General features: G+C 38.7%; 2 protein-coding genes across 4 annotated transcripts; one reads left to right on the top strand and one right to left on the bottom strand.

The window, feature by feature from the left end:
• Positions 1-16,738: 16,738 nt before the first annotated feature.
• On the top strand, positions 16,739-44,120 carry CLNK (cytokine dependent hematopoietic cell linker). Its single transcript, XM_031048383.1, has 15 exons — positions 16,739-16,813; positions 19,231-19,393; positions 21,464-21,543; positions 21,848-21,893; positions 24,845-24,873; positions 25,210-25,226; positions 26,511-26,639; positions 29,553-29,580; positions 32,528-32,546; positions 33,639-33,714; positions 34,898-34,938; positions 37,312-37,445; positions 37,819-37,896; positions 38,025-38,180; positions 43,974-44,120. The coding sequence occupies exons 1-15, from the start codon at positions 16,739-16,741 to the stop codon at positions 44,118-44,120; spliced, it is 1,218 nt and encodes a 405-aa protein (XP_030904243.1).
• A 1,346-nt stretch (positions 44,121-45,466) lies between these two features.
• ZNF518B (zinc finger protein 518B) lies at positions 45,467-58,268 on the bottom strand. Of its 3 annotated transcripts, none has more exons than XM_034064971.1 (2): positions 58,198-58,268; positions 45,467-51,006 (listed from the first exon to the last, which is right to left on the bottom strand). In XM_034064971.1, exon 2 carries the CDS (start codon positions 50,799-50,801, stop codon positions 47,559-47,561), a length of 3,243 nt encoding a protein of 1,080 aa, XP_033920862.1. In that variant the 5' UTR covers positions 50,802-51,006; positions 58,198-58,268; the 3' UTR covers positions 45,467-47,558. The 3 variants fall into 3 exon arrangements, with proteins under 3 accessions (XP_033920862.1, XP_033920860.1, XP_005148544.1); XM_034064969.1 differs by having other exon boundaries at positions 58,120-58,255; XM_005148487.3 differs by lacking the exon at positions 58,198-58,268 and adding an exon at positions 57,469-57,674.
• Between the last annotated feature and the right edge of the window lie 13,821 nt (positions 58,269-72,089).

Below are 72,089 nucleotides of genomic sequence, written 5' to 3'. Positions count from 1 at the left end.
GTGAGAATGAAGACCTTGGGCCCACTGTAGGAGAGGATCTGGTTCGAGACCATCTTAAGAACATGAACTTGCACAAGTCCATGGGACCTGATGAAATCCATCCGCGGTCCTGAAGGAGCTGGCGAATGAAGTTGCTAAGCCACTGGCCGTCATATTTGAAAAATCATGGCACACAGGTGAAGTTCCTGACAATTGGAAAAAGGGAAATATAACCCCCATTTTCAAGAGGGGAAAATGGATGTCCTGGGGAATTACAGACCAGTCAGTCTCACTTCTTTGCCTGGCAAAATCTGGGAGCATATTCTCTTGGAAGGCATGCTAGGGCACATGAAAAACAACAAGGTGCTTGGTGACAGCCAGCATGGCTTCACTAGGGAGAAATCCTGCCTGACCAATTTGGTGGCCTTCTATGATGGGGCTACAGAAATGATGGACAGGGGTGGAGCAGTTGATGTCATCTACCTGGACTTGTGCAAAGCATTCGACACTGTCCCACATGACATCCTTGTCTCTAAATTGGAGAGACATCAATTTGACAGGTAGACCACTCGGTGGATAAAGAACTGGCTGGATGGTCACACACAAAGAGTTGTGGTCAATGGCTCAATGTCCAGCTGAAAACCAGTAACGAATGGTGTCTCTCAGGGATCGGTGTTGGGATAGGTCTTGTTCAACAACTTTGTCAGTGACACAGACAGTGGGATTGAGTGTGTCCTCAGCAAGTTTGCCGATGACACCAAGCTGTGTGGTTCAGTTGATACGCTGGAGGGAAGGAATGCCATCCAGAGGGACCTTGACACACTTGTGAGGTGGGCTGATGCCAACCTCATGAAGTTTAACCATGCCAAGTGCAAGGTCTTACACCTGGGTCAGAGCAATCCCAGGCACAGCTACAGGTTGGGCAGAGAAAAGATTCAGAGCAGCCCTCAGGAGAAGGACTTGGGGGTGTTGGTCGATGAGAAAACGAACATGAGCCAGCTTCAGTGTGCACTTGCAGCCCAGAAAGCCAACCGTATCCTGGGCTGCATCAAGAGGAGCGTGACCAGCAGGTCGAAGGAGGTGATCCTGCCCCTCTACTCTGCTCTCGTGAGACCTCACTTGGAGTATTGTGTGCAGTTCTGGTGTCCTCAACATAAAAAGGACACGGAACTGTTGGAACAAGTCCAGAGAAGGGCCACGAGGATGATCAGGGGACTGGAGCACCTCCCATATGAAGACAGGCTGAGAAAGTTGGGGCTGTTCAGCCTGGAGAAGAGAAGGCTGCATGGAGACCTCATAGCAGCCTTCCAGTATCTGAAGGGGGCCTACAGGGATGCTGGGGAGGAACTCTTCATTAGGGACGGTAGTGATAGGACAAGGGGTAATGGGTTGAAACTTAAACAGCAGAGATTTAGATTGGATATAAGGAAGAAATTCTTTACTGTTAGGGTGGTGAGGCACTGGAATGGGTTGCCCAGGGAGGTTGTGAATGCTCCATCCCTGGCGGTGTTCAAGGCCAGGTTGGATGAAGTCTTGGGTGATATGGTTTAGTGTGAGGTGTCCCTGCCCATGGCAGGGGTGTTGGAACTAGATGATCTTAAGGTCCTTTCCAACCCTAACTATTCTATTATATGATTCTAAGGCACAGAGTTTGTGGAATGGTTCTGCATTGCTGGTCATGAGGATAAATATTATTTTCTTTTTAATTCTCCTGGACTTCTTCCTCTAGGTTCTGTTTCGTATTCTTATGAAGGAAAGAATACCAAAAAATGATCATTTTGGATGTATAGTTGTCAGTGAATAAAGATTTTTTTGTTGTAAATCGATTGAATTTTACTTTAAAATATAGCAAAACTGTTTTCAGGTTTCACCAAAGATACTGCTCAAGTATCTTCTCCCATGCAGTGGAGCCTACCAATTCTCATTTGACTGCCTTGTTTTTATTTGCAGATATTTGGGGTATGCTTCCTTGATATTTAACCTTGTGTTGTTCAGTTTGGGTGTGGAGGTTGGAGTTTGGTTTCACTAGGCAGGGTATCTCAGTACAACAGACATTTGGGATACAATTTTTTTCAGTGTCATGTTACGGCTATATGGTGAATCTCCACTTTGCTGTGTCCTGTTATTTAGCCAGAATGTGTATCACATGCAGTAGCATGTGCATATGACAGTATTCTGAAGTATGCTAGAATAAGGACATGCAGTAATGTAACCCCTACTGAAAATGGCAAGTTGCAAAAGCATTTTTTGTTTTTTGACAGACTCCTATTGCAAAGAAAGATATTATAGGAATTTGATCAAAACTCTCTTGAAATCAGTAGGGATTTTCCCATAAACTTATTTGGCTGTAGGTCATTCATTGGATTATGAATGAGTTTGCTGATGAAATGATGTAATATTAATGATTCTGCCATTAGTGCAGAAACAGCAGAGGTGAAGGAGATGTTTTGAAAAGGTTATGCCATTAAGTCAGCACTACTGATTTTTACCAAGTAGCCTAACAACTGTGCTCTCCCCAGATATGCAAACACTATGTTTGGTCTCTGCTCCTCTAAGCAAAGTCTAACAGCAACTAAAGTTGCTACATGCAAGAAATAAACACAGAAATAAAAAATAAACAATTGAGAATAACTGAAAGAATTTAACTAGTCCAGTGGGGAGCCAAGCCCCATACCTGGTTTGATTCCAAAACCACCCCATGCAGAAAGGATGGGTACAGAGAACTTAGAGGTTTCATCCTCTTCAAATCTCCATTCATCACAGCAAACCTGACCTAACCAGTTTGTGCTGATCCAGAGTGTCCAGTTATCAACAACACAGTTTGTTTGTTTGTAGTTCCTGGACACTGCTTCTCCTTCTGTTGAATGCCTTTCAAGGAGAGAACTGGGACAAGGAGCAAAGATCAGGCTGCAACTGAAAGTGATGATTTAAGAATTTTTTTCTAAAAGGAACTTTCTGCCACCTGTGAAACGTATCTGATTTTCATCTTTGCCAGCTGCCAGAATCAGGCACTTCCAAAAGCTTCAAAACCAGCAAGCGCTATTCCCCCCAGTCCTTCACCTTTTGTAAGCTTTTCATGTAGACATCTAACATTTCACCTACATATGTGTCTGTAGCTGTCAGGCAGCATGAACTGAAATCCCAGGCAGACTGGGCAGCTGGCAGCACAGAGCTAACATCCAGCCATGACTTCTGCAGGGTTTATACCCTGCAGAGTGGGGCACAACTGTTGAAGAGTGGTCAAAGGCAAGAAGAGGATTAATCAGGAACAGACACAGATGGCAATCTAGGCCTGATCAAGAACATGAGGTTTTTATATTACGTTGGATTATTGAAAAAGAGAAAGGAAAAGAGGAAAAAAGTCTGCAAAGTGGAGGTTTGTTTGTTGGTTTTTTTAATATTCAAGGGCACTTAGGCAGAGCAAGAGAAAAGCCAGTTCTCAAACATGAATGCCTACAGCAGCAGGTTAATTGAAACATGTAATTTATGTGTCAGGAGTGATATGAGTGTTGAAGCAAATACAGTCTATTCAGCAAAGCCCCTTCTCTTTCTCCCAAACTGTAGCACTTCTTACATTTGATTGTTCCATGCAAGTTCTGCAGATTGCTACATCAATACACAAAATACTCTGTGAAAATTACAGGTAATAGATACCATTTTCCAGTCAGACCCTTACAGAAGCCATGGGTTTATAGTCTGCTGTCCTCCACGGAGAACTTTGTGTTTAGCAAATGCTGATGGCTGTTTTTCTAACAAAATGCAAAAAGGTAATTTAGGTGAGTTTAAAAAATCATCAAATTAATTATTTTTATTTGCTGATGATCCAAAAAGATGCATAAAAATGAAAGAACCGGCTACACAGGTACTTGCTTGCTTTCATTTTCACTTGGAAGAATGACTGCTATACTTTCCTCTAATACAGCAAGGAAATTGCTCCTGTGAGAATACTTGGAGCAATCATTTTCATCCACCTATAAACTGGATTTCATTGGCAACCTGTAACTACAGTGTAATGCTGTTGGTTTCACAGATACTAAGGATGTGAATATAGGTTTACGGTGCAGTACCTGTAAAATGGAGTGCTTCGGTGTACACTGTTCTTTTCTCTAGACACATATTTCTCTCCTACCTTGGGCAGGGTAATTTTATTCTCCCTGGATACTAAGAGCCATATTTTAGGTTAGACCCTATGACTGGGAGGGAGGGATCAAGCACTTACATTATTATATTTATATGCAGATTATGCCACCTTGACTCAGAGTGCAATTAAATTAAAAAGCTGCTTACCTATTATCTCCTTCCCTACAGCAGACAGCAAGGAAGGACAGAAATGGCCTTTTCTTTGAGTTCTATCTCATCATTTGCCTGTCATGCACTATAGGTCTGCTCAAGTTGTTTTAAGATTTGCTGTTGTACGGAAGCAGCAAACCATCAGCATAACAGGAAAAAGGAGGGACTTCTGATTCAGGCACTTAACTCTGAACCAAATATCTTCTGAAACAGCAGGTTTGCCTAGGGCTAAGGGAAAGGTTGCCAGACTCTGATATGTGCTAGAAAGAGCATACACCCTGGGTGTAATAACAAGACCCTGGGCAGTGCTGGGTTGCACAGCACCTCCTCAAATTCTCTGGCAAGCAGCTGTAGCCAGCACAGCATCCTCTGATATATCATTTGTCTGGCTTCTTAACTGCTACCAGGATGTTGCTAATCTGTGGAGGAGAAGGGAGATAGCAAACCTTCAGCTCTGACCGCTGAGACTGAGGTACCTCAGTATTCTTTAGGCAAGTGGGGAAAGAAGGCTTTAGCTTCCTTTTTCACACCACGCGATTCTCAAAAGGTCTGATAAAACGTAAACCCGAGATTTCAAGCACTAGTGACAGAAGTAATAAGTTGAATGTTTTTCCCTGAGTAAATATGGGGTTTCCACTCTTCATTACAAAATGCAAGGGCAGCCATAAGCAATGTATCCTGAAGTGTGGACTTAAGACAGTAAAAATAGCTTGGCAGGTAACAACATGGAACAAGTCTGAAAACTGTACTGCTTAAAAGAGAGGGGCAACAGTGAAATTAATTTAAATTATATACAGATGAACATTTTGAAGGATGCACATTGAAGGCAGAGCTATCTTTAGATAGAATGTTTTCCAATTTTACATGTCCTCTGAAAGTGCTTGCGTTAGCAGAATCTTCATGAAAACCTAACCCACAATCTTTTCCCATTCACATCTCTGCTGTTTATTCCAGGAGAAACTCTCAGCCACTTAGATATGAAAAATCCCAAGCGATTGCACAGAATCCAAGCATGTAAAAATGAAAATAGTTGCAGGGATGCAACCCAAAACCTCTACAAAGTGTTAGATTCATCCCTGGACCAAATTGAGAGGAGGCATTGTAATTGAATTATTCCCACTTCTATGATCACAAACCTCAGTGTTTCAAGGACCACTTTTTATTGTTACTTTATTACTATAAACCATTTTACATACCCACTCACTTTAGTATTTAGCTGCTTGGACTGAAAGATGTGAAAGTCTTATATGATAGATTTGGTTCATTTGTGGTTTTCCTCATCTTCTCATAGAATATACTATTTTCAGGTGAGTTCAGCAAAACTTGCTGAGACCAGTTTTATTCACACTTAAAAATCATTTCTATTGCAGTTCACCATTTGCCTAATCTCCCTGCTACTGTGCCAGGGCAGAGCTGCTATTGTAGATAAGAAGGCACTTGGCATAAACATGCATAGTAATACGAACAATAACCATGGGTCCCAAAGCCTTCCACTAGCATTCTTCCCAGTGTCAAATGTCTACGGTTACCTTTTGGGTACCCGCACACCCTGTCTCTCCTAACAGTGTCTCTTCTGCCAGCAAGTCACTGACTGACAATTTACTAGTAGTTCAAACTACGTGAACTACAAACTACATGCTTAAACAAGCACACATTATTAATCAAGCTGCATGGTACTACCTTGTGCAATGTATACTACTAAGGAGACATACAGGAAGGGTTAGGCAAGGATAAGGCAGGTTCATGATTCATATTATTTTATTCAAGGGCAACACCTTCATGCCACACCACCCTGAGGAATCTTAGCAATGTGGTTCAGGTTATATTGCAGCATTTCATAGAATTATATCATAGAATGGTTTGGGTTGGAAGTAACCTTAAAGATCAGCTAGCTCCTACCCCCCTGCCATGGGCATGGATGCTTCACACTAGACCAGTTTGCTCAAAGCCCCATCCAACGTAGTCTAGAATCACAGCTTCTCTGGGCAACCTATTCCAGTGTCTCACCACCCTCACAATGAAGAATTTTTTCCTAATATCCAACCTAAATCTACCCTCTTTCAGAAGGCTGATTTTTCCATCAGCCAGCCAAGCAGATCTCTTCAATTACAGCACATCTTGTGACTGACCCCATTCTCCTGTTTAGACTGGAGAAAAAACAGCTGACAGGGGATCTTAGTGCATACAAATATCTTAATGGCCACTGTCGAGAGGAAGGGGCCAGACTTTTTTCAGTGGTGGCCAGTAACAAGATAAGGAGCAACAGGCACAAACTGAAACACGGGAAGTTCCATCTGAAGATGAAGAATTTTACTGTGAGGGTGGCAGAGCTATGGAATAGGCAGCCCAGAGCGGTTGTGGAGTCTCCCACTCTTAAGATACTCAAAACTCACCTGGACATGATTCTGTGCAACCTGTTATAGGTGAACCTGCTTTGGCAGAGGGGGTTAGACTAGGTGATCTCCAGAGGTGCCTTCCAACCCCAGCCACTCTCTGTTTCTGTGATTCTTGTCAGCCAGCACCCTCAAGTCTCTTCTTGATTCTTATCTCAATCTGTTCTCCACCTAGCCTCTGTCTGTGCTTGGGACTGCCCTGACTCATACACAGGACCTTGCATTTGACCTGAAGTGCCCAAAACCACCCTGCTGCTGTGTGAATGTTTTGTCTTATTCCATAGGAGTTGGGGGAAGAAACCTGTGCCAAATACCAAATCTTTTCCAGGCATTTCTCTGCACAGCATGGTGTCACGCACAGTAACAAAAAACAAATCTCAGTTCTGCAATACTAACGGCTTGGAAGGCACAGTCTCTGTGTGCAATTAAAGTTGAGTAAAATATTTTCTTCTTTTACAAGATAACGCCTTAGTATCGTGTTATCCTTTCTTCAGCCACAATCACTTTTCACTTTTTCATCTCTCCCATCCAGTGCAAAGTCACCTGGCTAGGATTCATTACAGCAATTCCCAACAAGATACACATAAAAGTGCATTCTGTGTATCCTAACCATCACCCTAAATAATTGTATTAACCAGTACTGGAAAAGTGGAATTCATAAGACATTTGCCAAGGGACCCATTTCCCTGATAAAGCTACTTTTAACACTTTTTAATATTTTGCTTATTAATGCAGTTTGGTACTAAGGAAATGTCTGTATTCAACATCCCTAAAATCTGCTTTTAACCAGTACAATAATTAATTAATGTTCACTGTATTTGTGTTTCTGTGGGGTTATCTGAACTGATATTATGCTGATTGGTTGATGTATTTATACATATAATTTCAAAGGTTGCCAGGGAAACCAAGCACACTCCTTTTTCTGAAGAAAATAATTCCAATTAATTGTGCCAGTCATCATTTTTAAATCGTTTTGCAAGTGATCAGTAACATAATTATTCTAGGAGAATATAGCCTTTAACATTTATTATTACATTCCTAACACTTTAGGTAAAAAAGCCCAGAACAAGTCTCCTAGATGACATACTTGGAGCACCACAGCTGTAGTAGTTTAAATACATTAATCATATGCGCATCTGTTTTATGGGTTTTTTTTCCTAATGTCACAACATTAAATACATTGCTCCTGTGGATGATCTTACTACTGATTCATAAAACTGACCTTTAAAGATTAAAAGCAGGAAAAAAAAGCTCCATTTTAGGGAAGTACCTGGAACATATTTCAGAAAAGTGGTTAGGCCCTTACCTCAGACCCAGGCAATGTTTGTTTGCCTGCGTCAAAACTACGATCCTGAAATCCCTGTCACAGCTGAAAGGTCAAATGACTCTTCCCTCCCTTCCCTTTGGCTCTGCCTGCTGTATGCATGTAGCAGGCTGACCCTGGCTGGCAGCAAAGTCCTGCACAGCCACTTGCTCACTGTAACCCACATGCAGTGGAGATGGAAAAGTGAGAAAACATGTGGGCCAAGATAACTACAGTTATAGGTAAAGCAAAAGCAGATCAAGGGAGGGGATTCTTCCCCTCTACTCAGCTCTCATAATACCCCACCTGCAGCACTGCCATCAGCATTGGGGCCTCCAGCACAAGCGGGACGTGGACCTGTTGGAGTGAGTCCAGAGGAGGCACAAAGATGATCAGAGGCTGGAGCACCTCTCCTGAGAAGACAGGCTGAGAGAGTTGGGCTTGTTCATTCTGGAGAAGACTCAGGGGAGACCTTAGAGCAGTTTCCAGCACCTAAAGGGGCTGACAAGAAACCTGGAGATGCACTTTTCACAAGGGTATGTAGTGAGTACAAGAGGGAACAGTTTTAGGATGACAGAGGGTAGATTTGGATCAGCTACTAAGAAGAAATTGTAAGAGTACGTAACCACAAAAACCAGGTAATCTCAATAATATTTAAGCAATAACAAATTGTTTGGGAATATTTTGGGCCAAATTATGCCATTTACAGTCTCTCATGAAGAAGGATTTGACACATGAGTATGGCAGGGCTTTGGAATGTAGTAACTGATTGAACAAAATGTCAGGCAGTATTTAACTGTTTCACATAAAGAACTGCAGTCAGAGGAGGGCTATTTGATACAATAGCTACTTTTGTTGTTTCACTGTTGAAAAGGAAGAGAGAGAATAAAGATAAGAAAAAATGGGCTGTTCTCTCTGCTAACAATCTGTACTTCAACTACTGACTTAGACACCTTTTATTCCTGGCAAGTAAAATTTACCCTAGTAATAATCCCCTTAAATGCTGTGAAGTAAATCAACTTTCAAATGAGAGTGTCTCACAATTTAGCTCATCATTTCATGACTCTTGGAAATCTTAGGATTTTTTAAACAGAAACTTTTAGACATCCAATTCATCATAAATTAATCATAATTTATTGCAACAGAACCCATCAAGATGAATTGACATTAATGTAAATGTCATCCTTATTTCTGTAGGTGCTCCATTACAATTTGTCTGCAGTTAAATGTTAGTCAATCAACACTTAAAATGAAGCCTACCCTTGATTTCCCTCCCCAGTATATCTTCTGGCCACACAATGTAATCTTGAGCTGAATGGGTATTGCTGCTCTGTCTGTGCCACTGAACTGCCCTGTTATGGGCACACAGTTTAGAGGTTTGTATCTGGTGAGTCTGGATTGAGTATAATAAAAGGAGAAAGCTATAGAACATAGCCAGTTAAGTGAAATTCCATATTCCCCTTAAGTTCATAGAGGTGAAAGTGTGTTAAATTGCACAGAAAAAAAACCCACCTTTGTGCAGAAGGGAGCAATACTGCTGTAACACTGACTAGCTTTGGCCCTATAATTAGATATGGGGATTTAAAAAATGGCATAGCTGTATTTTAAAGAAAAAAATTGTGAGATTTTTTGTAATCTCTTTAGGCAAGGTAGGGATTTTATTAACATAAATCACCCAAAAAATCCCAAAAGTCCTCACAGTCTGAACCCATGATAAGTTCCCGACAAATCCTGTATTTCTGAGCCATTTGTGCTGCTGGTTACCAGTAACATATGTGTAGTTCTAAAGGACTCATGGAGATAGCCAGCAACAGAGGTATTGTGCAGTATCTCACACATGGACAAAAACCAGACTAAACAGACTAAAACAGTTCTCTGCTGCAGACACGTGAGAACCTGCAGATGGTCACTCTTCAGGTGTGTGTTGAGAAATTTGCCACCAGACGTGTCAGGGAGGAGGAATGCGGTAAATTCAAAGACACAAAAAATCATGTTCACCATATGTATAATATTCATATGCAATAGATTTTTGCATTTGTAACATACACTGAATTAGAGGGGAGTGCGGAAACAGTTTTGCAAAGAAAAAAAGACAAAAAAAAGAATTACACATGAATGATAATAAGCACAGGGATGGCAGAAATCAGTTACCTGCTTGTATTTCAGATGCTCCAGAGAGATAATTCAGCAGTACAGATTTAACCTTTTAACCAAAATTCTCTATGGTTATAACAAGTCTACAAGCATTCCTCTCTCACTAACTCCACAGCTGAAAATAAAACCATATCTTCCCATTCTTCTAAAATCTGTATCTTTGCATTTGTGCCTTTTAGCATTTCTACATTGACAGTGAGAAAAACTAATTATTAATGTGCACATTCAAACACTGATTGAAGTGGGGGTTGTTGTTGTGGGCTTTTTCTTTTTTTTATGGGACTTGGGGGCATGTTTATAAAGACAATTTGAGACTTGATTTGGCAACATTGATCACAGGATCTATGAATTTAAAGGAATATCAGTAAGAATAGGTCCAAGTGATGCTGTTCAAGAGACCATTACCATCTTTAAAATCTGTAGGAATTATTCATTGAGATAACCCTAACTCTTGATGCGAATGCTGAAGTCTCTGGTCATCAAAGGATAACAGCTGAAATCATCTTGATATAAGGAGAGCAAGTGCCTGGAAAACATAGGGTTAAGATACTTTAACTTAAATTTAAAATAGAGAACAATGTTTGTGTGTAAGTCTGTGGTGTGATAGCAGAATTTAGTTGTCTTACTAACAAGAGTGAATTATTTCTTTCCATCCTTCTAATGAGTGACCATCCTTCTAATTATCAGTTACTCTGGAAAGAGTGACTCCCGAACATCTGCTAGCTTAGGATACTCCCTGTCTGCCCTATCCTGTTATGAAGGTCACACTGTTCTAAATCTTTGCCAGCTATAAGAAACTTGCAGATACGGTTGGTTTCAGCTAATTTGTGATTACTGGGGCATCCAACTATGCCAAAGGTGAAAAGTGCTCCCTGAGGAAGACTGCTTACTTCCTCTTGAAGACCCCTGCCCACGACCATTGGAGGGTAGTACGCAAGCACCAAAAGGGAGGAGACTTATGATAATGAATACCTAAACTAATTGTAATATCCCCGCCAAACTCTCAGGAACCTAATGAATATGCATATTTGTGTGTAATAAACATCTGCTTGCTTAACCCCTTGGTGTGCAAGTTAGGAGGAGCGATCCCCCTTGCACCCAGCTCCATAACATACCCACTTTATAACTCTGAGTTGTAGTCTGATTCTGTGCTTCAATCTCAGTGTGTGTTTCAAGGATTTACAGATCAGAACAACTCTAACTGAGTAAAATAATGAGCTCTAAGTGGGGCTCAAGAGCAACTAGAAGTAGAGAGGCCAAAAGAACTGGTTTCCGTTGCTTTGATAGCTACATTGCTGGTGTTTCGCAAGTATTTTACTAGCAATAGAGAAGTTGAATAGGTGCCCCTGAATTTTAATTTCTGTTCAGTTGTACAAGAGTTTAAGTACCTAGTCTAAAGAAACCAAAACACTGGATGCAGAAATTCAGTTTCCAGCTTTTCATTCTCTCCACAGGAAACCATTCTTTTTCCCACAGAATCATAGAATAGTTAGGGTTGGAAAGGACCTTAAGATTATCTGGTTCCAGCCCCCTGCCATGTGCAGGGACACCTCACGTTAGACCGTGTCCCCCAAGGCTCTGTCCAAGCTGGCCTTGAACACTGCCAGGGACAGAGCATTTATCACTTCTTTGGGCAACCTGTTCCAGAGCTTCACCACCATCACAGTAAAGAACTTCCTTATATCTAACCTGAACTTCCCCTATTTAACATAGTTGAAAACAACAGAAAATCAGCAAAATATTTATAAAATAGAAATATTTGAGGTAGAGAATACATTTACATATATGCATTTCCCAGATTTTAAAATCTTTCAGTTCTGCTCAAGGCTTAATGCTTCTTCCCCACTTAATGCTGCTTGCTAACAGTAAACTTTGTTCACTTCTGTCAGAGCTAATAGGAAAATGATAGTGCATCACCCAGCAGATTCAAACAGCAGGAAGACAACTTTGCCAAAAAATAAGTAAGTAAATAAATTACTTTTTTAAGCACTGATAAGTAACATCAATACAACTTTTATTATAAATGGGTTCATGCTTTAAGCTGCAGATAGCAAAAGACCAGATGACTTTTATGTGGTTTACAGCCTCCTCACTGAACAGGAAACCACTCAGCTTTACTCTTTGCTCAAAAGCTGCTGCTAACCTAAATTATTTTGCAATTCTAAGAGTGAGACATTTGAAACTCAAAGATCAGTGTTGGTATTTCAAAACTTTGAGTAATTTGAGGGTGGATATTTAGATACTAAGCAAAATGAGCATGCATTAATGCAGTCTTAATGTGATCTCTGGCCATATTTTCATTGAACAATATTTTTTTGCTGTTGTTTTGTAATGCTAAGCACTACTACTGTAATGATCCATAGATGTTGCTGGACAGGCTGATAAAGAGCTAAGGTCCAGCGGGCAAAGAGTTTGATGGTGAGAGAACCATCATCCAGTGCACCAGAGTAAGGTCAAGATCCATTTATGTGATTTTTCCACACTCAATATATCTCTTATATTCCCTATGGTACAGTAATGGCAGGATGGAAGAATACCACATCAGGACTGGGGGAAATTGTTTTGCTTATTCTGCTGGCTGGCAGAATGGGAAAAGTGCCATGTGGAGTGGCACAGCTGCATACTAAAGAGAGGTTTAGCTCCTATCTTCCTAAGCAAATTCATCCTTTTAACAATACTGAATACGTTAAAGCATCAATAAGGCTGTTACAATATTTATGTCTAAAATGAATGTTTGTAAAATGAGCAGAGCTCTCTGTAATTGCATCAGACTTGGAGTTACAAGTGAACTGAAATGTAAGGCTTGACCCAAGATTGTTGAATTTCTAAACCTGCCAACTCATTTTTCAGATTTAATTATTATCCTTGTAGCTTTCACTCATTCTGTTAAGCTTGACTCTTCCAGACATTTCATCGAACAGTGGCTATTTCTAATATTTAAATGGATTGGGTCTATTATTTTTTTTTGTCTATAGATCTTGCTCAAACATATGTGCAGCAATGAATCTGGACATACATCCAAAAGGTAAAATTCTTTCACTACTGGAAACAGAAGTACTATATTGTGTCTTTTTACCATATTTATGACTTGGAGTCAGTGATAGTTTCTAAGATGTGGGCATGAACAGATCAGAAAACTATATGGCCATAAAAGCTAAAATTAATTGTAAGAAAAAGGAAAAGATATGGATACCCACTAAGTGGAAACTGGATAACCACTAATGGAGAAAGCAAAAAGCTGTTTACTTCCAGAGTACTGCAAAAAGGCATCCTCTTGTTGGAAAGCATTAATCTGATTGATGACTTCAAGAAAGCAACTGAGGGAACTTTCCTTTTTCCTCTGCTGCCTGTCATGAAAAACTCTGTATTTTTTTTTCTGTTTAAAAACAATGTGACAATTACACAGGATCTCAAAATCTTATTCCATGACAGATTATCATCAACAGTAAGCAAGTGTTTAATCACATTGATTTCAAAAGTAAAACACTGCTCCTATTTAAATCAGTGGAAAATAACACCAATTTCACAACTCTAGCTGAGCTAAGAGATACTTAATGCAAAGCATATAAAATTATCTAACTAAATAGGGGTGCAACTTGCCAGATGAATGTATTCGGTATACCATATCTTTATTGTGTTATGTTAAATGCATTCAGTATCTATACAATACAGAAAATTCAGATCTAGGGCTGGAAAAGCAGTTCTGGAAAAAAGACCTATCATCTTGTTGCAAATCTTTTATTCTCTGTGGATAGCTGGCCATATCACAAAAGCTCGCCATAACTGGCATTTATTCACATACTTTTTTCACAGCCTGCCTAATCTTTTGCTTGGTCCTGCAATTAAATGTATGCAATTCCAGAAGCTTCTACTTGTCTTACCTAACCCCTCCAGAGGCTAGAGGAAGATGCCCATATACTTAACAAGACAAGGTTTTACACCATACTTTTGGACTAGGCTGAAAAACAGTGACTCTGAAAACTATGCAGGCTCTTCTTTGCAGCATTTCCAGCCTCATTTTTCTCTGCTGAAGTGGTTGGGAGACACCCTCTCAGGATCACAAGGTTTATTAAAATACAACCCCCAATACTGCTTTCTGTCACTGGCTAAAACAGCACGGTGACTAAAAAAACAGTGTGCTCATGATTCACGGAAGTCTATGGGAACAGATTTACCTTCTGCTTTCTCATTTAAAGAAGGGCTATGTTTCTGATACTGGGTTTTCATGTACAGATTGCTAACCTGTCACCCTTTGGAATAGACCTTTTTTAGATCACTATGAAAAGCAGGCAAGGTTGCCACAAAATGCACACCATTTAATTCCCTTGCAAATTAAAGACAAATTCTCTTTTGTCCTTTGACATCAGGCATTTTCTCTCAACTGGCAGAAACACACCCAATGCCCTCCTATTTTTGTAACTGATACACTCTATTTATTATTTTCACAGAGGACTGTAGCAAAGAAACAAAATATTTTCAGACTGAATAAAACATGATTAATCCCTATTGCTTGTGGAGACTGACTCCTGCCAGCTCTAAGACTTCATCTTGCAGTGAAAAAACATTGATGCCAGAAGGTCCAGCTGACTGCAAATACCTGGTACAAAGATTCTGTCCTCTTTCATTCCTGTATAACAGCCAGTGCACCAGAAGCCAGGAAATTTGAAGATGTCCCTGCTCATTGCAGGGGGGGTTCACTAGATGACCTTCCAACCAACCCAAACAATTCTATGATTCTATGATAAATTGGATGTTCCAGGGGTGAGACTCAACAGTCTTCCTCTACCCAGGTGACATGCAGTGCTTCTCATTCTGAAGGCTGATATGTACGGTATAGCTGACAGTGAAATTTTCATCTTCACTACTAAAATGTCATCCTTAAATAATAGGAGGAGCAGGTTCTACATAGTTTGCACACTGTAGCTAGCACAAAGCAAATATATGGGCATTCACCTTATGTAAAGGGAATGCCCACAGCAGAGCAGCAATGCTGCCTCTCCCTTCACTCCCACTGAGCATAGGAGGAGTTGGAAGAAAGGGTGAGGGCTGGAGCTCCTCCAAACCATGGTAATTCCTGCATAACAGAATAGATTATAAACTAACCTGGACATCAAAGTGTAAACTGATGTTGGACAGAAATAAATCACCCTAAATGCTTGTGTCAAACAGTCCCTTTTAGATTAAGTCATGAAATACATGACTAGAAACTTTTATATTTACCACTGTTACTCATTTCTTACTGTTGGAGAGAATAACTATGCATTTAAGACACTGACTGCCTTTTCCATTGTTATATTGGTACCAAGTTATCCTCATCTGCACCAGTTTTCCTCAGTGAAGTCACTGATTTAACTGGGCTTACTTCTGATTTGCACAAGCATAACTAAACAGAAAATCAGACAACTAGTTTGCATTAATAATTCTCCCTCCTCTCCCCCCATGGATGACCCTCCAGCAATAAAGTACTCTGCATAGGGAATAAATGAACATTCAATGCCATCTGCTGGGGTACGCAAAACTCTGCAATACCAGGCTCATGCAGTATCCAGAACTTAAAAGTACAACAGTGACAAATGTAAAGAGGCTGTTCTGGCAAAGACTGGCCTCTTTCACAGCTGGAAGGGAGGGCTGCTGCCCATCCTTCTCACTCTTCAACACAGGATACAACACCTGGGCCAAATATGGGTCTGATTTTAATCTCTCCTTGAAACAAAAGCATTTAAGTCCACAACTCTCCCTTCCTCCAAAGCATTAGAGCATGCTGTAATTATATATTATAGGTTAGGCTTAAGAGAAAGGCTTCATACTCTATGTTTAAAATCAGGCTATTATGTAGCCATAGATGCAAGATTTGTGAAGCTACAGGCAGCCTAAGCAAGGATTGCTTCAACAGTCTGGAACAAGAGCACATACTGGGCAATGACATACCATGGCTGTTTAGCATTAACACTCACTGGATTAAACGTGTAAATCAGATTAAGGGCAGAACTTGCCAGCCTCTACTCAAGTGAACTCACTCTCCTGTTCACCAGCAATTTGGCCCTGTAACTCATGCTCTCCTGGCTACACCACGAAACAACTTCCATGGCCTCATGGCCACTACCTGATAGCTGGTGTGTTCTCAGTTTTGGACAATGTGAATTTAGAGCTTCTCAAGCTGAAACCAAGACTCCAATTTCCAGGGCAAATGTTGTTCTACTAGGGAGAAGACACCAGCACAACACATTTTCCAGTTCAGTCTTGAAAGCAGAAGATCAGATTTTCTTCTGCCACTAAGGGAACAAGATATGTTTCTATTCAGAAGTGAGATTTCGAGACCAGGATCCCCAGGCTAAACGGGGTGAGCCCTTACCACTCTTCTGAGTTGTGAACCAAGCAACAAATCTCAGAAGAGAGTTCAAACGCATCCTTCTCTGGGTATTTTCTGTGGGCGGGCTTAGACATGCTAGTAGTTGTGAATCCCATTTCCACACAGCTACTTCCTCATGCATGGCATCTGTCAACAAATTCATGGGTGGATTTGCTTCATCTCCTTCATTTTAGAATCTGTAAAATACTGTGCAGTTGGAAGATTTATTCCTTTATATACATTATTAGTTATTGTATAATTTTCTACAGAATGACACCTGCTGACATTTTTTCTCCATTTCATACAGAAAACAAAAGAACTATTCCTGCTAATAACTATAATTTTGTAAGTATCACCCTGTTCTTCCTAAAATTTTACTATTTTTTTCACTCCTTGATGTGTGTTAATACTGTCTTGGCTATAACACTGGTAACAGAAAATGTAATCCTGTTTTTTAATGCAAAATAATGCATGAGAATTTTGAAGTATGTATGAGAACCTTTACTTTGTTTCAGTGGGAGCCGGATTTGAGAAGTGACTCACTCACTTGTCAATTCTATACTTATGGTCTGAATCTAAAATACACCTTTATTATAAGATCATGTGAAAATAACAGGATTCAATTTGAAAAAGTATGTAAGTCATAAACCTCAAGGTTTAATATGTAACCAGTGCAAACGAAAGCTGAAAAGCTAACAGTACACATTTCAATGTCTTCCTATTTGTATCTGAAAGCTGGGTTTGAGTTTCAGCTCAGGCATATAAGAAAAGACTGCAAATACATCACAAGTCAGAAAGATGAAAAGAAAGCACAGGTCCATTGCTTAATAAGCAAGTTGAACAAGTAAAGGATGACTAGAGAAGGTTGATGAAATCAATACGTTGGCTGCTTCTGGTTTCAGGAAAGGTTAATTACAGTCTGACATTGTATGGGATTAATACCAACTAGAAAGCAGTAATAGCATGGAGGGGAATAGGGACGGATCAGCTAGGAGAATATTTACTTATGCTTAAGCACTTAAGGAACTATTTGAAGTAATTTCTGAGACATTAATTGATTATCTTTGCACACTCTCCAAGGAGTCTTGAGTTCCTAAATAAAGCAATGGAAAAGAACAATGGCAACTTCAATTTCCTACAAGAATGAAAGCAAATCCTGAGGTTCCTTGGGTACCTGGAGAGACTTAAACAAAGTCAGTCTGAAAGCATCTTTTAGAAATAATAAATCTGATTATGTAAAAAATTTGTAATGTGAACATGAAGAACATCACATCAACTCCTCAAACCAAAGTAATTTCCTTCTTAACAGAAATATGACCATAATGGGAAGAAAAAAAATTGTAGAAAAGACATATCTTGATTTTTCTTCAGTCTTTGACAATTTCCAGAAGACAGTGTCACAAGAAGAAACCTGGAAACATGGTCTAGATGAAAATGTGTGAAGCATTTGCACAGCTCAGCCTAGCTGACAGTACTCTGCTACTGAACTGGAAAGTTATACAGCAGCAGTCTGCAAACCCAGGTGTCCTGCAGGGGTCCATCTAGGATGTCATGAAGGTTTTTTTAAGTAGTTATAAGACGGCAAACCTCGCCCTGAAATGGACTGTCAAGAACACTTCTTGGAGGTCTGCTTGATCTTGCATTAAAGACGCATACAGCTTGCAGATGGTTCACAGGAAAATAACACTGGGGATATGAGGTTTAAAATCTTTTCAATTTGTTGATAAGTTGAGAAAGCTTCTAACAGTTCTACTTGCTTACTGAGAAGATTAAAAGGAAACATAATTATAGGTGTTAAGGATAATAAAGGCTGAAATAAAGTGGATAGGAGTATTTTTGTGTGTGTCCTTTGAGCATAAAACAAATCAGTTTAATTTTTAGCACTCAAGAAAAAACATGAACTGAAAGGACAGTTAGCTAGTGGAAGAAACTTCAGAAGACACTGACTCCCCATTACCAGTGAGTTCAAAAAGAGATTAAAACAATCAGGGAAGACCCAAGTGCATGGATGCACCTCTAGTGTCTCTGGTAGCAAAATATGACTCACAGAGATCCTGGGGCCCCTCAGCTGAATTCACTCAGGAGTAATCTCAGCTCTGTGCTGTGTGTGCATGTCTCCTCCTGAAAGAAGCCAGCAGTTACGTTCCAGTGTGTAAACAGTGAGTATGAAGGGTGGAGCAGGACTCCAGAAAATAATCTTGACCAAATCTAGTGTAAGTGTACAGACACATCCAGAGACATCCTGAGACACTCTCAGCACCACATTTCTGAGGACTCCACTTGCTATCATGTTCACTTGGACTGCACAGTTGCTAGCACAAATTCCCCAAAACAGTCCATGTTTTTACTTTAAAGTGTTACATTTTTTATGAGCTAGTTAATATGTTTTTTGCAAGTAACATATGTAAACAGTCAGTACAATATAAATACCACATGGATAATACTATAATGAAAGGCACAGTCTCAAATGTCTGCAATGATCATAAAATTAAACATTCTTATTACAGTTTAGGAGTGGTGACAGGCCAAATTCAGAGAGAAATCTAAACTGTCTCCCAAATGGGTATTTTATTAATCTAAATCAAAAATTTAAATCCTCAATATCCTTGCTCAACTACTTTCCATCCCTGAAATTTCTCTACACAAAAAAAAAAAACCAAAACCAACAATCTCTGGTTCTGGTAATCAAGCATTTCTAAACCTGAAATTAATTTTTAACTTAAATTTATTTGTATTATCTGTGTATTTCTTTTTCTATACAGAATGAAGATTTGAAAATCAAGGGCAAAAACAACTTACAATCTTCCTCCAAGGCATCTGAGGAAGAAGAAGGTCATTATGAGACTGTAAGTTCCTCCACTCTGGAGGCCATCCATGCTTTGAAAATCCTTCCTGCCAAAGCTCTACAAGAATCTGAATATGCAGGTAATTCTTGCTGTCTGCAGGAAGTGAGACAAACCTGGAGGTAAACAGGCACAGTACAGATCTGGGGTTTCAGTCTGGGTATTTTTTTAAATGAAATGGTTCAACAAACCCACAAATGAATATTTCACAAACAAGCAAACTGTGGTGGGCAGGAAGAGAAGGGCTTTATCTGCATCTTCATATTCAACAGTTACCCTTATCTCCATTAGCTTACGTTAAATTAATAATTACATAGTCACAGAATCACAGAATGGTTTGGGCTGGAAAGGATCTTAAGGTTCACACAGAACCTCCTGCCATGGGCAAGGACACCTTCTGATAGATCAGGTTGCTCAAAGCCCTGTCCAGCCTGGCCTTGGAAATGCCAGAGATGGGGCAGCCACAGCTTCTCAAGGCACTCTGTGCCAGTGTCTCACCACCCTCACAGTGAAGAATTATTTCCTAATATCTAATCTAAACCTACGTCTACCCTCTTTCAGCAGTCTGATTTTCCATCAGACTGCCAAGCAGGTCTGTTCATTACAGCTACATCTTGCAGATGACCCCATTTGTCAACCTCTTTTACTGATTTTTCATGACAACTGGTGAAATGCAGCAAGAATATTCTTTGTGTGGCACATTGCTTTTGTAATTTTAATATTACCTTTGCAGAAGAAATTCTAAGATCCCATTCCACCTGGAATGTGCAAAATAATGACTGTTTAAACCACAACCATTTCAGAAAAGCTCACTGCTATTTAAACCTAGAAAACTAGGATGGAAAACATATTAATGAAACTTTCCTCCAGATGATAATTTGCAGATGAGGAAACGTAGTATTCTTTTTAAAGGCTTTCTCTGCCACTTTCAAGTGACAATAAGCAATTACTTGGAGTGCATTTCTCAGGTATTCTTAGCCTTGCAGGATAGCTGCATAAATCAAGTTTGGGTTTACTAAAGCCATTCTAAGACACATTTAATGCCCAAACATACATAGCCAATTAATATCCCATTTATGGAAGTGAAATATCATTCTCACTGTCCATGCTCAAAGCCATTATAAACACTCTGTGGAGGTTTTAAATCATTCAATAACTGGGGGGAAATCCAGGATCAATATATGTATGAAAGCTTGCTCCAGTTCACATCAGGCTCAGCAAATATTTTTGTGGGAGCTTGATATTTAAAGCAAATAGGCCAATTTTAACACAAGAACATTTATCCATGTGTGAGCAGATCACAATCAGTCTGCACATCCAGATATTCTCCATTATGTTCCACACGCTCATTTGCAAATTTTATTTGGAAATTGGAAGTGAATTCCAGATGCTGGTTTTATTTTGGTTAGTAGAAAAAACTTTCAGTCAGCATCTTTAGTTGCTTATGTAAGACTGTCCTGAAATACCGAAAGGACACCATTTTTGTTCTGTGATTTCAAAGAAAACATATTAATCAAAAAGCTCTATTTTGCCTGTGTATTATGCCCTGTAACTATAATGTGGCAGGATACAAGAGTGAGGAAAGGTCTGAGAATGTATTTCAGAAAGGCAAAACTCAATGCTAACATCCCATTTTGCCATCTTTCCTAGACAGATAACAGTACACTTGAGATATAAAATTAATGATTCAAAACCCCATGCTAGTGTGCAACCCCTGCATTTCTTTTAGATTCATTAAAAGACAAACTGAAAATTGAAAAGCTCTCTAGAGAGTAAGCTCCACACACACACTCCTTGCAAAACCAGAACAACACAATGGCATTACCAAGAACAAAGTTTCAAATGAAAAACAAATTCACTAATCTATTCACAGTTCAGGTCAAATGTCTGCCTTAACTGTGGACCAGCTTACGAAGACTTTTTTTTTAACCACAATGAGGAGGTTAACCATGAAGCTTTTTCCAGGGTCATGCTTATGTCCTCAATACAATAAAGTAACAGTTAATTTCTGAGAAGAAAAGATTAAAAAGCAATAAAAATGGTAAGATCTAACCTGAAAAACCTATTTTGAACATTAAAATCTCTTCTTAAAATGCTGTATTACTGAATTACCCAGTAATGCAATTACTTGATTCTTCTTCCTCTTTTACAGATAAACGTTGTTTAAGGCCTTCAGGTACCACTTCCCCAGTGAACACTCAGCACACGTCTCAGATCCCTCAGTCCTCAGCTGTAAGTAAATATCTTAAACCCTATTCATAAATAGACTTCGATTTTCTGTACTATCATTTAAAGTTATGTGCAGCCTGCTTACAGTCTTAGCCACATAACATGCGCTTGCACAAGGTCACACAAGTTCCTGTGAGCTGTTCCTCTTTCACTTCGCATCAACATCCTCATCAATTGCTTTCATTTTCTGACTGCTGGGGATCTACCAAGTATTAAGGGCATCCCAGTCAGGAGCAGTCCCATTTCCACCAGCCATAGCTTCAAGGATGATGACTAACATCACATCTTTATTTTGTTCTATTAACAGGAACACGCGTCTGTTCTGGAGGGGAGGAGCACACCAAGTTTTAGAGGTATAATAAAAAAATCTACCCGTTTCTTCAAACAGAAATAGAAACTGTTGCTTCCATATTTAGCTCATCTACACAAGCAGAGATTGCAGATGATACAGCAGGCATGGTTTTCAGAACAGCAGCTGCTCTCCAGAATAATCATACTGCAATTTTCACAATACTGTTTCAGCTATCTGACATCAAATTATTTGCAAAAGGAGACAGATTTATCTTATGACCTCCCTATTCCTTAAGGGGGAGAAAATTAGCTATTCAATTTAATAATCAGGTTTTCCTTTTCCCTACAGTCATAAACAAATAATGGGGAGGTGCAAGGGAAGCCTGTGTGTCTCCTGAATCGTTCCACCAAAAGACTGCAAGATCTCTGCTATGCTTTACTTCTCATGATCTCATGGTTTGGCTCCTTATCCTTCTCAGGCATTTTGCATGACCACATTGTAAAGCATAATCTAATAATTATTTTTAAATAGTAATATCACCTTTAGCAATTCCTTATTAAACATTTACATCCTAGGGTAACTATTTACAAAAGCTATCTGACAATGTTCTCCTACTACGAATAAGCTAATTATGTGGTATATCACCTACCTTATACTTTTTCTCCACTGTTTTAACTGCAAATTTGCTTCAAAATCCTATAATTTTGAGTCACAATTGTACATTTAGTTTTGTTTGTTTTATTTCTTGTGGTGAAATCAGAGACAGCTTGCTACCTTATTCTTCAAGAATCCAATGAGGTGTCCAACTATTAAATCCTTTAATTGATGGCTTTACTCAATCATAAGATTATTTTAAATGTAGGTTTCCATAAACTTTTCTTTATTAAATATACTTTAGATGTCAAACTATCTCACAAAGCCAACTACTGAAGGTTTAAACATCTGATTAACCTTGAAAAGGAATTATATTTTTTCTTATCATTTTCAAATCTTTGAACCACATGCTAAATATGGTCAAAAGGAATGCAATCGTCAAGCCAGGAAAATATGATTCTTTCTACATTTGCTACAATGGCTGATTTTCTGAGAGTAACATTATACTTGATCAGCTAGGAAAATAACGCAAAGAATTCCATGCAAAACAGAATTTGTTTATCTTTTTCCTTTTAGTATAAAGAGTCAAATAATTTTTACAGGTTAGGAGAAAATAAGCACTATGAAGCTTGCAAAATGAAAGGTCAGATTAACGTTTGTGAGCAAATCCTGATGTAGCTTGTAAAAAAGCTGGATTGAGAGAAATTTGAGTAAGTCAGCTTCAAGATCTGCAGAAATCAGTTGGCAAGGTCCCACTGACAGTTTGCCAGTTTAGATAAAGCTTCATATTCCACCAGGATTTAGTAGGTTGGATCTACATGTTAGTCTGCCTCCATGAGATGTGTGCTGACATTAAGAAAGATTAGCCATAGACAGTGCAAGCAGGTAAAATAAACTCTGCAGTTTGAGAACACAACTTATGCATATTTCTAGTATATCCTGAGCTAACAGTGCTTATAGAAGACTATTATTTTCAGATAATAACTACACCATTATTCAAGGCCAGGTTGGACAGAGCTTTGGGTGATATGGTTTAGTGTGAGGTGTCCCTGTCCATGGCAGGGGGGTTGGAACTAGATGATCTTAAGGTCCTTTCCAACCCTATTTTATGTTTCTGTAATTCTAAACATAAGTCAACATTTGTTTTCCTGCCCAGTGCTATTAAATGGCTTTGCCACAAGATGGCATGAGCAGCACAGAAGAATTTTTGCAAGTTATTTTCGAGAATTGTTAAGCATTTAAGGTACCATTATTTTATTCAGACCAATTTGTTATAATTTACTTGAAGGAGAACTTAAGATACATTGCATCTCTGCTTGTGTTAGTTAGGATTTCAGTACGTAGGACTTATGAAAATATTTTCAGAATCTAAATCTAATGCAAACAGGGGTTATTATTAAGGGGGTTACTATTAAGATGTCCTATGATCATTTAAATAATCAGCCAATTTTGGTAAATTTCATTGCAGAATGAAACAGATCTACTTTCACTGCTTTTCAAGATTTTTATAAATTTCTATGCAAAAAAAATCAAAACAGGCAAAAAAATGCATCCCAAAAAAACTTGATAAGATGCATATATAAAGTCTTTGAACAATACTTAAATTTACAATACCCGAAGACATATCACCCTCAGATGTTTCATTCCAAAAGACAGGAGTAAAACCAAAGGTTACCCCATTTTATCAAGTATCATGGTGATTTCTAAATTTCATTTATTTTATAATTTAAGCAGAAAAAAAAAACCCAGAAAACTGTTTTTTCCTGCTTTAGATGATTCTTCTGACTCTATGAAATGAATCTTTGTGAGTGATACTAAAAGATTTATCTGCTATATCACAGGAAGTTTCTCTATATTTCTGTGATCACCATAATTATCTAAGTACACTTAAATTTGTGTTTTATATGGAAACACAAATAGTTGAGAATAAGATGGACCTGAATGCATCTGTGAGTCCATATTTAAGAAAGACTAAATACAGTACAATCACACAAAATCTACTTGACTTGTAACAAGCCTCTTCCAAAGCCTATTGACCTCATGTGCAGAACAGCTGAGAGAGAAAACAGGCACCTCAGTGCCCTCTGTCTCAGGGCTAGGCTACGCCTCACCTCCATTCCCACGTGTAACAATCTCCTACCTAACTTCCAAAGCTTCCAGCTTCTAGGTTCACAGAAATTAATGCTCCTCACTAAGTAGCAGGAAAAGTTATGAAGATACAGATGTGAGTGGTAGGATGAATGCTGTGGAGACAGCAACATGACTTTGGAGCAAAGAGTTCTGGAGATAAAGCCAGATCACGGTTGGGGGATTTATTATTATTATTACTGGCATTCTAAGAACCAGAATAAAGCTGTATCTTTACTTGTGAATTATATGGGTAGCACACTATTAACAATTATTAATATTTATTTTTAGGAGAACGAACGAAAATACATGGATCCCAGGTAAGCAGAATACCTCATCATTTGCCATTTAATATATTTTTAAAAGCAGGCTGCAATTTTGCTAGCACTATCTAAAGGATATGAGAACTCATATCTGCAGTCCTACATTATCTCACTGACTTGTATTCATGGCTTATGTGAATCCCTTTTACCTCTTCGTGATTTTAACATGGCATATTAAAGTATGACAATATGTGCTGCAGAGCGCGTATCCTTTGACACAAACCCTTTGACTATTGACACAGGCATGCCTGCTTCATCTAATTCTTTACATTTCTCTTAGCAAAACAAGTTAAAAAGCTGACACAGATTTTTGTTTCCTCTCTTTCCCAGGAGCCTGTGCCTCCCCCACGGTAAGATCACTTAAGAGATTGCTTGCCTGCACTCCTTGGGGAACACAACGCTAATGAATGCTCACATCCATCTGCACCACTCATGGTAACAGATGACTGGATGTGAGCTGGCACCCTTTTACTACCTGGCTCTCTATGGACTCCTCTATGTTCTAATATGAAAATAGGGAGAACAAAACATGAGCTGTAAGTGTTCATAGCAGGAGCTCAGGCTCGCATCTTCAAAATCAACTTGGCTGCACCTATGACCAAGTCAAAACTCTAGAAATTTTGAATCTGGTTCAACCCAGATACAGACTGTTGGGAAAAAATATCCTCCATTGATTTGTGTTGGTGCCTTAGGCTCTGTTCACCGTGATATTACTGACTTCTGCCAGTTTTTTTTGCTACAAATCTAAATCATGTCCATAGAATTCAACTAGGATATTACTCACTCACACGGAAGATGAATCAAGCTCTATTCCACAAATGTACTTGTCTGTTATGCCCACTAATAAAAAATTAATCACTTCTCTGAATTTTTAACCCCAAACAACACCACCTACCATCAAGACATCCTTCCAACAGGTTATCCAGGACTGACAAGCTTATTCCTCCATGCCTACACTGACTGCCACAAAAACTCTAAAGAAGTTTAAAATATGATTAACATTACGGACACATTTAGATTATTCCTCAAGTTAAAATATGAAGGTAGAGCATAAAAGGGCAGTGTAGCTTCACATTCTTTCCCCAGGATGCCACCACTGAAGGGCAGGTCTGCAGCACAGCATGCATGCACCTCCAGTTTTACTCACCCAAGCTCTATGTGCTATAGCTTCCAACTGAAGCTGGGCTGTGACTGGCTGGGCCCAAGGCATGGGCAGAGTGTGCCCACACCTGCCAGAAAGCACTGGGCTGGCGTTAGCTGCAGGTCCTCTGGGATGAAGAGTATTTTTTGTCTGTGTATCTGAACTGCAGCACGCTCCCTGGCTGGGCCTTAAATACAGCCATATCCACCCAGAAACACCAGCACCAAAAAGCTGTACTGGGCACACAGTTGTGAAGCACACAGAAAAGAGGGTTAAGTGGCATGTAACACAGTACAGTAATGTCTTGTAAATGTAGAATATTATCCAAAATACTATTGCTATTGAAGGGCCCCAAGAAGCTCCTTAACCAGAGCTAAGCTCAGCACACATACATTGAAATGTTCTCAGAAAATTCCAGTGGTTTACTTCTTGCCCTTAAAACATAGTCCCTGTGCCTCTACTGCCTCTTCAAATTCTCCTTTGACTTCCCTAGGCCTCTGAAGACACTGCCAAAGCAGTATCAGCCACTTCCTCCAGAGCCAAAGACAAGCAGCCAGTTCTTTCACACGAGGAAAGCGCTCAGCCAAGCTCACACCTTTCCAATATCAGCAAAAGCCACAAGGTATGCCTGCATTCCTCATCCTCATTCCCCGAGAACCAAAACACTCTCCCCAGTCAAACCACAAGGCTTTACCTCCATCACACCTCTGCTTTTACTTAAGAAGAAAAAAGAGGTTATTCTTTTGACAGCTGTGAATAACTGGGAGAAGTGGAATTTAGTGTAATGTGACCTAGCAGTTTTTCAAGAAAAAACTGCCAAAACAATGGTGAAGAAGTAAAGGAGTAGAAAAGTAGGCAGACCATTTATGGACACTTTGTTTAAGGTTTGCCCTACTTTTTCTTACTAACGTTTAGAGGGTTTGCAAACACTTTTAAGCAGAAACAATTGCATTTGCTTAACACAGATGAATCAAGGAAAGAAGGAAATATACTGACCACACCAGAGAAACAGAAATTGGCTCTACATCCCAAGGACATTACATTCAGCACGCAAAATGACTAATCTGTAGCCAGAAGTCTTTCTCCAGCCCTTAAGACAAATGAATCCAGGCCACAAGTCACTTCTTGCTCTTTTCATCTTGCCCTCTTTTGCTGTACAACACCCATGTTCCTTCAGCACCCTAACACAGCAGTGTGGATGAGTTCTGAAGCACAAACTGCTTGTGTCCAGCTGTATGACCAAGCATATGCATCTGTCTGGTTATCAGTCTCATTGCTATTTTCACATACAACATATGTATCTAGCCAGAGGCATATCTGCTCTTGCTGTGTGATCAAAATGCACACTCATAAATGGGGATGGTGGAGGACACATGCTAGGAAGAGGAATGACGCACATCCAGGGCTCACAGGGTAAAATACTCAAATGTCTCTCAAGGAAAACCTATTGCAGCCAGGAGTTTGGACACAACTACGCTGTGTCAATCCTGTCCATTCTTCCAATCTCCTGCCTATAGTTAAGCGTATACTTAAGGCATGAGCTCGAAGTATGGGTTGGTGGGATTTTTTTCCTGAATGGTGCTTAAATTCTTCCATGGATTAGGTTCCAAAAGCTGTTGGTTAAGACATTTTATTAATATGAAGTAGCTTCATATTCAGGTGTGTGATCTGACCTACAGCTGCAAACTTCCCAATCCCACGACTGATCCCCTCCCTCGGTAGGGCAGCACATACATTGAAAGTTCTGTGAGAACCATTACAAGCTGTGTTTGCCAGCAGACATCAGTACACAAGAGAACATGGATTTGAAAGGTCCTTTTATAAAGCCAAATTCTGCAATATAAATACATGGTATTTCCTATTCTGGAAGTAAACGGCAACAGCAAAAACCATAATCACCAAACTCCACTTCTCATTGCAGTTATAGATACCAAAATATTTCTAAGTTTGCCTCGGGGTCTCTTTATAGTAAGAGAGCAGTGGCACGGGCTAAGACCACTCATGATGTACGGAAGGCACACAACCACTTCACTCAAAATACTCCTCGCCCATGTTCAGTCCAGTCACAGCTTTGTAAGCAGATAACATACATATGAGCTGCAGTGTGGAGGAGTATGGCACTACAACCGTTATCTGCTAGACTGTAAGCAAAGCTGTCAAGCCACAGATGTGATTTAGGAGTCCTGTTTTCCAACAAGATTTGGAAGACTTATAAAATTAAACATATCATTATTTACACACTCTATAAATACCATCATAAAAAATAGTAATAATAATAGGAATGTGCAGGATCCTGGCATGTATCTTAGAAGCTTTGGTGTGATCTGAAAGTTTAATGCCTCTGGTAATCTGGCCGTGCGAATGGCAAATCCCTGGCAAGGCCTGCAAGTACATCTTTATTACCCTTGAACTGTACCATGCACCCAATGTCCTCAATACAAGTTTCATGTATCAAATAACGACCTTGGAAACGAAGCTAACAAATTCTGGAAGCTAACACAGGTGCAATTATCCAAACTCAAAACAGTTCCTCTCCTTTCTCCTGCACTTCCTGAAACAGTCCCCTAGCAAGTAATTTCCAAATTTTCCACGTCTTTAACCCTCCATGCTGATGTTTTGAGCACAGAGACCAAAAACAGACTCATTCTCACTAAGCAAGCATTGAAAATAGCTCCCAAAGTTTTCAATACTGTGCCTTCCTTTTGCACTCTCTCTGATTTGGCAAAATAACTGTGTCATTCTCTCTCACTCCAGAAAGTAAGGTAAGCAGGGACTAAATCCTGCAGCCTTCATAATACTACTCATTGTTTATCCGCACTTCATGCTGCTAAAAAGCTTCTAAAATCTTGTCCTCTGCCTTCTACAAGATACCTGCTGCTAAAAAGCACAAGTGTTCACCATATCCCAGACATCTAACAAAAGATGTTATCATCAATACATTGTCACTTTTTGCGGGGAGAGTATTTTCTGATGAACCTTCTTAGGAAAAGAAGATATTCCTGTTGATCAGCATGTCAGAAGGAAGAAATATACCTAAATACCTACTTGAATCTGGAGGAGCACTCTATTCCTCTTTTCCTAGTTGTGCCTCCTTTCTTCTACACTTTTCATTCTGCCTCTTTAAATGTTTCATTTTTGAAGCCCTTCAGTCTTACAGGAAGTTATCTCCATTTATAGTTGACTTTAAAGCTCCTAATAAGACATTCTGGCATGAGATAAAAAGTGTTGAAGAAAGCTGATAATCATTCATATCTCTTCTCCCCTCCTCCCAGAATAAATCCTTAATAAAGACTTCTCTCAGTTAACACAATGAATTCAGAGAATGATTCTTTTTTATGGAAGCCCATAATCTTCTCCTGCAAAAAAATTATGGAAAAAAATAACCAGCCTCTGCACTTCTATAGCAGTAATAAAATCCTTCTCTTGCCAAGGGCTGTTAAATTTCAGTGATGATGTAATCAAAGTATTTAAGTACCAAAAACTATTTTTATTTTATGATAATGAAATGGTTTGTATAAAATTCTTTCTTTTCCAGACATCTATCTGTTAAGGAACTAAACAAAGTAAGTAATCATCTTTGTATATATTAGGACCATAAAAACCATACACATTCTTTGGCTGCAGAGCCTCTCTTGTTAGAGTATTTAGCCTATATGATAAAAATAATGATCATATTAGTTTTGGGTCATAAAAATATCTTTAACATGTGTAGCACTTTCAATACCACTATTTTCTGAATGGCAGGTCAGATCCTGAAGTTGCTTGCAGAAATAAAAATATACATTCAGTGCAATGCTACCTTCCCAATCATCCACATAAAAGCATATCTGGGAACTGCCAGATGTTGCAGATGCCTATGAATGATGAGCAGTGGGAGAGACATTCTCTTCCAGAGAATCAGAGATTCCACAGATTTTTAAAAGCAGAAAACTAAAATAAGGTCAATAGAGGAGTGTAATAGTATTACTTTGATGCAAATACAAGGCTCCCTCAAAAATAAGCTGTTCCTTTTCAGTAAGAGAAAGAAAAATTGACAAATTTTATATCTAGAATGAACCTCATCTGTTATCCCTCAGCTCCTTTCTCCCTCTCCTCCCCTTTCTCCTTATCTAGGGCCTCTTACAAGCCCTGTGCAGCTGGCTGTGTTCAGAGGGCAGAACCTGAGAAAGATGATGGTGGAAAGGCACCTATAGGCACATGTAAAGCAGAAAGCAGTAACTTACAGAAATCGGCAAAGACTTTTTTTCTTCAGATCCAAATTTCTGTAAAAAAAAAAAACAAACAAAAAACATTTTAACAAATTCCTTCAATTTCTGCTTGAGCCAACAAAGTAAAGCAGAGGAAAAACAGTTTCAGCATTGAAGGAGCTTAGCTATGGCAAGTGGTTTCCTGTAAGATGTATTAAGAGATACAGTCCCTACAATAATGTTCCATTTACTGCACTAACACATTTCTATTGTATTGGGTTTTTATCTTATTGCAAGGGAAAGGAGGACAGAGAGGAACTTCTATAGTAGTTAAGCTCAGCCATTTCCTACCACAGTGGGCTGTAGCACAAATCTATAGACTGGTCTAGCTCTAACTTTCAAATCCTTTGAGTTTTTCTTCTCCACAGTTTTGAATGGGAAGCTGTCCCAAAATTCACTCCTTCTGTGGTTAGAAACTCTTTTCATTTGAAAGATCACTGGTTTGACTGCAATATTGCAATTAACATGAATTGTAAAAAAAAAAAATATATTGGCAAGAAAATATTTTAACACAAAATGCATTGTGTTGTCCTAGATACTGACTCATTACAAACAAGATATGAAAACACCCCCAAAAGCAATAAATATATTACTTCTGTAATTAATATTTCTGGCTGGGCACTGTACAGCTGGACAGATCCAGCAATTCCTAACAGGCTCTTAGTTTGAATACATCTCAGGAGAAATACTGTGCATCTCATAACACGGAAAAGATGAAATTTAATTTGGACCACTTCCCATTCATGTAGATCTGACGACATAGTTTCAGTGCAACCTAGAGGAGGAGACAGTGTGCCATCATCAGGGTGTCATACACGAAATATCAGGTCAATAGGTTTGAGAGTAGGACTGCCCTTCGCCAGGACCCAGACAGGCTGTCAGGAAAGGGTCAAAAGAAGCTCAATTGGAAAGGACAAATGAAAATGCCTGCCCCAAGATGGACTGGCCCCATTGGTAGCAGCTCTGCTCCAAAGGACCTGGGGGCTATTGGCTGAACTTGAGCTACTGGTGTGCCCTTGGGTGGCCATAAAGCTAACAGCGTATTGAGCTGTATCAACAGAAGCATAGGCAAGAGATCAAGGGAAGGGTCTATTCCCTTTTCCTCATCGTTCACTAGACAATACCTGGAGTACTGCACAAGGCTGCAGCTGACAGACAGGAGTTGGTCAGCAGAAGCTCACCAGTACAGCCAGGGAATGCAGGGAGTACCTCCCTGTGACATGAGGCTGGTGTGGGCTGGGCTGCCTTAGCCTGTAGGGGCTGGCTCTGGGGCAACCCAACAGCCTGCCAGTGCCTAAGGGATGACTATCAAGGCAGAGCATGGCACTTTACAGGATGCACAGTGGAAGTACTAGAGGCAATGATCTTGAAACGAAAGATGTTTCAACCAGAAGTAAGGAGGAAAAATTAATTTTGAGGGTATTTATGAGGGTCTTGGAACAGGCTGCCCAGAGAAGCTGTGAAATCTGGAAGTTTGCAAGACCCAGCTGGTCAAAGCTCATCTCACAGTTCACTATGCTTTAAGCAGGAGCTTGGACTAGAGACCTGCCTATGTCCCTTCTGGCCTGAATGAGACTATGAATTTTTCAGTAACAAGTAACCACTATCCAGAAAGTAATCTTTAAGGAAGGCTCATAGTGCAACATCTACAAACATAAAACATTCTATCATTTAATATTTATGTATTACAGTCTTGTATGTAACAAATTAACAAAATCATTACTATTCCCATAATAATACAAAAATACAGTTAATTTATGAGTCAAACTCTGGTCTTCAGACACCTGCCTATCATTCATGTCTTTGTAACATAATATGCTGAATTAAGACTCACCACATTGTGATTTTGAACAAAGTACCTGCCATGAGAGTCAAAATAATTGTACCGTCAGTTAAGCAGCCTGAAAAAAAAATGATTGATTTTAATCTTTGGATACTGTATCTCCAGTCAATCAAAATCACTCTCTTGATTTAATACAAGATCAATGAAGGAAAACCATATTGAAAGTCAAACTGGTGCACAAGTCAATATGAAATGGTGATTATTGCAGTAAACCATTATGTTCACTTATACCCCTAAAAAATTCAGTTCTCATTGCCAGGGAATGAGATCAGCATTCAGCCTGAGTTTTTGACAGTGATCAGGTATTACTGATTGGATATCTGTATGTTGTGTTAAAAGTAAAAGACAGTTGGGTCTGTTGGGGTAAGTTCAAGTTGGTAATTGAAAGAAAAATATTTACTATGTTATCATTTTATATAGGTACCTGGGAGAGAACAAGGTTAGTATTTAATACTATGGTACTAATTTGCTTCTCTTTCCTTTATATTTCAAGAACAAAATATTCTGTTATTAAAATTCCAGATGAATTAATCAGTATAAGACCCTGACATGTACCCTGCTAAGCGGCATTAGGCTGTCTGGCTCTATATTTAAATGAGTAAGTGATGTCCCTCAGGTATATGTCTGCTGAGAACACAGATTTAAAGTGACCTCAACAGTTGGGGAAGATAGCGGAAAAGGGCAATTAACATGACATTAACTACAGCTATCTGGAAACCAGGGTACCACATTTGTTCTAAGCAAATCAAAGTCTTAAGGTTCTGGGGAAAAGGAGAGTGCTGGAACTTAAGCCTGAGGGAATGATATCCCAAACAGAAAAGACTGGATCAATCTGATCTGCAGAGAGGACATTTCTCTTCATCTTGCTCCTCTCCCATAATTTGATGGTGAGAATTTTGAAAGAAAGATTTTTTAAACCTCTGGGGTTTTAAAGCTACAAAACAAAAATGCTTTGAAAACATGCCAATTCTTTAGATGTACATTCAGCTTTTCAAAAACAGCTGAAGGCACTCACTGTGTACATGTGCATGGAAGACCCATTTAAAAAAAAGTTACTTTGAAATATTTTGAGCATAGATACAGGCTACGTTATTTTATGCTGTTTACACCTTCATGTTAATGAGTTCATAATTTCCTCTGGCATTTCCTTTTGCAGATTAAGGCAGTTTCCTGATTTTCAGCTAGAAATAGTATTGACTGCATTAATATATTCAATGCCTATCTATCCTGTCCTATAAAAAGGATTTATGAACCCTCCATATACTTCTAGTACACCATACTACACTATTTACCATTATGTTAAGCCATATTTGGCATCAGCAAAATCTGTAAGATTCACTACATGCACAAATGTTTCCCACTGAAATCATTAGCTTACTCATTTAAGCCAGACTGATGCAGCCTACGAGGTTTTCCTATTGAACTGCCTCCTCTTCATATATGAATTTAGTTAATTTATTTCACAGTAGTTACTAGATACTGCCTAAGTTATACATTAGAGGAAATAAGTTCTTATACTTTTTATTAATAGTTACAGATTTGGGGAAGAAACCTGAAATATACTTTCAAGCACAAGAGTATAAATCAAAGCATCACCCTGAAGCCAGGTACGAATATAAGAATTTCATGAGTTTGTACTACATGCTTCAAGGACTAAACATTCTACCTAGAAAATAATCCTTCACTATAAAATAAAAGCAAAATGTCACTTTCTGATGCCATGTAATGATATATTATGTCTTGCCCTGATGCATGACAAGAACAGTCTTTGGAAATTGCTTTCAAGCTATTGTAATTGCACATTCAATTTTTATCTTTAATAGCGTACTACTGTATCACATTTTTGCCTCACTTTCCATGAGAGGGTGTTAGACACACTATATAAAGCAGCTCTTCTATCTCCAACATTTCCTCTCCCTTTTATTTCCTATTTTCATCAAAGAATACACACCTGTCCTTTCAAAGGTCAATTATTCTTTCATAGACATCTGCCATAATTGTTCCTATTTTTCTTTTCTAAATGTGTTTTATGTTCTTTCATGCTCTAAATGTGCTTTTTTAAATGCACTATATCCTCCTAAAGGACTGAACAAAAACCAAAAGTATAGGATAAAGCAGATGGGAAGAATATGAATGATTCAACATCTTTCCTAGACAAAAACTCAGTCTTACATCTAGCCTTGTTTACAATGATGGCATTTCTCCAAGACAAAATTATTGTCTGGGGTAAATATGACAGTATTTGTGACCCCTACTATTTTGTTTCTTTTTGTGTGGCACCAGCAGCTCTGTTATGTGAAGTTATTTGGTCAGTGCTCTTCCCAGTGTAACCATTCTAATTAATAGCACAACAAAATACCAGCTGGGTACTCAGCAGCGGTCTAGAAAATCAGACAGGACAGGGAACAACTGCTCCCTGGGTCTTCCTATAGAAGGATGGGGAACATCAGGTGAAATTAGCAGGGACCACACTAAAAACGAACAAAAGCAAATTGTGTTTCAGTACACATGCAGTTATAATGTGAAACTCTTGCCAAATTCTCTTACGGAGGGTAAATATTTATACAGCTTCAAAAAGCGGCTCATGCAATTAATGGGAAAACTGTCAAAAGATGCCAAATAAAAAATCACCACCCAAAACTCAGGAAGACCGAAAACTGCAATTAATAGAGGAAGGGGTATTCTGGGGAAGCACAGCTTCTCTAAGCAAGAGCTCTCTAATTTGACTCTTAAATACTGCTGCTATCAAATATTTTTCTGACTTCAATTTCATTCATTGCTTTTTTCTAGCCTTCAGTGCAAGCAGAGCTCTAAAAACATTTTCAGCTCAGGTAAGAACTACAGATTGATTTGAGAACTAGACCTGGCACAGATAAATAAGAAACAGATTCATGTTTCCATATGTGTATGTCTACACTGATGATTTTTAATGCACCAAGTTAATACAAAGGGAATGTTAAAGCAAACCAGCAGAAAACAAGTAAAACAATGACACAGGCAATAGCAGTGAAAAAACAAGCAGAGTTACTTGCACAGCTACACTCCATGTCCAACCCTGAATGCAAGTGATGAATCATCGTAGCCCCCAGACCCAGAACAGGATGGGAATTTGGACAAGTTACTAAATGGCGATTGGAAGAGGAAGAGAAGGCAAATTGCTTGGGCATAGAAAGAGATACAGAGAAAGTGCATGCTGTGAGCACAACTGTCTCTGCTTTTTCAGGCAGAGATGCAATCCGCTGGGCTAAAAGGAAGCTACAGATGTTCAGACATTATAGAGCGGCTACTGTGGGTTTAATGCCTTATGTAAACAAATGAACTGATCTTTGATGACTCTGCTTTAGATTTCCCAGATTCCTAGAGGGAAGGACTTGTAGATGCCATTATCAGGCAGGTCTGTCAAATAATTATGTTTGAAAATAGAACTTCCTCTGGACTGTGTGGCTTTACCTAAGGGAACATACTGGAAGTCAACATTAATATTGTTCAGTTTTGGTCCCTGCTATACAAATAAGAGCTGCTGTTAACTCCATCCCAGCCAGACCCAGGACATGTGCATTGCAAGATTATTTTCCACATCTTGTCCCACAGCTTAAGACATACCAGAAAAAAAATTGCACAGAACATACACAGCACCAGTGACAAAGCAAACTGGGTCCTAGCCATGGGGTCCCTTTTTAAAAATAAAGTATGTGGGGATAGCCACCAAAAATGCAATGTGAACACAAATGCCAAAATCAGAAGCCAAGAAGCTGAAGGGTGACATACTCATATTTTGACAGCTCAAACCGATTACAGAAACAAAATGTAGATGTCTGGTCCCAGACCCTTTGAACAGTCATTTAATTTCTGAAGGGGCTGATTGCCTGCTGAAGATCATGGCTGTTTTTCTACTGTGATCAGCAGACATTTTTACTGTCTTAAAAACAAATGTAATGCTGTTATAAACCAGAATATGTTAAATGTATGTATGAAACAAGGGAACACAGTAAAAATTATTATTCCTCTGTAAAAGAATGTCTTCCACATAAGATTTCTTTAGTATTCTGTCATATACTATGTACAAGCAGAAAAACAATAAACCGGTAAGCATAAACAATAGACAAAACATAATGAAATACCACTTTGGTGAACAGTGCTGTCTCCTGTGACAGTAACTAGAAGGAAAAGATGGAAGCCATTGATTATAATTTTTCTCATTTACTCCAAAAATAGACACTAGGTCATTTCTCCCACCAGCATGGCATGAAACAAACAAAAACGCTTTCTATTGTAGAGCAGGATATGATGGTTACCTTTACTTAACCATTTTATCGCCATGTCACATACCTGCAAACTGCATTTGACTTATACATTGAAAGCAAGACCTTGCTTTTCTCAGGCTATTTCCACTGAATTCTCTTCAGTCTCAGCCTGAGCCTCCCACATTACCCCGTGCTTTGTGATCCTGACCCATGTCATCTCCCCAGTGATTTGGCGAGCTGGGTCCGGCTGGTAAATGGCAGCCTTAAGTCTACAGACAACAAATCACATTTGGGAGGGCAGGTTTCATATGTGAGCCCTCCCTCAGTCAGTTACCATCCCAGCCGTGGAGTATGAACCAGGAACACACAGCCAGGGACCACCATCTTCACCTTACTGCAAGAACAACCTCACTTCTTGGTCCTAAATTTTTTAATTGAAACAAGCCTCAGAGCACACTGAAGTTCATCAGCATGGCAGAACCTCCAAATCCTTAAAGGTTTCAACAGCTTGGTAGAAATAATGTTAGCTGGTAAGGGGATAATAAGGGGCTTTAATATGATCCAACACAAATAAAAGGGGCTCAAAAGGTGACAGTAGAACAGCATTAACCATTACATTTCTCCTCTATTTATAATTTTATTTAGCATTTGCTATTTTATTAGTAGTTTATTCTTAACATTTCGCAATGTGCCCAAGAACCTGGCAGAGTAACCTCAATTAAAAACCACCAGGAAAACAATGTGTTAAATCTCTTGGGGCATGAGTCTGAAATCACTGGTGCTGCATTAACACAAGACTACTCATGACTGACTGCTCTAGATTTTAAAGGTTAATATCACAATAGTGTATTTCTAAAGTGTAAATGCTATTCTCGGACTTACTAAATAAAACTGATAGGGTAAAATGTAACTTAAGCTTAAAAAAACACATCTTTTTTCCTTCTGAATTTACTTTCACAGGGTCCATGTCAAATGCAGCAAACTTGCCAGTGAAGAAGTCACCAGCTCCTACACAGTATACAGCATGCAAACCTAAATCAAAACATTCACTTGTAAAAGTGGAAATGCAATCCCCTACCCAACCCATTGAAAAGGTAAAAAACACTTCGCTTGATGAAGACAGGTTTTTAGAAAGCAGGATGATCCCTGTAGGGTACATATCCACACACTGTCAAGAACTGATGTCTTCTGAAAACCCAGGCAGTTAAATGGTCTGGAAGCTATGGGTATTCAGTACCCTTGAAAACAGTCCAATATGAGCATTTCAAGCCAAGGATAAGATTTTATATGTCTAATTTGACTCAGATTTCCTAACACTACTTCTTGATAGAAAAGTGTTACAATTCTTTTTATAACTGCACTAAACTTGCTTTAAAAGCAGATTTGATATAATCTGTTTTCACCAGCCTTTGCTTCTGCCAGCTGTGGTTAATTTCTATACACTGATTATGCTATCTTAAAATTAAGGACTTAAACAAATATGAATGGTACATTGGAGAATATGATCGCCATGAAGTAGAGAAGGCACTGTTACAGGAAAACACTGTAAGTACAATCTGTCCCAAATCTTGGAGTGTAAACTCTTGAAGAAAACATCTGTAAACTGTCCACAATGGCTTAAAAGTTTTGTTGTGAGCTAACTACACAATCCATATTTTTAATCTGTCATTCAGGATGAGACATTCTTGGTTAGAGATTGTTCAAAGAAATCAAAAAGTGAACCGTATGTTTTGGTTGTCTATTACGGAAGAAGAGTATACAACATTAAAGTACGTTTTCTGGAAGACAGCCAACAATACGCACTGGGAACAGGGCTTAGAGGAGATGATGTAAGTAAAATCCCATCTACTCTTACAAGCCTATTGTTTTTGTGTCGCATTTCACAAGTTTTAAATACTAAAGATCAGTGGCAAACCATCCCATGTAACAAACTTGATGTGACATTGAAGTTTCTTTTATAATACTCTCATTTCAAGTGTACCTCAAAGTTTCATTAACTTCAAAATCAGCATTTAAAACCAAATTTTACGTACATAATTAAAAACAATTTTTGCATTGATTCAGCTTAAATTAGTGTGAAAATTTTCCAAGTACTTCCAGAATACTTCTACCTACTCTACGTAACACCTGCAAAGAGGAAAGAAAAGTTCTCCCTTTACAGGTATACATACTTTTTTGCATATTTTTTAATTTGCTATAAATACATGCAGATATTTTAAAACAGAGACAACTCAACATATCTGACAGCAAGGCCTGTGGCTATTATTGCTGCACAGTATTTCTTATTGTCTGTCTTATATACCAAAACAGGAATTAGGTTTTTTTTTAAAAATGAGGAAATAGGACAAAAGTTGTCATGGATGTTCAGAAGCAATTAAACCATGTAAGTCCCCACCAACCAGCTTTTCAGACATGGTAAATTTCAATTAGAAAATCCCTTTAGATTAGTAATGCTTTTTATATAATTAAATTCAATTATATCCATGATGAGTCCAATTGACTCCTATATGGTTAAATAACATATACTGTATCTACATGTCTTACACACAAGAAAAGTTAAACCTGAAATAGTCATCTCTATAAAGATATGATGTGGGGAGTGAAGGCGATAAGAGCTGCATGAAAAACAGCTTGGGAATGAGTTCTGAGGCCTTGGTGCTTGACAAGCCCTGGGCCAATGAGCTGGGGCATTGAAGGCCAGGGAAGGTTGAAAAACAAGCCGTGGGGGAATGGGCCAGGATGTATTTGTGGCAGGAGTCTCAGGTGATGATGTGGGGATTGTGAGAGGGTCTGCAGCATTGTGATTGGACTATTTACCTGGAGATTTTTACAGGGCAAATGAGATTGAACATTGTATGCTTGTGCACGTTGGGAAAGTACAGAACAGGGGGATAAAAAGGGCTTGGTTGTAACAAAGTTGGATTTGAGTCTCAATTACAACTTGATCTTCATCAACTTGAGTCCGTGTCGTGAAACGCCACAGTATGATACTCACAAAAAAAATTAGAAGAAACTTAAAGAATGCTCAGCTGCACAGCAAAAGAGCAGAACAACAACTGATCATGAGGATTATTAGCTTTGTAAATGAGACAGGAATCCAACTCAGGGAAAGCAGCAAAGCCTCTGTAGCTGCATCTTCAATTTTATCCTTTTCATGTGTGCCAATACTTTGAAAACTTTCCTATAGATAGACTTATAAAAACCTGAAATCAAAACTGACCCAAGCTAACTTAAGAAATTTGGCAGGTTCAAATGTTACATTTGGATTATCACTAGAAAACATGGAATAGGATTCATGAGCTTTCAGAGATGAGGCTCTTCAGGAACACTGGTTTAATAATAAGGAGGGGAAGAAAACATCCTTCATTGCTCAAGCACACCAAAACAGTTTGGGAAGCAGGAAGGATAGAACAAATTGAGAGCTATACTGCAGTACTGCATCATCCTGGTATTACAGCAGTGAACCATCATGGCTTCTCTAAAACACTGGCTCATTTCTGAACTGAACCTCCCAGATAATTTTCTGAAGGTTTACAATGATACAGAAGGAAGTTTAGTTTTCTGTGGTTCTTACATTGTTTAGTCTTCCTTTAACAGCCCTGATAAAAAAAAAGGCTTAACCACAATGACTGGATAGAAAAATGGAACTGAAATATGGCACACTACAGCATACTATAGTATGTGTACAGAACACTATAGAGACCTATAACTAAACTTTCACCATTTTAACAATTAAGGCAAATAGAAAATTACCTGAATAACATGTGAACAATTTTTTCTGAACTAAAAGGAAGGAGAACACAATCCCTTCCAATCTCAGGAAATACCAAAATATATGACTTTGTTCCGACGTGTGCATGGAAATTACGTATCTTGAACACTAGGTCTTGACAACAGTCAAACTGGAAAGTTACAATTCCAGAACAAGGATTTCAAGCACTTAGTTAATAACCAACAAAATATCTAAGACTTGGCCCTACCAGGTCAAATCTGTAATCATGGCACATTACCTTAAGCCTTCTTTCTTGAGTATTGTGTCTTTTTAATTCAGAAATTCTCTCATAGATCAACTACAGAAAAATTTCAAACTGCTTTGCTAGTCAGCTGTGGCCAAGGAGCCACAGAAACAACAGACTCTACTTCTGTGCATTATTCTCAGCAGCAGACATGTAAATATAATTAACTGGGCATGAAGAACATAGGCAAATCATGAACAATCAGTGGCACCAACCATGCTCAGAAGATCTACTTCCACCTCAAGCAGTCTCAAAGGATTCACAAAAACTCTTTCTTGAAAAGTGCCTCCTCAGCTTCCACAGTTTGCTTAAGGTTCTTACCTCAGGAGGATAAAAAAAAATTTGTAATGCTGTGAATTACAGCAAAATTGCTGCCTGTACCTTTCCAGCGCCTGTTAAAATGCTTTCCAGAATGCTTGACATTGTTCCTCCACAGGGAAACCCTTTGTTACACTGCATTTTGTAGTATGTGATGCAGACAGACCAGCTGCTTTATCTAGAATAACTGAATATTCCCTCTTAACCTGCCAAAGAGAAAGAAATGTAAACAACAACAAACAGATGCAGACCTATTACATTTCTCCCCAGACGGTGATTTTATTCACAGGTTCAGCTCTGCAGTGTTTGCACCTTTGGATTAGTCTATTTTCATCCATTAAAAATACGATTTTCCTTACACATATTATTCAGTTTTCCCTGTCCTACTGCAACTTCTAATTTTTCATGTACAGTTTATGAGATGTTAATAATTTGTATCATCGAAGACCATTTTTTATTAACTATTATTTTTTCGAACATATTTTAAATTCAACTTTCATGAGAGCTTTCATCATTAGGTTCTTATGAAGCCACAAAAGGTCTGTAAGACCATAAAGAGGGAAAAAAACGTTTGCCCATCAGACTTCTATGTTAGAAGGAACTGAAGTTCCACGCAGCTAAATTAGTATCAAGCCAGAATATAATGAAATACAATTGGAGAAGAGAGGGAAACAAACCAAAACACCACTAAGCTGTCAGAGCTGTATCTTTTGTTAGCAATTTAGCCACAGATGTTCACACCTCCATACATATTTAATGTGTTATACTGAGCTCATGAAAGTCCAAACCACATAAAGCCATAAAGATCACGTCCCAGATGATCATAACCTTGGAATTTAAGCATTTACATTCAAAACTGCTGTCCTGAGCACCCTTTACTTGGCTGCTGCCTTCTCTATTCCAGTCAGTTTCAATATTAAAGATCCAGAAATCCCTGTAACAAAGCTTATTTCATACAGTTTTTTTTAAGAAATCAAAACCTTGCTCACATTTAAAGCTGATCATGACACAAAAGTCAAGTATTTTTATCTCCCTTGCAAAACTAGATCTGCCACACACAAAAATGCATGTTTTAGCACGTCTGCAGCATGAGCCTGAGCTCACAACGCAGTAACTGAAAACCAAAGGCATAAGTAGGCTCCTCTTCCATTCAGTGTCTGTTTTACAAAGAAGCTTAGAGCACAGCCTTATCTAGATCTCTGGATCTTGCTGTTCTGGCCACAGATATTTCCTCCATCCTCACCACTCCCCACCACCATTTGCAGCTAATTTTCATTTTCATGACATTACAAGTCATATCATTTCAGTTCATTTCAAAGTCAGTGAAAGGGATTAGCTCTGTCTGCCTTCATCAGCCAATAGAACTGTCCTGACTCATCAGAATAGATGAGGGAGCACTTTCACCATGCCTTCCACTGATGACGTTACGTCAAAAGCTAGAAACAAGAAAATGGACTCTATGATCACCTCTGAGGGGATGCACCACACCTTAAATTATAGTTCCAAGGATGAACTGTTCTCATTCAGAATGTACAACATGTAGTCTGGAGTCCTACCACCACCCCAACACAATTCAAAATTACCCCTTTCACAAGCAATCCTTGAGACATTATTCCTGTCTCGCCAGAAAAGTCTGGAGACCAGCAGCTAGGATATTCCTGTGACAGCAGAGATCAGTCTGATGATAATGAAGGGAAAATAATGAATCAAAGTATTGAATTTTCTTCATCTTTATATCTAACAAAGCATAGGGTGTCATTAAGAGCTGAAAACCTAAAATTCTGGACTATCAGTGCTCATCACCATGACATCTAAGTCTACTTCATGTTCTAGCAGCCATGAAGAGAGCTTAGTATTTTAAATCTCACTGAGTACAGGATTAAACAAAACAGGAAGAAAAAGAAAACCGAAGTAACACTGGAGACATTTTTCCTTCATTATCACAGCTACAACTTAAAGGTACACTAACAAATAATGTAATACAAGCCAAGTGAAACCAAGTTAAATTTCCAAAGCAGGTGAACAATTACAGTAAGACTTTTTACCTTTCCAAACAATAAAAAACTTTACAAAACAGGAAGAGAACTAGTACTGATGAAGAGTAGGTTTAGAATTAAAAGAAAATTAGGAATACTTTGGTTTGGCATGAAATACAAATCCCAGAATTCCCTAGATGTCTAGTAGCAACAGTGACCTTGAACAAAGGGCAAAGACAAAACAGCAAAGTGGAAGAAATATACAGAAATAAAAATTATCAAAAGTTGGAGAACACACTGGTTTGGAGATCAAATAGTCTTCATCTTAAAATAATTCAGGAACAATTTCATCTCATCACAGATTTAATTGGATTCTTGCTAGCAAGGTGTGGTTCAGGTGGAGACGACAGAGACTACTATGAGATACGTACATGAATGCGACGCCTACAGTAAATGTGATATAAGACAGATACAGGAAAAGTATTAATGTACCAGTAAGCATTCATTACTGTGTACAGTTCTAGTGTTGTCATACCAATCAGCCTCAAGACTAGCTCAAGAGGAGAAAGAGTGGTGTGATGAGAGCACAGGGAAGCGAACCATTTAACCTGAAGCACTGCTACCTGTTGGAATGGCAGGATAAAGAGACTCCCACAACAAGACAGATTATGTTAAATACCTCACATAGCCTTCTGCTGCTGTTTGATCAGTTCAGGAACCTCGAACCACACCTTCATCATTTCAGGAATGAGCTTGGAGGATGTAATTTTTTTGAATACCAGAGAATAAGCCTAAAACCCTGCTCAGACCTTTCTTGTTCCATTAATTAAAGGGATTTTATAGCAACTTTCTCAGTAAACTGAATGGGAAAATAAAAGGTATATTTAAAAAGGTACAAAGAAACCTGCAGTGTAAGGTATTATGTACTGCTAATTAAGTGTAACTTTTGACAGTGAGTAATGATTTATATTTGCTGTATCTTTTCAAAATCTATTATTACATCTGGCATCACAAACTTTTATATGTGATACTGCATTCTCAGGGCTTAGATGTGCTCCCCTTTTGCCCTAAGCAGCCAGCTGCTTTCTCCTACAGAAGACATGCACACAAAGGAAATAAGAGGATTAAAATCTGGTGCTTTTGCTTTCATGATTGCTTCCATTTAATCTAATCAAATTTAATTTAATCACAACTCTATGCAAAGTATTACCTATTTCAAATACTGTAATTTGCAAGTCTTTTAATGTTATAGCTAAAGCCATCTAGCAATTTCATTTTCAGTCACTGATTACAATTTTTCTTTTTCCCTCAGAAATTTAATTCTGTGAAAGAGATCATTGACTTCTACAAATGCATTCCCATCACACTCATTGACGGAAAGGATAAGTCAGGAGCGCAGAGAGAACAATGCTACCTTACCTATCCATTCCAGCTGCGCAGAAGATGTTTTCTGCCTTAATGTTATCAATTTGCTTGTACAGAACAATTATTTAGAAATCTCAAAGAACAGATTAGCCTTTGAGTGAGGAGCTCCCCATAATATTATGAAGCACTCTACACTGTTCCACTGAAAATTCGTCTCCAAGTGAGAACACAAATCAACTCCCATTTTTTTATTCGTTTTTAACTTCATGGATACAGGTAAAGTATATGCCATTGTATTATTTCACAGTAAATCATTAAGAGACCAATACCTTGACAATGATTGAATAATTTGCTTATCTTGCACTCTACCTTCTAACACAAGACGAAAACTGAACTCAGTCTTGCTTACTTCAATGTTACTGCAGCTGTTAGTAGCAAAACTTAATAAAGCATTCTAGCCACATTAAAAAAAAAGTATTCTTGCTTTTAAAAATACCAATGAAATGCTACTTATCCAAGTCCTTACTGTTTAATGATTTCATTCAGTCTAGGCATGTGCTTGCATCGGAACAACCTGTGCTCAGCAGCCACTGAAGTCAGTGGGTGTCAGATGATGCTCACAGGTATTGGAGCAGATTACAAAGCTAGCTTTAATTATGTAAATTCTATTACTTAACTAACACTTATTCTTTAGCTTAAGTAGCAGATCTCCATATCAGAGCCTTCAAACACTTGGATAGTAAAACCATTGTGCAAACGGACCCTCTGAATTCATAACATGCAAATAACAGAGATAAAAAATCATCAGTAGGAAGTGTAGATGTGCTTCAAACTCATCGCAAAAGCATGTTCCAGTTAAAAAATACAGTAATATTTATTCATATAATTTGAGGTTCGGAAGGCTTAACTAAATTCATTTTAAATGTGAAGGCAAACTTCAGTATCTCTCTGCAAACCATCTATAATCTTCCTTTTTAAGCACACTCAGAAGTTTAACTAGGCAACTGGAATATATCAAGAAAGCAACTTCAGTTACTCTATCCTTACAGAATAGGAACGAGAAGAATAAAAACATTCAAGCCCAAAACAAGACATTCCAGTTAATGATGTAGTATGTAGTGGCACAAACTAACTCTAAAAAAAAAAAAGAAATCAGCAGTTGGTTACCTCCTCACAACCTCTTAATTTCTCAACGCTGCATCAAAACGCAAAAGAACATTCACTGTTATTATTTCTCCCAAATCACTGAGACTGTTACACCTGAAGGAAATTATTCTGACATTACGTTATCAAAAAATGAGAATGAAAATGAACAAAACGGAAGCTGCCAAGTAGAGTTTGGCAAAGCTCATAAAAAGGAAAAGAGGCATGCTGTAATCTCCTTTAAGAGTTTGTATCTTTAAAAGAATGTTATAATTTTGCCAGAGAAAACACATACAAAGCAAATTCAAAACTATTTATTTAGTAGCTTCTACAGAAACAAAATTAATTCAGACAGGAACCTGGACTGAAGGAGTTAAAACAAAGGAGTAATTTTAACCATGGGGTTTTTTTTTATGTTAATCATTTCAATATTTATTACATGTGACATGCTGTAATTGTAAAACGGAAACTATTTTCACAACTGAAATTGCAAACAGTACTGTTAAGTTTGGCATCAAAGTATATGAAGTGAAAAAAACCCTCTAGTGTACTTGTCTAAAAAAATAGAATTCCATTTGAATACAAAATGAGAACTGTCATTTCATTTTTCTTGACAAAACTGACAAAAGAAACTTTGTTCTGTGGAACAGGTTAGTCTGATACAAATAATACAAAAGTTTTCCATGTGTACATGATGAAAAAGATCTGTCTTAAAGCACCAACTATCTGAAGGACTTTTAACACTGTATTGCAAAATGATGGGAGAGCAACATTTTAACTAGCTTTGAAAATAAGCCTCAGTCAGATGTAGTTTTAAAATATATACAGTTCAATGCAGATACAATACATACTTTATCAAAACAACATATAATCTGCTGAAGTATATAAAAAAAATATTCCCAGCTTAAACTGCTTACAAAACTGCACCAACAGTGAAAAGAGTTAGGGACTACAAGCTTTTCAAGTGTAGTCCCAGTTAAAACATAGAACACACATCCAGCATTAGAGTCAGCATTGATTTTCTTACCTGTAAAACTGTAAGAAGCTATTTTAACTGTAAATATGTGCTTCAACATACTGCATCCTATATGGTTTCAAAATTATTTAAAATTGACAAGATGAATAAAAACACATACTGTTCATGTACAGAGACATTAGACTTCAGCATCATCATCCCTTTTCTTCACTAAAAACTTCAAATTTGGCCCTGATATAATAAAGTGTTTAAACAACTGAGTGATGTTTACACTGAAATTGGTAGATACACATTAGACATACATATGTAACTAGACACATGCCTGTATGAATTAAGACCTACAAAAAATATATTCTAACAATACCTAAATTCTTAAGATTAAGGATGAAAGATTGCACTGAAAATCTGGTTCAACACTGTCAATGTAAAAGCTGTGCAGCATCATTTCTCAGTTTGAAAGTCTTCACCTTCAGCAAGTTCCCCCTGTCAATAATCATTAATTCACCAACTAGAGTTCTAATCAAATGACCAATTACGTAAATGTGTTTCTATCGGGCTAAACACACATGGTGGTAGAGAGTTTACATTTGGCTATTACTTCCTTAGATTTCAAAACAGCCTTGAGTTCATATAGTGAAAAGCTTCATTCCTATCAGTCCAAGCCTGACAATACTCCCGCTCTGCCTGTTCAGAACAAAGATGGTACAGAAAGCTCAGTGTTGTGCTCTCTCACATCTACCCAATGCAGGCTAGGTAAAAACTAAGTACTGAATAAAATTAAACTTTTCAGTGCTATCTGAGCTAGTGGAAGTAACACTGATCCCACAGATTGTTCATTTGCACTCCTGTATCTCCTCTAAAGTCAGCAGAAGAGGCTTTGTTTCACTGAAACACAGTACGTCCTTTTAAGTTTTACTTTTTTTGTATCTGGTGCTTAACTTGCCACTAAAACCTATCATACACAACTGCTACTCACAGAGGATCGGAAGTGCTTTTCAGTACATGTATGCTCAATCTCTGAAACACTATGCTGTACTAAAACAATCTAAACCCTGTTAAATTTACAAAGGTATCATCATCTAGGATTTTAATCCACACAGATCTAGCACAGACAAGTTACAGCACAGTATCCTACCACACACAGAATGGTAACTATAAAGATGTTTGCATAGCAAATCTTTTCCAAATTTTTCCTATGGACAGATGAAGTTGAACTTCAGCACAGTTTTCAGACATGAGAGTGCAAAGTAGTGCTTAATCCTATCAACTTTTCTGTATCTCTAACTTTGCTCTCTTCTTCCACTTTGCTCACAGTAGACACCTTTTGGCAAAATTAAGCAGTGATTTGAACTTTCCAATCAAGTTAGTGGCACACAATAAAAATAACAGGGGAACCTTCCACTAGTCTCTCACTTAATGCTTCTGTGACGGAAGACAAAGAACATCCCAACCCTTGGTTGCCTCTATCAAGTGCCTCTGTCCATGACTTATCCATTCTTCTTGGTCCATATATACTCTTCCACAAAACCAACACTTAAACAGACACTGAAGTGTTTCAGCTGGTGAAGTTTCCACCACTTGATAGTTGTTTTTATGGGTCTTTTTTAGTTTCATTTTCAGCATACTCCGCTTTTTTGCTTGATTCCCTGTCTCAATGTTCTGAAGAGTAAGACGTTTTCGATAGCGTCTAACACCAAGACAACTACTTGTCCTTTTTGACAAAACTACTTTCAGGACTTGACCTTTATACTTGTTGATAGTCTTCATGACATTAATTATCTCTGGCGTGTCAACATCAGGATGGTTTAGTACCACAACTGGCTGGTTACGACGAGGGCATTTTATCAACTGATTTGCTCTCAGAGGAACAAGACGAAGACGTCTTGCTGTCAAAAGATATGACATGTCAGAACCTGAACTGTTTTCTGACTGAGTTCTTGTTTTCCTCTTAGGAAGCTCCCTGAAGCTTGCTTGTTTTGCCTTGTTTTTGGGACCTAGTTGACTTTTTGAATAGGGTTTGCTCTGCTTACTCACATTACTGCTTTTCTGCAACAGCACACCAGTTTGTTTGCTATTATTTTTAATATTTGCCTCTCGCTTTGGTCTTTTCCTGAGTGATATATTTCGGGACTCTGGATGCATCTCACTCTGATTAGGTAAACATGGCAAATTACTGCTAACTGTCTCAGAAACACTGACAGGAACCGGGCGAGGCAGAAACATTTCATTGCAATACACAGAAGGAGCTGATGTTTCACTTCTGTTTTCTATTCCATCTGAGTTTTGACTGCTAGTAGCATTCAGCACTCTTAGCATTGTCCCTTTGGGGATGAACACTGGAGTAGCAACATGCGAATTTTTAGTTACCCTGTTTTTAGATGTACTTGCAAATGTAAGCAGCTGATCTTTACTATGTTCTTCACTACTAATCACACTGTTTCTACCATGCACTTGAGTTAAAGACATGGGCTGTTCCACTTCAGAGGCAGAAACAGCCCTCTCACAGCCCACTGAATTTTCTTGAGGGGAAACCACTTTTTTACTAGAAGCTTGACATCTCAAAGGCATGGATTTCATGTTAGATTCAGCAGCAGACATGAGCTGAGCAATCTTTCTACACAGCAATGTTGCTGACTTCTTATTGCATGTTGAGTCATCCCATCTGACACTCTCTGGAACATTTTCAGTCCCAGAGCTAAGAGAAAATACAGATGAAATAACAGGGCCCTCAAAAGGATTGCCTTTATTTTCCTTCTTCTGTAGCTCTAATGATTCCAGAAGATGAGTGTTCTTTTGACTTATGGTTCCTGCTCTCTTTACTTTGCTAAAGCCAAAAGTCATGGCCTCACAAGGTGGACTTTTAGCAACATAGAAGTTTTTTCCTGCTTCAGAAGATGTAACAGATTTTTCATCAAAACCTTTACCAGCTAAATGTGTTTCTGTAGAGCTGACTGGCAGACTCCTACATACTTTGTCATCCCTCTTTAGAGGCAATATATCCTTTTGTTTAATGACTGCAGAAGAAGAATTTTTTCCCTCCTGACCAACCTCTACTGAAGTGTTCTTGGAACTTTCATCTTCAGAAATAGCAGCATATTTCGGAGGGGGTATATCCACACCTTCGTAACAATGCAAGTCATAATGTAAGTTATTTTTTCCATCTACTTTCCACCTTGAGGATTTAAAATCATTTCTTTTTTCTGTATTATTCATCACCAGAGACGGAGAACAAAGTTCTATAACACCTGAATGGATATCAATACCCTTCACCAAATGAAAGCATAATTTTGATGCATCTTCCCTCTGTATACATACAGAGTTACAGTCTGAGAGTTGAGAATTGGAAAAACAAAGACATTCAGAATTTTTGTCATGTGTACTATCTAAATTAAGCTGGTTACTGACACTGGATAATTTGTCTACATTCACTTCCATCATTAGTAACTCATTTTGAGATAGAGAAGATGGTTTTTTTCCTTCTGCAGATTGTTCTATACCTTGATTCTTAAGTTGCTCTTCAGCACTGTTTACAGGCTTACAAGTTGTTTCTTTCATAGGGATCAGTTTAAGAACAAGTTGTTGTGCTCCATTCACTATTTTAATCTCTACTATTTGAGCTAAACAGTTAGAAGGAACTACAAATTCAGATGGTGCAATTACTGTTAAAGGCATCCCAGGTTGTAAAGGCTCTGTTTTTGGAGAATAAACCTCAACTTCCACACTCTGATTCTCACATATGCCTATTTTAGATGGCCCTGATATTGGTTTATCCTGGACTGGTGCTGTGTTCACGGTACATTCTACATCATGAGACAAACTGGCCCTTTTAGTTGCTTTACGTGGAATGTGACAAACCATATTTGAAGATGAATTTGAATGTTCATTCTGAAAATTAATTTTATCATATTTCAGCTTTTCAAATAAAGTGCTTTGAGTTGGCTTCTTTTGCTTGTGGTTTATGGTATTATTTGATAGTCGTTTTGTGGGTGTTTCATGTACTCTTCTTGTATGCTTCACTATGTAGTCATGTCTAACAGCACCATATTCGCAGTACTTACACTGATACGGAAAAGTTCCGGTGTGTTTTACCAAATGTCTCTGGAATTCTCCTTTGGTGTAGGATACATAGCTACAGTGGGAACAAATAAATTTAATTTCTTCATGTTGACTTACGTGCTTTTTATACTGTAACGGATCCTTTGTTGAAAATCTGCATTTATCACAGTAGTATTTACCTGGCAGAAAGTTTTTAACTTTAAATGTTTTCTGGGTTTTACTTAGAGATTTTTTTTCTCGTTTTTGAATGTCTACAGCATTGGCACCCTCAGGAACAAAATGGAAAGCTGGTGGTGGAATATGACTGCACTTCTTGCAGATGAAATTTTTGTCTTCAGTCCACCCAAGCTCCTTACGCTTTTCTATATCTTGCACTGCAATTTTCTGAACACTTCTGCATTTTATACAGCTTATCAGTGACACCTTATTGTTCTCGGCCTCAGTCCCTTGGTAACAGCAGTTCTGGTCATCATCCCCTTTTGATGGATTCACTTTCTCCTCTGAATATTGCTTTGGGGATGTAGTTAAGGAATTATTTTTATCATTAACTTGGCCAGGGTACAACGTTGGTAAAATTTCCCTCATTTTTTTCAACTGCATTTCAGATGTTGTGAGTCTGCACTAGTTCTGTCAAACACAGCAGCAACAGACAGAATGTCTTCTTGGTATTAGTCTTGTGTATGGTTGCTTATCAATCATTCAGGCCACCAATCTGCAGAATATACACTTTGGAAGAAACGGCGCTCAAGCAACTGCATCCATATTATATTCCGTGTTCTTTATTTTACTCAATCAACTTGCAGCACTAAAGAATAAAAAGCAGAAGATTTAGGTCAGTTACAATTCACTGACTGCTGAAATACAGTGACCTAATAATATAACTATTAGTGGACTACAACTGGATTACAAGGTGCAACTCTAAATAAACCACTGACTATTCTGCACATACAAACATGAACTCCAAGCAAAACATACCCAATTCAATAATCCTTTAACATCTGTTCTTATTAAAAATATTCATAAATTCATACAATTATCTGCTATGCATCAAAACCAAAAGGCCTCATGCTATTCCTTCCATGTCATGATACATTTCACGTTTAAGAAATGTGTTCAGAAGCCTAACAAGACAGACACTTGGTAACAGAACTGAGCAGTAGAGCATGATTTCAGTTTGTATACAGCTCTTAACTCAGGAAAAGATATTATGAAACACTACAAGTGTCACTTGTGAATCACAGTAGTATCAAAAAAGGAGAGTGATTACAATGATTAGTAGAAACACACAACTATGTATTTGATTTTGAACACAAGGGGATTTAAGTTTGCATGGAATTGCTGAAGTATAGAAGGAATCGGTGCCAATGTTTCAGAACCAGTCTTTAACAGCAATTCGTAACAAGATGCAATTTATACTTCACATGTTCTGAAAGTACTGAAGTAAAAATAATCTGCAGCTGCAAAATTAATTACTTTCACTTTTATTAATATCACAGTGTAATCATTTCTCTGTATGAGGACAAGCATATAAATAATTCATCCTGATTAATACAGAATGTGTCAATCAAGCAAAATAAACAATGCAGAGGGGAGCAGAAGGATAACAGTAATATCGGTGTAAGATCACCACATTAACTAGTGCAGTATATCTGGCCCCACAGGTTCCAACGCTCTTACTGTCTCTCTTCTGTATTTAACATGAACAAGATCTCAACCTTTAAGCTTTTGTCAAGACTATGAGACCGCTGCTATTTGGAAAATAAACCACTAAATTAGCCTTTTAAAAAATACATAAACCAATACAAGGTAGAAAACTAACACCAACAAGTAAAATCTGCTCAACGTATTTCTCACTCAAACATTCTTACTTACAGACATGCTGTTGCACAGATCTGCATTCATGTACAGAACCTATTTGATGAGGTTATTTCAGAACTCCTTTAATTTTCAATACATCTTATAGAAGACATATGCATCTGAAATCCAGTTCCTCTTCAAGTCTATCAAAAGTGAACAGGTCCTGTTTTGGGCTCCAAAAGTACAGCACTGAGATCACCTAAGTAGCATCCTATTACAATAATCCTACACAAATGAGAAAAATTTACACTATGGTACATCTCCCCAGTGGCTTGAGATAGGAGTCAGCATCTGATCCAGAAAGCTTTTCTGGCAGCTCCCTGTGCTCCATCTGCCAATAACTGCTATAGGAATGCTGACCTAAAGATGCAGCTCTGCAAAGAGCAAGTATATGATGTAACCTCAAATAGCAGTAAAACTAAGTTAGAAAACTGGTTAGGGACAACATAATGGCCTTTCTACTCTTTAGCACATGGATAGCTACACACCTATAAAACTCCTCAGTAGGCAGTTATAAAGACTGCAGTAATTTCATCCCACTGCAATGCAGACAGTTGTACACTCTTATGTGCAATACCTCTATTTCCCAAAAAACAAACCAATGGCAGGCTCCCAGGAAGCAGGCAAGTATATGACTACTGTAATCATGATCTGAAGATTCACGTTTTTAAATAAATTCTTATGTTGCTCACATTATGTCCTTTATTATCCACATTCTAAAGAGGAAAAAAAAAACAAATGCTTCCGGTAGTCTCTGATGGACCATTATTCCCCTGCTACTATACTTCTTAGACTTAAGATGAACCTTACTGACACAGTAGTGTGATGGTAGGCCTATGTTCAGGAGATCCACTGTTTTACCTCAGGAGAAAGACAGAGATCTTGATTAGCTCAAGATCCAGACCAAAGACAGAATCATAGAATGGTCATGGTTGGAAAGGACCTTAAGATCATTTAGTTCCACTCCCCTTCCATAGGCAGGGACTCCTTCCAAGACCAGATTGCTCAAGGACCTGTCCAACCTGGCCTTGAACACTGCCAGGGATGGAGCATTCATACTTCCTTGGGCAACCTGTTCCAGTGCTTCACCACTGTCACAGTGAAGAACTTTTTCCTTATATCTCACCTAAATTTCCCATTTAAGTTTGAACCCACCACCCCTTGTCCTATCACTACAGTCCCTGCTGAAGAGTCTCTCTCCAGCATCCTGGAAAGTCCCCTTCAGATACTGCCAGGCTGCTATGTGGTCTCCAGCAGCCTTCGCTTCTGCAGACTGAACAACTCACGATTTTTTTAGCCTTTCTTCATATGAGAGGTGCACCTAGCAAAGATGCTTTGAAGATTTCTACACAGCTTTAAGGAAGACCTAAAATTGTGTTTGAAAGGAAAGGATGAAGTTAGATCAATATTTGCCTTTTTTTGTTCTTAACAACTATCAAATGATACTAAAACTGCCCTCCATCTGAACTGACCAAAAGGTAAGCATAGAGCACTTTATGCCATCAAAATCCTTGACCACAAAAAAGTTTTAAAAACACATGGAGCTTTCTTATATTCTTTTAACACTGCAAACTTCACCTTATGAGACAACGTGAAAAAGGATCCACTACCTTTAAAGTGCAGGAAAGTACAAAAACCACTGTGAAACGTTTAAAAGACAGATCTGGGTTGCTTAGTTCAAGAGGATACTAGGAAAATTTAAGAGGTAATTCAAAGAACAGGTTGGTAATGTTTCTAAACTTTACTAACTCAAACAGCTTTATATATGAATGTGAAAACAAACAGGTGTGTAGTGGTTTAAACCCAAACACAAGTTTTCACCTGTGACAAATACCATGTTGCTAGAACCTAGGTTTCTAATGTTGGAGTTACTGCAACTGTATTTCAGATGTACAGTGAGTTGATTTTAGTCAGCAGCCAAGCAGCCACACAGCTGCTTGCTGGCTCCCTTTCCTTCCCTGGTTAGCTGAGGGAGTGAATTGGAGAAAAAGAGTGAGAAAGCTTATGGGTCAGGACAAAGGCAGTTTAATAGGTGACAGAAAGAGGCGGAGAGGTTATGCAAAGGAAATCAGTCTCCACCTTCCTAACCAGTCTCCAAGCAACAACCTTGGAAGCCAACCCCCATCTCTGCTCATTCTTCCTCTACTTGCAGTTTTCACTGCTGAGCATGACATTATACAGCATGGACTATCCCCTTGACCAATTCTGGTTAGCTGTTCTAGTAGCATGCCCTTCCAGTCCCTTGCCCACCCCATGCCTACTCACTGCAGTGGAGGCAGAGAGGGGGGTAAAAGGAAACCTTGACATTGTGCTAACACTGCTCAACAACAACTGAAACACTGGTGTTTTTTCAACACTGATTTAGCCACAGATCCAAGACACAGCAGTGTACAGGCTGCTATGAAGAAATTTAACTCTATCCCAGCCAAAGTACAAGGTAAGAAAGAACTGAATAACCCTTGATGCTGATGTGACATTGCCGCTGTCTCCACACCTAGTTATTCACCAATCTTTCCTGGACACTGAACAGTTAATAAGAAAACATTTTATGCAAACAGGTCCCTTTATCATTATTTCAGACAAACCAAGCCCAAAAGCACAGTGCAACTTCATTTTTATATTTATATATATGTATATATATTTGGCCGTTTTTTTGCTACTTCAGAAAAATTACATCATCAGCATATACAGAGTTGGTGCAATCCAGCATCCATTTATTCTGCATGGGGAAGGGGGAAAAGAGATTCCCCTGAAGATTTGTTTTGTCATTTAAAGAGTTAACAGAGACATGCTTCAGAAGATCTAATTAAAAGATACATACTCAATTTTTCAAGTTACAATCAAATACAGAGCACATAGACCAATTCAAAGATATCATTAAAGGAAGACCCGAAAGTCTGAATGGAGTTTGAATGGCAAATTGGGAATAGTATGGCTGAAGAATGGAGTAAGAAACACTAGCAGTGTTAAGCTCAATTCCAGTCATTGTTTTAACAGGAATGGATTCAAAAAAAGTTCGTAAAAAAATATTCTGAAATACAATAAAGTACCTGAATTAGGAGAAATTTATAAAATTTACAGGCCCTAGTTTTCAGGGGAAAAAAAATAAAATAAACTGGAGGCAAAAACTTAAGAGGCTCATGGAAATAGGACAGCAGAAGGAAGATAAACCAGCCTCTCACTCACTCTTCCTACAGAACACATACAATGCAGTGACATAAAGAAGTTGGGCATTTAATAAAAAGAAACATTCCCACCTTTCACACACTAGTATATCCTGAACCTTGCTGCTCAAGACAGAAATCAATAGATCTGCAGGAGTCAAAAGGCATTCCAAACAGTGCATATCACATGTACATAAAGGTCAGAAAACAAGGATCAATTAAACCCAAGAAAAAAAGGAAGAAACACCCTCTGCAGCTTGTCAAATTCATAAAACACAAGGGTTTTTTTACACTGCAGTAATTACAAATCATTGACGTGCCCACTGCCAGACAAAAACTGCCAGTGTCTTCCCATTATTCTATGCTCCTGAAATATCCATTTACTTCAAATATATTAATCCTTTGTTCATGATTTCAAAGAAAAATACGTATTCTTCAGTGGTTTAGCTCCCTTTTTATCTCAAATTCTACACTACTATCAATAAAATGGGTGCAATGAGCATCATGCATTTATCATATGTGACCAAATGAATAAGACCTGATTTTGGTAAAGTACATACCTCTCACATACTAAGTTCACAAACTGCATCCAACAGTCAAGGCCAGCAGCAATCAAGTTGCAACAACCAAGTACTGAAAAGCCCATATAAATCATCTCTTAAGAGAAACAAGCTTAAACAGGACTGGAAGACACTGAGCATCACTGCATCAGGAAGATGCATTGTGTAAAATCTGAGTCTCTGAAAAGCTTAAATCTCTGTGTAAGTTCAAAATGATCTGCCTGTGTTTTATAATATTATATATAGTATACACTGCCCATTTAGCACCAACTGACTAAGCAGAGTTAACTGTTTTACTAACCCAACTATGTGGCCACCAACTACCAGTCACTAATTTTAGGCCTAATGACTGGAAGACATCCAAAGTGCTTCACTCAGATGTAATATATAGTACTCATTAAAAGAATTGATTCTGTATTAAAAACAAGAGCTTCAAATACATCAAAGAAATTTCATCTACAATTATTTCTTCTTAAAAAGACACCTTGTTTTACAGTAACAGCTAATCACAGTCATAACACTTTTGAATCCTAAGTGCACTTTCATTTTTATCCATCAAAATGAATGGGTAATGGCAATACAGAGAAATAAGAAGAGCAAAGAATACACATCAGGTTTTTAGAGCTTATTTTTATTATAAAATATACACTTATTTCACTCTACAGAAAAAAAATAATTACATTCAACATTTTTGCTACTTATAAAGTTAAACGAAATATTGTTTAAAAGTACATCACTTTTCTGAATGCACAGGTGAAAAAATGTCCAATTTATTGATATTTATTGGTGTTGTATAAAGACTGGTACTTATATGTATTGCACTAAAATGGAGGTCTGCTTCTCTGTGGCTCTAAGACCGATGCTTAGCTTTATCTGTATAGGAAAGATACACATTTCTGACATACTATTCAACTACTTAGTGGTCTTGCAATAAGCTTACTTAGTTATTCTCAAATAACTATCACAAGTAATATATTAGAGAGATGTTCATACAGTCATTTAGCACTATATGTATGACAAAATTTTAAATTTATGCTGCACATCTCATCGTTTCACTCAACTTGCAACCATTTTCAAAATCTTTCTATATATCCAAACAATAGTGACTAATATTCAGCATCACCTTACTCTAAGCTTTAAGGCCTATATGCAAGAAAGCAAAGAAGTATGGCACTTAAGAAAATGGGAGATGAGGAAGGAGAGTTCCATTAAAACTACATATTCCTTCATGCCTAGTTCACAAAACACTCATGTAGATACTAAAATTCTCTTCCACAGACTTAATTCTTACTGGAATTAGCCATATGATATCTGCATATGCAAGAAAAGGGCCTTGCCCTTAACCACCTACTGTGGTAACAATGCAGAACAGAATGCTAGCAAAACCCTGAATATACCATTAGTCTTCTTAATAATAGAACAGACTTTTTTGTTGAATATATATCTCAAGACACTTTGGCTGTATCTATAACACTGGATCACTTATTTAGAAGAAATCCAAGTCATTTTATACGTCTAAATTATCTTAAGTGTCCAATGTAACACTTTGTTATGATAAATCTTCTTGCAACAGAATTTAATGTAGGATTTAATTAAGCAAATCCTACGCACAAATACCCTGAAGAACACAATTTACACACAAAACACAAAATTTTTCTGTTTTGCTCAATAACACAAGTTACTAACCCGAAAGCTTCTTTTCTTCAGGAAGACGACCAAGATGACAAACCTGGGCAACAGCTTTACAGTCCAGACGAGGCTGAAGCAGCCTGATGGCGTCCACGAGACAGCAGCACCCGTCAGCCACCACCACAAAATCCCCTTTGCTTGGGCAGCCAGCCCACCCGCACAGACGTGCTGCTGCCCCTCGGGGGGCAGAGAGGGGCCTCCCTCTCTCCCGACCCGTCCCCGCAGGCCGAGAGCCGCCGCTGCCCCGGTGGAGGCGGCCGGGCGGGCGACGGACCCTCCGCAGGCCTCGCAGCCCTCCGCCCGCCGCCGCCGGGGTGGCGCCTCCGCCCGCACTGCCACGCAGTGGCACCGCCGGCCCGCAGGGGGCAGCACCGCGCAGCCCGCCGGGCCGCAGCTCGCGTTCTCCGCCGGGACCCCGGGACCCCAGTAGTGGCGGGCAAGGCGGCGAGGAACAGCGCCAAGCACGGCGCTAGACCGGCTGGCACCGGGAGAGGGTGTGCGAGCTCACCTGTCTCGGAGGAGGACGAGGACATAGGCGGGTTGCCTCCATCAGGGCAGACCCCGCCACCGCTCCCCTTGTCTCCATGCGCACACAAAACGCCGACACTCACCCTCCCGGGCCCGCAGCTCCCGCCCTGAGGTACTTACCCCAGCGAGGGCGCAGACGAGACCCCCGCCGCCGCCACCTCAACGCGGCCCACCACCCACCGCGGCGACGGAACTGACCTCAGCGGCCGCGGCAGCGCCGTGCCGCCCCATTGGCCAACGCCGCAGCTCCGCTCCCGCCGGCGGCGCCGTGTAGAGCTCTACTGAGGGCCCCGGGCGCGCCGGTGGCGGCGCAGGCGCGGTGCGGTGCGGTGGAGAGGGCTCCAGCGCTGAGGTGGCACCTCAGGGAGCGCCGCCCTGTGAGCAGTGTGGGGCCCGGCAGTGCTCGAGGACGTAGCATGGGCTTTGGGGGATGAAGCTGGATGGGTGCTAAGGCACCTGCGAGATGCAGGCGAGGGTACACATGATGTGTACCATCGGGTTGTTGCCTGCTGGCTGTCCCTCAAGGGTTCTGACAGGAAAGCAGGCAGAAGGAAGAGCGGTTGTTGCCAGTAATCTCTCTACACTCCCCTTGGCACCACCGTGTTTTAACTAGTCTATGGTGTGGGCATACATGACACGTGGATTGCTAGGTTCTGTAGTAGGATGACGTACCAGTTGTGTATTTTCAGATGCTTTCTGTAAAATCCGAATTTCCTGTTAAATAAACTGTTCTTAGTCAAATTCGAAGGGAGGAAGAATGATTTTAACGGCCAGCATCTTGCCCTCTAGAAGTACCTTTAATGTCACTGAAGTATCTAACCACTCTGCTTGAAAAGAAAACCACATTTAACAGGGGTCTGAAAATCTTTCCAGGTGGCATCTGTAAAATAGCATATTTTGGCTCATGCCTTCAAGTTAAACTCAGTTTTGTTGATTGTTCCATTAGCATGGATTTCTTTGTCATAAGAGGAGCCATGAGCAAGTTACAATTTCTATCAATTCTGCCCTGGAAACAGGACTTGAGCAATCCTTCCATTGTCTACACACAAACACGGATCTTCAGGGATCTCGGAGTTTGGAATGGGCTCTTCGGGTCACAAAAAAGAAAAAGGAAAGGGAGAGCTAAAGCTATCATACAGGGAACTCTGGGGAAAAACAACCTGCTCAGCTATGAATTTCTTAGTTCCAAAATGAGATTATGCCCTCAGCCTGTTACATGTTTTGATCAGCAGAGTTAACAGCGTTCTTTGGAACACTAGTTTATTGGACATTCTTAAAGCTTGTGAAGAAGGTCTTCTGGCTGATAGAGCCTATTGGGATTAGAAAGCTTTTGGCAAAGACTGTCAAAGAAATTTAGCAGTAATGGCATAAGACCAAATGTCTTGGAATTAGTAACTGTTTAAAGACAGAGCACAGGAGGTGGGAGGTAGTGAGTGGTACTTGCAGTACAGATGTCATAGGTGCACTGTTGTAGCAGTCCCTGCTTGGACCTCCTTAACATGCTCGCGAGTTACGTGGGAAAGGAGCTAGTCACTCAGGTGACAGCCTTCTAATGATACATGAAGCTATTCAGTGGCTTAAGGAGAAAAGGTCACTGAAGATCTGCAGAACTATCTTAAGAAACTGAATGACTAGGCAGTAAAATGTCAGATTGCATTTTGGATAGAGAAGCAATACACTGGAGAAGAACAACCTAACTTGAAATATAAAATTATGAGCTCCAAGATGACTAGTTCTGTGCAGGAGCAAAATCTCAGAATTACAATATATTTCTGTGCAAATCTCACTTCAGTGCTTAATAGAGTTCAGAAAAATGAGCTGTATCCTGGGATTTGAAAAGGAGCAGAGAACAAAGCATCCTTATGCAGCTGTGTAATTTCATTATCTGACCACATCTTGAAAGCTGTTAGTGGTTCTGGGTTCCCTCAGCTCAGGAAAGACAGAACAGGAGTGGGAAAGGTTCAATGAAAGGTAAAATCAAAGGTACTTTGCTCTTAACTTCCATGTAAGGAACAGCTAAGTAAGCTTCTGTCTGAAAAAACAAAGATGATATAACAAAGGGCTAAAAATCATGTGTGTACATTGTAATGTAAAGAGTTATGAGTGAGAGCTGTGTATGTGGGTCCCATGAAAGCCACCAGGGACAATTTGCACTTACTGATTTTTGTCAGCTACTCTGAAAAGGTGATTATGTGATGTTATGAAAATTCACTTTCCCAACTCTTATGTCAGTCAGTCTTTATAATATGAAAGCCTATTAACTTTGTTCATATGTATTGTTTCACATTATACACTGCAATGTAATGAGGTAATGGAATTTAACTGGAGGCTTTGATGTTGTTCATGCTCAACTAAAACAAACTAAAAGACAGCCCAGCCCTGGAAATAAGGCCTTTGTTTCTTGGAAGCAGAGATCTGTCCCCAAAGGATAGATACTCATGGAGAAGCCAGATAAAGACAGCATCTTTGAAACATCTTTGAAACCCTCACAGTGTTCTCTGGCATTGTAGATAAGTAACTCTTGCAAAACTTGACTCCAGGAACATCTGAATGAATAGGCAAGCAGCAAGAACACAAGCAGAAATACAGCTGCTTTGCAATTTTCACTATGATTAGTAACTGGTAGTGTGGGTCTTAGTAATTAGACAAATTATGTTGTACCTGAATGGTTGAAGGGTGTAAAAATCACATTCATGGTGATCCAGTTTGGCTGGGACATCTTGTGCTTGTGAATAAATATTTACCCTTATAATTCTGTACTTTGCTTCCTAACCTCTCTTGATCTGCTCCAGCCAGTTGCAAATTTTTGTATCAGTGAGCTACACTTAGCAGATTGTTTTCTTCAAAACCAGCAAAATTAGAAACATTCCTAAAATAAAAGATGATATTCTGAAACAAAAGTCATAAGTCAATAGTTTGCTAGTTATTTTTTCAGCTCATCTCTGTATCTGAAACAGTCCAAAGTGTGACAAATAGTCTTCATATCCCTAAAATGGAATCAGTTATCTGATACAAAGCACTTATAAAGCACTTTTACTGCTCTTTCTTAGATATGTGTAGCTATATGTCTAGCTAGCCTGCTCTGAAGTTAGAAAGGCCATTGCCCGTAACAAATGCAAATAGATTGTTCAGTGTTTAAATAAGGACAGACTAAACAATGTCATCCAGAAGAGGCTTTGGAAAGCTTGAGAGTAAATTTGCATCTTCCTCAGTGTTTTCCAGCTACATAAATTCAGTCCCTTCCCTGCTTTTTCTAAATTTGCCTTCAAAGCTACTCCATTTCCTTTCCTTGTGATGTGAATGCTTCCTGCAGAGATGAGTCAGACCCAATCAGATCAGGTAATAGCTCTTCTTTCTTACTTGGGCTTCATCCCTGAACCTATTTAGACTACCAGAGAGGGAGTAATTCTGCTGCACTTGCCACCTTATAACTCCTTTTGTGTTTGCAGTTTGCCAATCTATGTTAGTGACCTCTGAATTCCCAGGTCTTTTGCTCCTTCTCAGTTTGTCCTGTGACTCACCCTCCCTGCATGGCTAGTTAGTCAACTGCTGAGGACCTAAAGGAAAGGTCCTCACTAAGTGATAAGAGTTGTTACCCAAGTAGGAGATGCTGATAGTAATGCTACTAATTTGCAAATAGAAGCAGCATCCAAGCAAGTAGCCTATTTTACTTCACAGTGGGTCTTAGTTTCCACAGCAAAAGCACGATGCCCTCCCTGCATCCTTTTGCTATCCACTGTGAGTCTAGTTCTGTCATGCACTGTGGAACACCCACATGCCAAGAATTCACGACGATTATTCTGCTACTGCTGGTCCCGTTGTCAGCCTGAATTTCTTGTCACCCTCTAACAATATAACATGAAAAGCTGATAATCACTTGTATAGCCATAAGAGCCACAAGTAGACAGTTGCTGCTGTAGACCTTCAGCTTTGCAGCTCAACTGCAAAACTATGAAATAGCTGTGTTTGGACAAGCCTCAGGAGGAAAGAGAATAAAGAGGGTAAATTGGCTACAAGTTTAACCAGGTGCACTAAGAGTTTTTCTTGGAACAGCTTTGTTTACCAAATTCACAGTCTCTCCCAAGGAAGTAAGAAAGTAATGTACTTGAAAACCCAAGAAAGCCAGCAGTGATAACCCATGTTGAAAATAAGAAAGGACTCTTTTTTGAGACATACAGAATTTCTCTCTTAGCCACTGCAGTAACATACCAGCTTCTCCTACCCCACTTCAGGACATGCTATCATAGCAGTAATCAGGTAGATATGTTTATTCACTATAGGCTGCAAAAATGCAATAGCAGAGTCTATTGAACTCTGAGAATGGAGTAGAAAGAGCTTCTTTTGGGCATATATTATGTGAATGCACTTTGTAGATCTGAGTTATGTTGAGTGGAACATTTTGGTTTCCAGGGTGAAAATATACTACTTTGAAAGCATTCATAGCACTTAGAAAAGAAAAATGCACTGTTTGTTTTCTGAAATGTGCAAGCACAAATTGCATACAATGGCAATACGCAGGATTTAAAATAGTAGCAAAAGAAGTTTCAATTCTGAAAGCTTCCCAGCCCTCATAGTGCAGGCTTGGACTCAGACTGAAGGAGGAGCCAGCTTAACTCTGGCTTTGTATTTCTGCAGGTTATCTTAATACTGCAAGATTCGTTCCCACTTCATGTGGCTAAGCAAAGTGCATACATTATATGATGCATTCTAGAGGTTTCTTTAAATACGGGTTGCTGCTAATTACCAGCGTGCTCCCTCCTGCTATTTTGTGTGATTGGAGGGCGTTAGGACTATTAAAAAGAGTCAAGAGGGTAATTTTACATTATGATGTTAATTTCTGCATCTGTATTTTTAAAAGCGTTACATGGTTATAGGGAGCTCGGATTTTGCAGGCACACAACTACTGGTTATCTATTGCTCTCTAGTGGCCAAGGTGCAGCCCTGCTGCTGTACTCTCTCAAGATTGCCTTCCTGTTTTGTTATCTGGAGTGTAGTTCTGTCATATTATAAAATCCTCTGCAGTCACCCTCGGTTTAAGGAAATTTAAACTTCTAGCCTTGGGGGAGAAAAAAAATCAAGTCTCTTGCATTTTTCTATCTTCTCTTGCCCCAACATTTCCACCCACGTCCCTATTTGTCTGTGCCCTCACCAGCTCATAGATAGCAACTCTTTTCTCCATGCCAAAATGTACACAAAACCTCACTCCCCTGTTCCTGAGCTACATGGCAGTGCCTAGTTCTGCCTGTCATCAAGCAAAACGTGTTTCGATGGGCTACTAGCAAGCAAGGCAGAACAGCTACTAGTTGGGTTAACGGAGTCGTTGAGTTGTTTCATTTGGGAAACAGATATAAGCATGAAGGTGAAGGCTCTAGGCTGTGTGATCACATAAACCCTGTTCCCCTAGGAAATCAGGTTAGCAGATGAAAGTTAAGATCAAGGGAAAGAAGCTAACTGAGATTATGGGCAACACAGAGGCCGGTGTGAGGTTCTGAACTACAGGAGATGGGAAGCTTCTGCAACAGCTTTTCAACAGGCACACTGTGAGCAATCATTACTTTGTGGGTGAATTCGGCACTTCTGTGAAGGGCAGCACACAGTGATTACCTGCGAGAAAGAGACCGAAGTTAAGCCAGAGCCTCCTCCAGCTCCGTGTTCCCTGGTCATGGTTAGGCTGAGAAAAGCCCCACGGACCACCACTGTCAGCTGGCACATCTCCAGCGGCAACCCCTTGGAAACCAGTGGGCAGTGGTGGAGAGCTCAGTGCACCCCATAATTTCCTGATGGAGAACAGGGATGAAATATGAAGTGAGAGAAAGAAAAATTAAAATTAAATTAAAAACACACACAGTTACAAGTGACCAGTTCTCTCTCACCACTAATTTTTATGGCTTGTAGCTATCCCTTAACATTTGAAGATACCTAAGAACAGAAAAACAGTCTTAGTTAAGCAACAAAATGTGTTTATGGTAAAGATACATCCTGAAAACAAATACAGTAAGAGAAATCTGAAACAGTCTTGCATTTTACACAGAAATCAGAAAAGCAGTGCTTAGCCAGGTATCATTAACATGTCTTAATACTCTTTTCAGGCTTTTTATATACAGTCTGGAAGTTCACTAAAACATCCATAATAATAGTATGAATACTCTGCCAGATATTTGTTTCATTTCTATATATATAGACATGCAGTAACACAATCCATTACTACTGTATGGTTCTATAATCTGGTGAAAATAAACCTTGCAGTATTCCTGTTTGAACATCCCTGAACACCCAGTGCTTTCCTAGGAACTACTGCCATCAGCACTGGCCCCTCAGGCTTAATTCTGTTTCAGATTCTCTCAAAGAGTGTTCATACAAGGAAAAATATACCTACCTGGGAGAAATAGGAGAGGCTGACCACACAATGAGCAAAAAGGAGGAAAAACCAGTGTGTGTGTTCTCTTACCTGTAGTAGTGATAGCTTCTGTGTGATAACAAAATTACATATCTTTGGTGAAAGCAGATTTGCCTCACACAGTAGGGGCCTCATTTCCACAACTTACTAAATTTCAAAGGTGCCTCGACTTCTTTTTTAAGTATTGTAACTATTATAAGAGCAGATACTTGGCCATTCTGTGAAGTTTCTGTTTTGTCATCTATGAGGAAATTAAAAACAGGTCATCCCTGTTAAATCTATACATATGCAAACCCTGCTAAAGCAATCAAGGTCTTAAATGACATTGTTTTATTTTAAAATATTTGCCTTGTGACTTTTTATAAAAAGGTCCTAGTTTGATATTAAACAAAATATTGAAGAGTAATGTAAATCCAGAAGAAGACTGCACAATGTGTGCCTTTTTCTTTAGAATAAATGAAGAAGGGCCAAAGACGAATTTCGGGACAATTTTTGTTTTTCTCCAATAGCTCAGACGTTTAGGTCATTGCTGTTGCTCGTGGTTTATTTTTGTATCTATGGGGTTTAATTCCTGAAGAAATAAAGGTGATGAATTAATAGAAAGAAATGGTTTTAGTTATTCTTAGGATTCTAGAATTAGTAAATACATGTTTCAGTCAAGCCTGAGAACTGCATTTTCTTTCTCCTCCTCAACATCCCAAAACACTGGAGCTGCTGTGTCATCATAGAGCACTGAGAATGGCATGAGACATGGCTGTGCTGTATGAAATATAAACCCTTCAATACAGCTCCGAGACACCATGTGATATCAAAATTGCCTCATTCTGGATCAAAATCACATTTAAGTGGCATCTTTTAATTTCTTATCTTAGAAAGGCATGAGAAGATTAAAAGTTTATAGTTTCTAGCTTAAATTTTTCCTGAACCTATAGATTGCTGGAAAGTATCTCAAGCATCTGATAGTTAAGGATCCCAGCGTTGCACCCATATGGTTTAAGAGAAAGGAGTGTAGTTTTCAGGACAGTTTTGTTCAAGCTTGCTACTGTAGAACTGGTTCATCATTTGATGCAAAAGAGCCTGTGTCGTAGACAATGCTGCAGTCACAGATTTTCCGTACTTGAGACCCATGGGATTTTAAAGTTTCCTGCTGCTATGACAACTTTGGCAATAAATTTGTGTTAAATACCGTTTTGATGAGTCACAAATGTTTATTAAACTCTTTGTGGTGAACTACTGTCTCCACTCAAAGAGTCTCATTGCTCTTTTATAGTGATGTCTTAAGGGGAGTGAGTGTGCTGTGTGGTACTTAGTTGCTGTCTGGGGTTAAAACATGGCACATAATCATTTACTCACTCCAATCTAATATTAAGGAACAAAAAAAAATAATGTTTCGGATTTGTGCAGTCACAAAAGAAATCTTAGCAACTTCCTTGCTTTTCAGACATAGTTCCAAGTGTAGTGAGAGGAAACATTTCATCACATTACCAAACTGCTGCAAAATAAAGCATCAAAAATATTGGATATTCACAAATCTGAAATACAACTTGTTAAGTACCAAATATAACATACTGAATTCTGTATATTCCAAGTTATCTTCTCTACTGTTTATCAGAAAGTAGATCTGATAAACACTATCACTATCACTTTCTCCCTATGTACTACATCTATAGATGTTTTTATTTTAAATATGCCTGTAAGAGAAAGGTGGTAAACAATAAATTACTGAAGGCTAAAAAATAAACTTTTTTTTAGTGTAATCACTTTCATCCCCATGTACTTAATGTTGCTCTCTCCCCTTTGGAGCTTTAAATCTCCTTAGCTCTATAGATAAACCCCAAAATGCTAGACATAATTGGTGCTGTACAAGAGCTTGGATGAGTAATCAAGGGAATATCTTAGGCTTCAACATTTAGCTGCCTGAAGTCTAGTTTGGTGCCATCAGACATGTTTGAGAACTGATTTACCTCATTTATTTTGCAGCTTTTACATGCTGCATTGGAAGGAAATAGATTTGAGCAACTTATGATGGGGAGAAACCTAGATGTAAATGTATTCTGAGATTTTATTATTTTACATAACTCTAGTGTTGTAATCATCACTGAAAAAAATGTGCACAGTTCTCATTTTAAATAAAAGTCAGTTAATTGACTTTGAACAGATAGCACATGCAGCTAATCTTTTTTATACACCTAATGAGCTTATTTGGCTTTTTGAAGTCAATTTGATGTCTCAACAGGCGTCTTTAGTAATATTTTTAGTTGCAGTAAATAATTTCATAAAATAATGAGGTTGGAAACAGGGAAATCTTTAGTCAAATTAGAATTAGAAGAGTATAAAACATTTTTGGTATTTTTTGCAAGAAAAATATAGTCTTCCTTCCCATTCCTGGAAACCATTCAACATAAAGGGAACTAGCAACAGTAACATTCCAAGTGAGACATTCTTTATGCTGTTACTTTACTGTAGTGCATTTAAATCTTCATTCAATATTGCTGAAACATGGCTCTGAGTTAAAATTGTTTAAATTCATTGAGTCTTAAAGGGAACTGTTCTTCTGCATATGTTTAGACTTGTAATTTTAAGCAGCAGTTTTACTGTAGAAGCAAAGCACTAGTCTGTTGCCATGTTATTACCAAGAGTTTCTTGGAGTCCTGCCTAAAAAAAACCCTAAAACTGTAGAGCAGTTCAATAAACCTGGATTAATTTAAATTAATATTACTTTTTATATTAATATCCCAAAAAATGGTTTATTTGAGGTCCTTCAGTGCTTATAGATCTCAATGACCCCAAGACCCTATCTACCTATTTAGTTACCAACAGAACTTTAAAGCCCTTACCCAGCACACATAACTGACTTATTTAATAACACAAAATGCTATCTTGTTTGCTATACCTTTATTTCTTCAGAACTAAAATTAAGATGTGCAAATAGCTCCCCCTTTTACATTCTGTTACCCAATTTTACCAATATTAATTTATCTCATTTATATTCCTATTTTTTTAATGACAAAATCCTGTCAAGTCACTTCAGTTAGAAACATCATGAGGCCTGTATTCAATTCTGTATTTAAAAGTCAGTCATTAACTGATCAAAGCAAAATATGGAAGTATGATCTGTTCTTTTTATGCTCAGAAGTGGATTCCTTCATTGCTGTCATCTTTACTCCAAGATCTAAAGGCAGGATTCAGATCTGCTAAAGCTGATAGACGTCTTTCCATTAATTTTCAGTGGGCTTTGGTCAAGCTCCAGATAACCTAGGTAATTATGTCAATGAACAAGCTGAAACTCATTGAATCTGCTTGTTTGCAGAAGAGATGAAGCAGGTCAAAACTGTCATTTAATCTTTCTATACTAGATAGACCACTGATGAAACAGCACACTAGTAAAAGGGAGATTTTAAAGACGCAGACTTGAAACAACCTTCTGTACACGCATCACTTAGTTACCTTAGTTCTCTGATCTTAATTTCTCTTCATGCAACCTGCTTCAAACTGGACAGTTCAGAATTAACTTATGAATGCTGTTTCTGCTCCATCTTTGTTTTCAATTGATTTTGACATTGGCAAAATGGATGCATGCACATTATGTTGTGGAGTGCAGCGCACCTTTAAACTTGAAGGGAGTTTTAGCCCATCAGTAGGTTAAGGATATGGTTTAGTGCTAGACTTGGTAGTGTTAAGTTAGTGGTCAGACTTGATGACCATAAAGCTATTTTCCAGCCTAAATAAATCTATGATTCTGTGAATATTCTGAGTTATCCGAAAGCCTAAAAACTGTAAAATGGAAAAATATATTGGATTGATACTGCTGTATATTTCCACTGAAGTACTGCAAGTAGAGAAATGAGATACGGTCATAAAGAAATTTAAATCTATTCAAAAGCCTTTTTGATGCATCTTTTCTTCAGCATGAAATTGCACATACAATTTGAATCAGTCATACCATTGTTTCAGTGCACTCTTATCCACCACCACCAGGACAAGAAAAATTGCCTTTTTTTCCTCTCTTTGTCCTCTTCAAACATCACTTATTATATCTTCAAAATTGCTGATAGCCTCTTTCCCCAGAGAGGTTTCTTTAACTGTTTAGTACAATCAGCAAGAGTTAATGATGAATTTTGGTCAGAACAGAAGGCATTTGTTGTGAAAGAACACATGATAAATAAGGGAAACACATTTCCTGCAGCTTCCAGCTCTGTGGTGCTGACTGAACAGTTTTGTGCAACAAAAGAGCATCTCTATCCTGAAGGGAGTAAATGCACAGCATAGGTAACGGCAGGAGAATTAGTGACAATATGTAATGTTGTACGGGTCTATGAACTCTGAATTGCTTCATATATGGCTGAATCTCAAAAAAACATTGCAACATAACCAGCTGTAGTTTGCCACATGACAATATAAGTTTTATAAAAAACAATAATAAAAAAAAACAGGAAATACCATACCTAGTACATTCCACATGGCATATACATGCTACTGAAGGAAAAGTGGGTATTTGTAAAGGACTTCCAAGGAATGAGAAAAGCAAAGTGGGATCAAAATAGAGGATGACAGATCTAACTTAACAATAACAACAAAAAAAAAAGATTAATATTTCCTTGTGAGAAAAAGCATTAAGACATTTTATTTTTTTAGAAATAACTGCATATGGCCTAAGGTAGTCTGTCTTGTGTGATGAAAACCTTGTTGAATTAATACCTGTTTCTGGATAAAAAGAGGGGATATTAACCTTTTCTATTCAAATTAGGTATGGATTTGAAGCAGAATTTAAATTGAGTAGTAGCCTGGAAGCTTTGATTTGCATCAAATAATTGGATATGTACTTCCAACATGCAAAGCAGACAGCAGCTGAAAATGATCTGTAGCAAACTGAGATTTTCAAAATCATCACTGAATCACTGGTAACAAAGGCCAGGAGTACTGGGAACAAAACCAAGAGTGAGAAAAGTATTAAAGATCAGATGATTCACACAAGAAAGCTTCATATTTAAAATAATGGCCACTTTGCTCCAGCCATTCAGGGAAAAGGTCTTTTCATTGGAATTGAGAATTTTATTAAAATGTCAACTATGTGCTCATGTGCTTAGGTCAGACAAACAAACCGAATGCTAGAAATGACAAAGAAAGGAATAGAGAACAGAACAGAGAACAGTAATTTTTCCTCTGTGAAACCCATGTGTCTGTACCTTGGCTATTCTGGGATGTTATGACTCTCCCATCCCAGGGACTAGAATGGGTTCAAAGAAGGGCAAGGGGGGGTGGGTGATCAGGGTCTGGACCAGCCCTGTAAAGAACATGTGCTAGCATGAGAAAGGAACCCCTGAGGAGGGAATACAATAGAGGCCTCTACAGCCATTAGCAACACAGCAAATACATAAAGAACAATTGTTCTTACAATCCAAGAAACAGGGGTTTTATTTACAAATAAAGCAAGCAGGCAGCAGATGTAGAACAAACAATAGGAGGCGATCTTCCACACAGTGAGTAAATAAACTACAAAATTCCTAGTGATGGTACTGTTCATTATAAAAGTCTATATGAATTCAGTAAGCGACTGAGCAAATGCAAGCAGAAATATCCACAGAGGCCTAAGTAGAGGGAAATCACTCTCAGAAGCTATCACTAAATAATTACTGTTTTTTGTACTGTGCACTAGGCATCTGTTGTTGATTGCTTCAGGTTGCTGGGTTAGAAGGACCTTTGGCCCATCATGCCATTTTTATACACTTGGGCTGCTGCAGGTATGTGCTTGTGCCTTGAACAAATTTTATCTGTATTGTGCATCAGGTTGTTGCACCAGGTTGATGTACAATACAAGCGAACTTCCACCCTGTCAAAAAGAAAGGACAGGAACAACAGAGAGCAGTTACTAGGGATTAGTAAGCTATAATTAAATAGAAAGCTATTGATGGTGATTTTACCATCAAATACAGCAATAGGCATTTCTTACAGAAGAGCAGCTTTGTTACCACATGATCAGAAGCAGTAACTTAAGAAGTGAAATAACAAGACTGTAGCTTACAAGTCCAAGGGCATTTGGGATTCTTTAGTATGGTAAAATTTAAGTTACCCATTAAAATTTGGCTCAAATTTCATAAAATAGCATAATTAATTTATTAATTTTATATAATATGAATGCAATATCTATTTTTATATTATTCCTCCATAAACCAATTTTATAATCCACAAGAACTGACTCAAAGCTTGAGACACTTTGTAGACTTTGGGTGTTAAAAAGGTGGAAGCTTAGAGACAGAGATAAGAAGTTTATTAATTAAGGATAGGAATAAATACTAGAAGTGTTAAACTGAGAACTCAGTGAGAAAGTCTGTCCAATATAATGGTGAGAACAGTTAAGACAAACATCTCTGTCTTTTAAAGGTTCTCCAAGAAGGCTTTTAAAGACTGTAGTGATACTCTGATATTCCCAGACAGAAAACCTTGCTCTTCCTGTTTTACTGGGATTAAAGCATATCCTTCAGATGTTGCTATTCCTTTTTCTGTTTTCAATAATTGAATTCAACCCCCTTGGCTGAACTAGTTTATGGGAGGATTTCCTGTTCATATCGCCTGTCCGTGCTGCACAGCAGTCCCACACTGATTGCTTGTCCACATAATTACTCTCACTTAGCAAGGCTGTGGAGGCATAGATGGGAACTCCATATGTGGGCAGTATATTCAAAGGCTGATATAGCCTACTGACTGAACATTGGGCTCCTTCTAGCATCAACAGTCAGAGCTGGGGTTCTTCAGAAAGAGCTTCAGAAGGGAGTGAAACTCCAGTTTCACCACTTTGAATTTCTGGAGAGCTCTCTACACTGATGTTTGGGCAATGGGACGTATTATGCTAATATAGAGCTTTGGGAGGTTATTCCCCTTTAAAGATCTGGGACTGTGTGCTATAAGCCCATTGAATTTCACAATAGCATGGCAAAGACCCCTGAGAGTGCAGGTAGAAAATTACAGTGGACCCGGCTCCATGCTGGGGGATAAACACAAACCGCAGAAGGTCAGTGACTAAGCAGTGCAGGAATTCAGCCTTGGGAGCTGGGCAAAGCTGGTTTTAGGGTATCACAGAGAACAGAGATGTATCTAACCATGTCAAACATCCCATATGCAGTGAAAACACAAAGAAGATAACAGGGAAGTATAAATAGCTGTAGAGACACACAGTCTCTACAAGGGAGCAAAGGAAGAACAGAAATAAAGGAATGGCTCCAGCATCCTCTCTTTCAATTGCAGAGTAGTAATGTCTAAGTAATGTCACTGCTCAGCCACAGCAGGCACCTCCCTCACCTTAAGTACAGAAGGAACACATTCTGATTTGCCACAGCCCACATTTTGCTTCTGTGATCCAGCAGTTACATGTAAAGAGTTTTCTTTTATCAAATAATCAGGTTAAGTAAATAAGTATGTTGCAGAGCAATTTTTACACACAACTGTGATTTATTACCACAGTGATTGAACCCTCCAGCCAACTCCCTCCTGTTCATATACTGTGCATGATGTGCTGTGTTATGGAATACCCCTTTGGCTAGTTTGGGTTAGGTGTCCTGTCTCTGCTCCTTCCCAGGTTCTTGTGCCCCTTCTCACTGGCAAAGCGTGAGACGAAAAAGTCCTTGATGTAAGATAAGCACTACTTAGCCCCAACTAAAATATTCATGTGTTATCAACATTATTCTCATACTAAATC

The sequence above is a fragment of the Melopsittacus undulatus genome, chromosome 7 (assembly GCF_012275295.1).
Source record: "Melopsittacus undulatus isolate bMelUnd1 chromosome 7, bMelUnd1.mat.Z, whole genome shotgun sequence".
In the NCBI taxonomy this organism is placed as follows: Eukaryota; Metazoa; Chordata; class Aves; order Psittaciformes; family Psittaculidae; genus Melopsittacus; species Melopsittacus undulatus.
The sequence above is the reverse complement of the archived record's forward strand: the minus strand, read 5'-3'. Positions and strand labels throughout refer to the sequence as shown.

What these genes read in the sequence shown, in the direction of transcription:
- CLNK (XM_031048383.1), top strand. Translation starts at nt 16,739, where the DNA reads ATGACACCTGCTGACATTTTTTCTCCATTTCATACAGAAAACAAAAGA. An exon ending in ACAAGAATCTGAATATGCAG is followed by an intron (nt 19,394 to 21,463) that starts GTAATTCTTGCT and finishes CCTCTTTTACAG; the next exon opens with ATAAACGTTGTTTAAGGCCT. An exon ending in AAGCATCACCCTGAAGCCAG is followed by an intron (nt 33,715 to 34,897) that starts GTACGAATATAA and finishes GCTTTTTTCTAG; the next exon opens with CCTTCAGTGCAAGCAGAGCT.
- ZNF518B (XM_034064971.1), bottom strand. Translation starts at nt 50,801, where the DNA reads ATGCAGTTGAAAAAAATGAGGGAAATTTTACCAACGTTGTACCCTGGC.